Genomic DNA, 72,089 nt, shown 5'->3' on the forward strand with positions numbered 1-72,089 from the left:
TTGATAACTGATTCAATTTCTTCACTAGTTATCGGTCTGTTCAGATTTTCTATCTCTTCCCATGTGAATTTTGGTAGTGAGTGTGTGTTGAGGAATTTGTCCATTTCTTCTAACTTGTGCAGTTTGTTGGCATATAATTTTTCATAGTATTCCGTGATAATTGCTTGTATTTCTGAGGGGTTGGTTTTAATAACTCCATGTTCATTCATGATTTTGTCTATTTGGTGCTCTCTTTTCTTTTCAAGAAGCCTGGCTAGAGGTTTGTCAAGAAACTGATACCATTCAAAATTGCACAAAAACCATAAAATACCTAGGAATAAACCTAACCAAAGATATAGGAGATCTGTATGATGAAAACTATAGAAAACTAATGAATGATATTGAAGAAGACACAAAGAAATGGATAAACATACCATGCTCATGGGTCGGAAAAATATATATTGTAAAAATGTCATTACACTCAAAACAATCTACACATTAAATGCAATCCCATTCAAAATTGCACCAGCATTCTTCTCAAAAGTAGGACAAACTATCCTAAAATATGTATGGAACCACAAAAGACCCTGAATAGCCAAAGCAATATTGAAAAAGAAAACCAAAACAGGAGGCATCACCATCCTAGACTTTAGTCTCTACTACAGAGGTATAATCATCAAGACAGTATGATAATGGCACAAAAAAAGATACATAGACCAAAGGAATAGAATTGAAAACTCAGAATTGGACCCACAAATGTATGGCCAACTAATCTTTGACAAAGCAGGAAAGAGTGTCCAATGGAAAAAAGAAAGCCTCTTTAACAGATGTTGCTGGGAGAACTGGACAGCAACATGCAGAAGAATGAAACTAGATCATTTTCTCACACCATACACTAAAATAAACTCAAAATGGATAAAGGACCTGAACGTGAGACAGGAAACCATCAGAACCTTAGAGGAGAAAACAGGAAACAACCTCCTTAACCTCCACCTCAGCAATTTCTTACTTGACACATCCCCAAAGGCAAGGGAATCAAGAGAAAAAAATGAACTACTGGGACATCGTCAAGATAAAAAACTTCTGCATGGCAAAGGAAACAATCAATAAAACTAATAAGCAACTGACGGAATGGGAAAAGATAATTGCAAAAGACTTTTCAGATAAAGGGCTAGTATCCAAAATCTATAAGGAACTCACCAAACTCCACACCTTAAAATCAAATAACCAGTGAAGAAATGGGCAGAAGATATGAATGGACACTTCTCCAAAGAGGACATCCAGATGGCAACAGACACATGAAATGATGCTCAGCATCCCTCCTCATCAGGGAAATACAAATCAAAATCTCACTGAGATACCACCTCACTCCGGTCAGACTGGCTAAAATGAACAAATCGGGAAACTACAGATGCTGGCGACGATGTGGAGAAACGGGCACCCTCCTACGCTGCTGGTGGGAATGTAAACTGGTGCAGCCCCTCTGGAAAACAGTATGGAGTTTCCTCAAAAAATAAACAATAGAACTCCCCTATGACCCAGCAGTAGCACTGCTAGGAATTTACCCAAGTGTTACAGGAGTGCTGATGCATAGGGGTACATGTACCCCAATGTTCATAGCAGCACTCTCCACAATAGCCAAAACATGGAAACAGCCTAAGTGTCCATCAACTGATGAATGGATCAAGAAGAAGTGGTTTATATATAAAATGGAATACTACATGGCAATGAGGAAGAATGTAATCTGGTCATGTGTAGCAACATGGATGGAACTTGAGGGTGTTATGCTGAGTGAAATAAGTCAAGCAGAGAAGGACAGATACCATATGTTTGCATGTATAGGAGGATTAGAAGGAATTTAATGGAGGACCATGAGGGAAAAGAAGGGGAAAAAATAGTGGGGGTGAGGGAGAGAGGGAAACCATGAGAGACTCTTGAATGCTGAGAACAAACTGAGGGCTGCTGGGGGTGGGAAAGAGGGAAGCGGGGTGATGGGCATGAAGGAGGGCACTTGTTGGGATGTGCACTGGGTATTATAGGAAACCAACTTAACAATAAACTTTTTAAGAATAAAAGAAGAATTTCCAAGGTATATCTCAGAGTTCTTATGAGAGAGAATCCATGAGATTAGGATGTTTTTAGTAGTTCTTCATATCACAACTAAATAATGTTATGTCTTTGTAGGTGCCTGAAAAGCACTAGGACTGGTATCCACTAGGCTGCATTGCCTTGACGAAATACAATAATATGTATCTCTTTCTTCATGCTGAGTGCATTCCAGCACTTATACTTCTTAGTATGATGGTCCTCATCAATTGTTGGAATTTTATATCAGGCTTTCTTTTTGTGCACAAAATGAAATCCAGTGCATATGGTGTCATCCTCAAAAGTCTTCATATTTTTTGAGTTGATCAAAGAATCACATTAACAGATAGTCCCCACTGTTCCAAGTTCTACTACTTGATAATTGACCACAGTGGGAGTTACTTATAATGGCTATCAATTCAATAGCAATTAATGGGCAGTAAAGCTTACAGAGAAAGCAACATGGGCTGGAAGAAAGTGCTTTTAGATCAATAGAGCTTTTTAAATCTTCTAAATTTTAAGGGAGAAAAAGAACCCCTGATGAACAGAGAATTTTCAACTACTTATAAACATTTCAATCACAATAATATGAACATTCCAGGGAGTTGACACTGGAAGATTTTGCAGTTTAATTGTACAAAGATTATCTTTCTAATTATGTGTAACCATTTAGATAGTATTTACTTTATAATACCAGAGCACGTAGTGTTTGAATAATGTACATCCCTATATAACTGAAGTTAGTTTCTCAGTCAAAGCTCTCATCATTTGGCCCTACTCAGGAAAGTCTCAAATTACAGGAAGAGTCAATGACAGAACTTGTGTTTTGTCTTAAAACATGAATTTCTTCTGTAGCTTACATTGGAAATAAAAATGGCAAAAAGGAAGCTGAAGTTTAGAATTGTAGATTGGACTCAATCAAGTTTTAAATAACATATTTTAAAACTTTAAATACAATATGTTTACCCAGAAAGGACTGCAAAAGTTTCTGTATATTAATTTGAATACAGTTATTATGTACATAAATAGGTAAGATCCAAGGCATAAATATTTCAAAATAAAAGATTATTTCACTGTGGAAATACTTCCATGCACATTAATGTTTTGTTTATTAATGCTAACTTTCAGTAAATCAGGATTTTAAAATGAAATCCAGTACTATGAAATGAATCATCTTGACTATTTTTTCCACCTTCTAAGAGATTGAAACAATCTTAAATTTAGGAAAACATTATTTAATAACATTAGACACTTTTGTATTATAAAATCTAAAACACAAGTAGGGCACAAGTACTCCTTGACCGTTATGGATAAATGTTAGAATATGCTAAAAGTCCAAATGATTGGAAAATCTTTTAAGATTGCTCATTCTTCACATCATGAAAGTTTTCAAGTATATCCACATTTATAGAGGGTCTCTTCTCCAAAGCATCAATTCTAAATTAGGTCAAGCATCTGAAGAATACTTCCATAGATTATGTTAAAATTACCTTAATAAGACAACGGTCATGAAAATCTTTTAGTCATGATGAAAAGATAATAAAACTTTCATAACCACAGTCTTGCTTAATATTCAGAATATTAGTGCTTTTTGAGTACTATCTTGCTGGTTACAATTAAGTGTGAATTTACAAATTAAGATAAACAAAATATTATTTGCTTTCCCTTAAACTATTTTGAAACCTTAGTCACAGAGTGTGGTGGGCAGGATTATAAAGTGGTCCCAGATATTCCCACTCCTTGTATCCTTTGTTTAACCTCCTCTTTTTGAGTGTGGTCTAAGTCTGAGGCTTGCTTCTAACCAACAAAATATGGCAAAGGTGAAGGGATTTTGAAGATATAATTACAGTCTCTAATCAGTTAATTTCATGTTAATCAAAAGGATAATTATCCCAGATGGACCTGACCTAATCAGATGAGCCCATTAAAAGGAAATTTAGATATGTGAGAGACAGACATTCATGCTGGTCTTGAAGAAGCAAGCAGCCATGAATTCTAGAGCTAGAAGGAACTGAATTCTTTCAAAAACAGTGAGCTCTGAAGAGGACCTTGACTCTCAGATGAGAATGCATCCCTCGTTTATCTCTTGATTGCAGTCTTGTGAGACAGTGAACAGAAGAATCAAATAAAAAGTGCCTAGATTCCTAACTATAGAAATTGTGTGACAAATTTACCTTGTTTTACAATACACTAAATTAACTGCAATATTCCACTCAGGAAAAAAAAACATGAAGATACAGAGAAACAAAAAGAGGAAAAACATGGATGTTGAAAAAATGATTATAAATAATGTTCATAAGGGATAAAAATTATTTTTCCTAGCACTTATCACAATTGACATATTTTGGATTTATGTGTTTATTTATTATGTAAATTATCCACTAGAATACATGTTTTTGGAATATAGGGACCTTGTATTGTTCACTGCTAGATCTTAAAAATCCAAATAGTGCCTTACTTATGACTATGTATTACATGTGTGTGTGTTGAGACTACAGTTATGTCCAGAAGTCAAACATGAAATTGGTAAAAAGTCCTTAATATCAGTTGACTGAAGAAAGGATATTAATCTGCTAATGATCTTCTGATTTCACTCTCTTTCCTTTTAATTAACTTCAACCCTCTTTTCTCAAAGAGTAATGCACTTCCATCATGTTCTTTCATGCAAACAACCATGGCTCCTTACTCCACATATCATTATAAGTGAACCCTTCTGTCTGGTCATAAACACCTTCCTTAATTCAGCTCCACCCAATCCTTTCAACCTGCTATTAATTGAACCCAACTTTCCTGTGTATGTTCTGGTCAAGCTGCTCTCCCTGATCTGTCAAACCAAAGAACTGTATTTGCTCACTTTCTTCTTTAGTTCTGAAATGCATCTTTCCTTCCTTTATTTATTTTACTTTCTCCAGCCTTCAAAGTTAAATTTGAACACATAAAATCTGGCCTAGATACACTGTGTTGAGCTACAATTTCATCTCTCCAGTTACCTGTCAAAAGCCCTTGGTAGTGGGATAATGTAGCAGAAAGTATAAAACAGAAAGATGATGGATGCCAGACTGTGTTAGTTAGCAATTATGTGACTTTGAATATACAAAGTAATCTGTCTAAACAATGCTCTCTACATGTGAAGTATGATAGGATAATCTCACATACTTTACAGCTTGCTTCAACATACTTACCATTTTAGCACAGTTCCTAAAATGTTACGAGTTATTGCATATGAATCCGTTTCCTCTTATATGTTTTTCTTCCCAAAAACAAATGTTTTCAAACATTTGAAAAATCAGGGTATATCAGCTCTCAACAAATGTTTTCTGTTTATCCAATCATTTTCATTTTCCTCGATAATATTAAAACTATAACTATAACTGAAACACCAAACCCTACAGTATTAAAAAACTAATATAATGTAAATAAATGCAAATAAATCTTGCATGTGCATGCACACATACACATCCCTCTAATGTGGCATGAAGCTTCTATATGATCAGAAATCTACTCACTTTTGGTGCTTTTCAGGTAAAGGTATTTAGGAATTGTGAAGGAAAATCAGCTGAGTACCCAAAGCTATGCTGAGAAAAAAATACCAGCTTAGCACAAAAACACATCAGGTAACTAAAGAGTATTTTATTTAATTTAAAAAATCCACTTCTATGTAACCTATATTTATTTCAACCTATATTTATACATAACAAATAATGTAGGATAGGTTGTTTTAGTTGTATATATATATTTATGATATATATTGAGTTTTGTTATCTTAATATGTGGAAATATCAACATAAAGTGAAATTCCAAAACATTTTTGTCACAGCTTTTTAAGATTGTGTTTTCATGAGGCTATTATATATTAATTACTGACATTTGTTAAGTTTTAATGCAACAAAACAAACACTTCTGAGGACCTCCTGGGTGTTAAGTTAAATTCTTGCTGTTTTTAATTCTGTGAGAACAGCACTGAAGGGTCAACAAATAGAGACCTTCTATGCACAGGCACTGTCTACCTCTGACCACACTTAGAACTACTTCAAACAACTTTAACAAAAGAGTATTTAACATTTTAATGACAAAATTTTAATTGGCATTGTTTTATTCTGGGTCAAAAATAATTTATAGAAATGGGAGTTTTCATTAAGATGGCAGAGTAGTAGAGGAGCCCTGGGCTGGCCACATCCTTTGAACACATCCAGATCAACATCAAATCATTATGAACGCCTGGGAAATGGATGCGAGGATAAGAGAGCAGTCTGAACAGTCAGAGGAAAAGAGTTTTGGCAGGTATGAAGTGTGGAGATATAAATTGGGTGAGGTGAGAGAAACTGCTGTGCTGCAGAGAAGAGGGATTCCTTTCTTCAAGAAGAGAGAGAAGGAAAGAGAGAGAGTAGTACATCAGGTTTGCATAAGAAAATTACTACTCCAAAACCACTGAATGGAGAATTGAGAGGAACTGACTACCACAAGTTTTTACAAACAGCGGTCCTCAAATTCTGAGTTTTAGAAGTCCATGTCATTTGTTGGAGTCAAGCTGGTTAGGCAACAGTGCTACTGGGTAGGAGGGAACAGGCTCTGGAATGGACAGTGTAGTATAGGAATCACTTGGGCTTCACTGCGAGAGAATGTTTCCCTTTCTAGAATATGTTTTCAAGAGGGGATATTGCCCCTCCAATGACAAAAGACCCAGTGGGCACCATGAAGTGGTCATTTATCAGCAAGAGACAAAAATGGGCAGATAACCTGGTTTCTCCTTTTTGCTGTGCTTCACAGTAAACCCCAAGTACTTGCCCCATACAACTGCTTTTCTGGAACAAAACAGCATCAGACATAGCACAGTAAGGCTCTGCTCCAGAGACAGGGAGCGGGTCTGTACCATGCTGGATCCTTTAACATTTGGCGTTTTGGATCTCAGTTGTGCATCAGAGATAAAAGCAGACAACTGTAGTGCTGAGTGTGCCAATGGCTCAGGAAGAGATGGGTCAAAGGAAGGGATCTGACAGAGCTTGGGACACAAAACGGATGATCTTATTTTTCACTTTTCTGTGAGGGCTTCCTGAACAGTGGCAGGTGTAAGCTCCCCTCCCCAGCGACAAGAGAGCAGAGTGATGCCAACTTCCCTCCTCTACCCACCAGCATAGTCAAACTTCAATGAGTAACAAAGCACCCAGGGGAGTCCAGAGCTGCTTACATCAATCCCCACCACCATATGCACTACAGGTTATCTTTACCGGGACATTCTATGAGACGGTGCAGTGGGCATCTCCCCTCCAGAGGACCAGCATAGTTTCCAACCCCATGTACCAAGTCTATGTAATTGTAGAATGCTCCAAAGCATTAGCTTCATTTCGGGTGAAAATAGGACTGGGTTATATTTGGTTTAACACAGGTTCATCCAGAAACCACACTCTGATTTGGCCTGAGAAGGACTACCAACAGAAACTCAAATGGCTACTTCAAGAAACAAGCCAAAGTAGACATGGTGGAGAATCCTAAATACTGCTACAAGTAGGGAAACAAAATGACCAAACTCTCAACAAAAGAAACCAAGAAACACCATTCAAAGAACACTTCCTGAATGGGCAGATTCTGGACAGTCAAAGAGCCCTCTTTAATACAGCAGAACTCGCAGCGGCAGAGTGTACAACAAGCTTTTAAAATTAACAACAGATAGAAAACTAATGAAAATGATGAAACAGAAGAACTCTCCTCCAAAGAAATTCCAGGAATAAATGACAGCTAAAGAACTGCTCAAAACAGATATAAGCAACATAACTGAACAGGAATTTAGAGTAATAGTCATAAAATTAATCGCTGGGCTTGAAAAAAGCATGGAAGACATCAGAGAAACTATTGATACAAATACTGTGGAGCTCAAAAATAGTTATGATGAATTTTAAAATGCTATAAATGAGATACATAATAAAACGGAGGCATCCAATGCACAGATTGAAGAGGCAGAAAGGAGAATAAGTGATTTAGAAGACACAATTTTAGAAAAAGAGGAAACTGAGAAAAAGAGAGATAAACTGATCCAGGAACATGAAAGAAGAGTTCGAGAGCTCAGCGATACAATCTAACGGAACAATATCCATATCATAGGAATTCCAGAAGAGGAAGAGAGAGGGAAAGGTGCTGAAGGAGTCCTGGAACAAATTATAGCAGAGAACTTCCCCAACCTGGGGAGGGAAGTAGATGTTGAGATTCAAGAGGCACAGATAACTTCTCTCAGATGTAACTTGAATCAATCTTCTGCAGGACATATCATAGTGAAACTGGCAAAATATAAGGACAAAGAGAGAATTTTGAAAGCAGCTAGGGAGAAAATGGCCCTAACATGCAAAGGGAAACCTATCAGAGTGGTTACAGATCTATCTACTGAAACTTGGCAGACTAGAAAGGTATGGCAGGAAATCTTCAATGTGATGAACAGAAAAAAATATGCAGCCAAGAAACCTCTATCCAGCAAGACTGTCATTCAGAATAGAAGGAGAGGTAAAAGTCTTTCCAAATAAAAATGGAAAGGATTTGTCACCACTAAGCCAGCCCTAAAACAAATCCTGAGGGGGAATCACTGAGGGAAATGTTACAAAACCTGCAAGATACTGGAGACACTACCACAAGGATGAATACCACAAACGACACAATGACTCTAAACCCATATATTTCAATAATAACAATGAACATAAATGGGCTGAATGCTCCAATAAAAAGACATAGGTTAGCATAATGGATTAAAAAAACAAAATCCAAGGGCACCTGGGTGGCTCAGTCGGTTAAGCATCCGACTTCGGCTCAGGTCATGATCTCGGGATTCGTGGGTTGGAGCCCTGCGTCGGGCTCTGTGCTGACAGCTAGCTCAGAGCCTGGAGGCTGTTTCAGAATCTGTATCTCATTCTCTCTCTGACCCTCCACCTCTGAGAGAGGTGTCTCTCTCTCTCAGAAATAATTAAATCGCTAAAAACAAAAATCCATCTATTTATAGTCTACAAGAAATTAATTTTAGAGCTGAGGACACCTTCAGATTAAAACTAAGGGGATGGAGAAATATATATCATGCTACTGGAAGTCAAAAGAAAGCTGGAGTAGCTATACTTATATCAGACAAACTGGACTTTAAAGACAGTGACAAGGGATGAAGAAGGGCATTATATAATAATTAAAGGGTCTATCCATCAGGAAGAGCTAAAAATTATAAATGTCTACGCACCGAATAAGGAGCATCTAAATATATAAAACAGTTAATCACAAACAGAAACAATCTTATGGATAAGAATGTGCTAATAGCAGGGGACTTTAATACTCCGCTTACAGCAATGGATAAGATCAACCAGACAGCAAATCACTAAAGAAACAAGGAACTTGAATGACACATTGGACCAGATGGATCTGACAGATATATTTAGAACTCTACATCCTGAGGCCATGGAATTCTCTTTCTTCCCAAGTGTGCATGGCATATTCTCCAAGATAGATCACATACTGGGACATAAATCAACCCTCAATAAATATAAAACAATTGAGATCATACCATGCACACTCTCAGATCATAATGCTTTGAAACTTGATATCAATCACAGGAAGAAGTCTGGAAAACCTCCAAAAATATAGAGGTTAAAGAACACCCTACTAAAGAACGAATGGGCCAATCAGGCAATTAGAGAAGAAATTTAAAAATATATGGAAACAAATGAAAATGAGAATACAACATCCAAACTCTATGGGATGCAGCAAAGGCAGTCCTAAGAGGAAAGTACATTGCACTCCAGGCCTATTTTAAGAAATTAGAGAAAGCACAAGTGTAGAATCTAACAGCTCACCTAAAGGAACTAGAGGCAGAGCAACAAGAGCAGCCCAAACCCAGTAGCAGAAGAGAAATAATAAAAATCAGAACAGAAATAAACAATATAGAAACCAAAGAAACAGTTGAACCAAGAGTTGGTTCTTTGAAAAAATAAACAAAATTGACAAATCTTTGCCAGGCTTCTCAAAAGAAAACAGAGAGCTCTCAAATAGACAAAATCATGAGTGAAAATGGACTTATGACAACCACCCCCTCAGAAATACAAGCAATTATCAGGAAATACTATGAAAAACTATATGCCAACAAATTGGACAACTCAGAAAAAATGGATAAATTCCTAAACACACATTCACTACCAAAATTCAATGGGAACAGATAGAAATTCTGAACTGACCCATAACTAGTGAAGAAATTGAATCAGTGATCAAAAATCTCCCAACAAATAAGAGCCCTGGACCAGATGGCTTCCCTGGGGAATTCTATCAGACATTTAAAATAGAATTAATATCCATTATTCTCAAGCTATTCCAAAAAATAGAAATCAAAGGAAAACTTTCGGACTGATTTTATGAAGCCAGCATCACTCTGATTCCCAAGCCAGACACAGATCCATAAAACGAGAATTACAGGCCAATATCCCTGATAAATACAAATGCAAAAATCATCAACAAGATACTTGCAAATTGAATCCGACATCACATAAAAAGAATTATCCACCAAGATCAAGTGGGATTCATTCCTGGGTTACAGGGCTGGTACAATATTCGCAAATCAATCAATGTGATACATCACNCCTGGACCAGATGGCTTCCCTGGGGAATTCTATCAGACATTTAAAATAGAATTAATATCCATTATTCTCAAGCTATTCCAAAAAATAGAAATCAAAGGAAAACTTTCGGACTGATTTTATGAAGCCAGCATCACTCTGATTCCCAAGCCAGACACAGATCCATAAAACGAGAATTACAGGCCAATATCCCTGATAAATACAAATGCAAAAATCATCAACAAGATACTTGCAAATTGAATCCGACATCACATAAAAAGAATTATCCACCAAGATCAAGTGGGATTCATTCCTGGGTTACAGGGCTGGTACAATATTCGCAAATCAATCAATGTGATACATCACATCAACAAAAGAAAAGATAAAAAAGCCATGTGATCCTGTCGATAGATGCAGAAAAAGCATTTGGCAAAATACAGCATCCCTTCTTAACAAATACTCCCGAAAAGTCGGGATAGAAGGAACTTACTTAAGCAATATAAAAGCCATCTATGAGAACCCTCAGCTAACATCATCCTCAATGGGGAAAAACTGAGAGCTTTCCCCCTGAGATCAGGAACACAACAGGGATGTCCACTCTCACCACTGTTGTTTAACATAGTATTGGAGGTCCTCGCATCAGCCTTCAAACAACAAAAGGAAATAAAAGGCATCAGAATTGGCAAAGAAGACGACAAACTTATACTTTTTGCAGACGACATGATACTCTACATAGAAAACCTGACATACTCCACCAGAAGCCTACGAGAACTGATCTATGAATCCAGCCAAGTTGTAGGGTACAAAAGCAACGTACGGAAATCGGTTGCATTTTTATACACCAACAATGAAGCAACACAAAGAGAAATCAAGAAACTGATCCCATTCACCATTGCACAAAAACCATAAAATACCTAGGAATAAACCTAACCTAGGATATAAGAGATCTGTATGATGAAAACTATACAAAACTTATGAAGGAAATTGAAGAAGATATAAAGAAATGGAAAAACATTCCATGCTCATGGATTGGAAGAATAAATATTGTTAAAATGTCATTACTACCCAAAGCAATAGGCACGTTCAATGCAATCCCAATCAAAATTGCACCAGCATACTTCTCAAAACTAGGACAAACTATCCTAAAATTTTATGGAAACACCAAAGACCCCAAATAGCCGAAGTAATATTGAAGAAGAAAACCAATACAGGAGGCATCACCATCCTAGATTTTAGCCTCTACTACCGAGGTGTAGTCATCAAGACAGTATGATATTGGCACAAAAAAAGACACACAGACCAATGGAATAGAATAGGGAACTCAGAATTGGACCCACAAATGTATGGCCAACTAGTCTTTGACAAAGCAGGAAAGAGTGTCCAATGGAAAAAAGACAGCCTCTTTAACAGATGTTGCTGGGAGAACTGGACAGCAACATGCAGAAGAATGAAACTAGATCATTTTCTCACACCATACACTAAAATAAACTCAAAATGGATAAAGGACCTGAACGTGAGACAGGAAACCATCAAAACCTAGAGGAGAAAGCAGGAAACAACTTCCTTAACCTCCACCTCAGCAATTTCTTACTTGACACGTCCCCAAAGGCAAGGGAATCAAGAGAAAAAAAGAACTATTGGGGCCTCATCAAGATAAAAAGCTTTTGCATGGCAAAGGAAACAATCAATAAAACTAATAGGCAACTGATGGAATGGGAAAAGATAGTTGCAAAAGACTTTTCAGATAAAGGGCTAGTATCCAAAATCTATATGGAACTCACCAAACTCCACACCTGAAAAACAAATAACCAGTGAAGAAATGGGCAGAAGGTATGAACGGACACTTCTCCAAAGAGGACATCCAGATGGCCAACAGACACATGAAACGATGCTCAGCATCCCTCCTCATCAGGGAAATACAAATCAAAATCTCACTGAGATACCACCTCACGCCAGTCAGACTGGCTAAATTGAGCAAATCAGAGAACTCTAGATGCTGGTGAGGATGTGGAGAAACGGGCACCCTCCTACACTTTGATGGGAATGCAAACTGGTACAGCCCCTCAGGAAAACAATGTGGAGGTTCCTCAAAAAATTAACAATAGAACTCCCCTATGACCCAGAAGTAGCGCTGTTAGGAATTTACCCAAGGGTTACAGGAGTGCTGATGCAGAGGGGCAAATGTACCCCAATGTTCATAGCAACTCTCTTAACAATAGCAAAACAGGGAAACAGCCTAAGTGTCCATCAACTGATGAATGGATCAAGTAGAAGTGCTTTATCTATACGATGGAATACCACATGGCAATGAGAAAGAATGAAATCTGGCCATGTGTAGCAACATGGATGGACCTTGAGGGTGTTATGCTGAATGAAATAAGTCAGGCAGAGAAGGACACATACCACATGTTTGCACGTAATTGTGGATTAGGAGGAATTTAACGGAGCAACATGAGAGAAAAGAGGGGGGGAAACAGAGGGGGAGAGGGAGGGAGGCAAACCATGAGAGACTCTTGAATGCTGAGAACAAACTGAGGACTGATAGGGGCGGGGAGGGAAAGTGGGGCGTTGGGCATGGAAAAAGGCACTTGTCGGGATGTACACTGGGTGTTATATGGAAACAAACTTGACAATAAACTTTTTAAATTAATTAATTAACTAATTAATTAATAAAAAGAAAATAGGACTGGGCTTTAAAAATCTTCTTTGAAATCAGGCTTATAGTTTTTTGTTTGTTTGTTTCCTTTGCTTCTTTTTTTAATAAAAAGTAATTAGGCTTATAGTTTTTTGTTTGTACATTTGTTTTTTGTTGTTGTTGTTGTTCCTCTATGTTTTCTTTTTTTGGATCAGGCTTTTTGTTTTCATTTTTTTTCAATCATGCTCATTTTAACAAACATATCAAAGCACACGTCCATAAAGTTTCAAGTACTCCTCACTGTAAACAAGGAGGAACTCTGCAGAGCACTGACCTGTGGAAAGGAGCAGCTGAAATACAGCAGTGGAGTACACACAGCATACACCAGAAATATTTCCTAAAACACCAGGTCCTCGACGATATATGACCACCTCTTAATATAGCGTTACTCTGAGGAGCAGTAAACATAGCAAATTTTCATAATAGGCAAAAGACAGAAACTTAGACAAAATGACGAGATAGAGGAATTTTCCCCAAAAGATCAAGAATAAATCACAGATGCATACTTACTCAGAACAATTATAAGCAATATATCTGAACAAGAATTTAGAACAATAGTCATAAGAATACTCACTGGGCTTGAAAGAAGACGCCAGAGACACTTTTGCTACAGAGATCAAAAGACCTAAAAATCTAGTCAGACCACAGTAAAAAATGTTAAAACTGAGATGCAAAACTAACTGGATGCACTCAAAATGAAGATGGAAGTAACAGAGGAATCAATACGTGATATAGAATATAAAATTATGGAATAGAATGCAGCTGAAAAGGAGAGGGAAAGAAAACTATTAGATCACAAATTCAGACCTAGAGAATTCAGCAACTCCATAAAGAGCAATAATATTGCTATCTAAGGAGTCACAGAAGAAGAATGGGGAGAATTGTAAGAAAGTTTATTTGAACAAATTATAGCTGAGAACTTCCTAATCTGGGGAAGGGAACAAGCATTCAAGTCCAAGAGGCACAGACAACTTCTCTCAGAATCAACAAAAACAAGTCAACACCAAGGCATATCATAGTGAAAATTGCAAAATAGTAAGACAGAGAGAGAATTCAAATAGCAGGTAGCAACAAAAGGGCCTTAACCTATAAGGGCAGACACATAAGATTAGCAGCATACCTTTTCACAGAAATGTGAGAGGCCAGAAGAGAGTGGAATGATATATTCAATGTGCTAAGTGGGAAAAATATGCAGCCAAGAATACTTTATCCAGCAAAGCTGTCATTTCAAATATAAGGAGAGACAGTTTTCAAGACAAGCAAAAACTATAGACCTCATGAACACTACACCAGCTCTGCAGTATTAAACAGAATACTGTGAGCTGGAAAAAGAGACCGAAAGCAACAAAGACCAGAAAGGAAGAGAGAAAACATACAGGAAAAGCAATTTTACAAGTAATGCAATGGCACTAAATTCATATCTATCAATAATTACTCTGAATGTAAATGGACTAAATGCTCCAATCAAAAGACATAAGAAATCAGAATGGATAAAAAAAAAAAAAAAAGACCCCTTGATATGCTGCTTACAAGAGACTCGTTTTAGACCAAAGACACCTCCGGATTGAAACTGAGGGGATGGAGAACTATTTATGATGGTAATGGATATCAAAGGAAGCCCAAGTAGCCATACTTACAGCAGACAAACTGGATTTTAAACCAAAGACTGTAGCAAGAGAAGAGGAAGGACACTATATCATAATTCAGGGGTCTATCCAACAAGATCTAACAATTATAAATATTTATGCCCCCAAGTTGAAACATCAAATATACGAATCAATTAATAACAAACATAAAGAAGCTTATTGATAAAAATACAACAATACTAGGGGACTTTAACACCACATTTACAGGAATGGATAGCATCATTTAAGCAGAGAAACAACAAGGAAACAATGGTTTTGAATGACACACTGGACCAGGTGGACTTAACTGGTATATTTAGAACATTTCACCTTTTTTGTAATTTATTTATTAAGTTAATGTGAGAGAGAGAGAGAGAGAGAATATGCATGGGGAGGGGCAAAGAGAAGAGGAGACAGAGGGGGAGAGAAAGGGAGGGAGAAAGGGTGGGAGAGGAAGAGGGAGAGAGAGAGAGAGAGAAGAGAGAGAGAATCCCAAGCAGGATCCATACTGTCGGCACAGAGCCCAATGTGAGGCTCTAACTCACAAACCATGAGATCATGACCTGAGATGAAATTAAGAGTTGGATGGTTAGCTGACTGAGCCACCCATGTGCCCCAGAACATTTCATCTTAATGCAGTAGAATATACAGGCTTTTAAGTGTACATGGAACCTACATGAGAATATATCACATACTGGGTCACACAAATCAGCCCTAAACAAGCACAAAAGGATTGATACCATACCATGCATATTTCCAGACCACATTGCTATGAAACTTGAAGTCAGCCACAAGAAAAAATTTGGAAAGGGCATAAATATATAGAGGTTAAAGAACATCCTACTAAAGACTAAATGTGTAAACCTAGAAATTAAAGAAGAAATGTAAAAAATACTTAGAAGTAGATGAAAATCAAAACATTATGGCTCAAAACCTTTGGTATGTAGCAAAAGTGGTCAAAGGAGGGAAGTAGATACCAATACAGTTCTACCTCAAAAAGCAAGAAAAGTCTCAAACGCACAACCCAAATTTACACCAAAAGGAGCTAAAAAATGAACAGCAAATAAACTCAAATGCCCACAGAGGGAAATAATAAAGACCAGTGCAGAAATAAACGATATAGAAACAAACAAGAACAGATCAATGAAACTTGGCCTGGTTCCTTGAAAGAATTAACAAAATTGAAAAACCCGTAGTATGATGGATCAAAAAAAAATAGAGAAAGAACCCAAATAAATAAAACCACAAATGAAAGAAATCAAAACCAATACCATAGAAATACAATTATAAGAGACTACAGTAAAACCTTGGATTGCAAGTAACTTGTTCTGCGAATGTTCTGCAAGATGAGCAAACATTTCTAATAAAATTTAACTGGATAAACAAGCAATGTCTTGCTTGTCATGATGCTGAACATCACATGATCACAACTGAGCCAGTGGTTCTTCTTCCTCTCTCTCTCTCTCGCTATAGGATTGTGGGTGATCATCTCCCATGCTCAGATGCTCGGTCTCAGACCACTGTGTTTGGCAGAAATCAGTGATTTTTCAGGACATTGGAAGGTACCCACAAATGAATGGCACTAGTGTATTATTGTCATTTCAAAGCACCTGCAGACAGTCCTTTGCTTTTCCATGCAAGAGTAAGCTTAGGAATGCTTTGCTTCATTCGAGGTCAGGCTGCTTGCAGATACAGATGCATTCTTCTGCTGCCTTATTGCCAGTGACATTAAATGCAGTATATGACAAGAGTTTATTAATACTGTAGTATAGTCAACATCTGTGCCAATGTATACAATACCCACATGCAGAAAAAAGTTGAAAAGAAAGGCAGTAAGAAGAAGGAGATGATACCAGTGGAAGTTAATAAAGAAATCATCAAGAAGTATGAAGGATGTATGTGAGTGGCTGAATCTGCAAGATTTTAAAAGTCTCCACCAAAAAATTGCTAGAACTGTTACATGAATTCAGGAAAGTTGCAGGTATAAAATCAGTTTACATAAATCTGTTGGATTTCTGTACACCAATAATGAGTAGCAGAAAGAGAAAGCAAAGGAATCGGTCCCATTTACAATTGTACAAAAAACCATAAGATACCTAGGAATAAACCTAACCAAAGAAGTTAAATATCTGTACTCTGATAAGTATAGAACACTTATGAAAGAAATTATAGAAGACCCAAATAAATGGAAGAAAACATCCCATGCTCAGGGATTTGAAGAACAAATATTGTGAAACTGTTTATCGTACCCAAGGCAATCTACACATTCAATGCAATCCTTATCAGAATAGTACCAGAATTTTTCAAAGAGCTAGAACAAACAGTTCTAATATTTGTATGGAACCAGAAAGGAACCCAAATTGCCAAAGTCATGTTGAAAATGAAAGCAAAGAAGGAGGCATCACAATTCTGGACTTCAAACTGTATTACCATTTTCTTACACCACTTTCTGATGCAAAACAAACAAACAAACTCCAAATGGATTAAAGACCTAAATGTGAGACATGAAACCATTAAATTTCTAAAAAAAAGCATAGGCAGTAATTTCTTTATCATCAGCTAAAGAAACATTTTGTTAGATATGATTTCTCAGCTGAAGAAAACAAAAGTAAGTATAAATTATTTGGACTATATCAAAATAAAAAGATTATGTATGGCAAAGGAAATCATCAGGAAAACAAAAGGTAACCTACTGAATGAGGAAAGATACTTGAAAGTGATATATGCATTAAGATGCTAATATCCTATATATATATATAAAGAACATACATAACACCAACAAAACAATCTGATTTAAAATTAAGCATAGAAAATGAATAGACATTTTTCCAAAGAAGACACACAGATAGCCAAGAGACATGAAAAGATGCTCAATGTTACTACTCATCGGAGAAATCCAAACCAAAACACAATGAGATTATTACATTATATCTGTAAGAATGGCTAGAATCAAGACAAGACAAAATAAATGTTGGCAAGAATGTGAAGAAAAAAAAAAACCTGTGCACTGTTTGTGAAAATATAAATTAGTACAGTCACTGTGGAAAACATTAGAGATTCCTCAAAAAATTAAAAATAGAAATACCATAAGGGGGTGCCTGGTGACTCAGTCAGTTAAGCAGCCGACTTCAGCTCAGGTCATGACCTCTCAGTTCATAAGTTCGAGTCCCATGTCAGGCCCTGTGCTGACAGCTCAGAGCCTGGAGTCTGCTTCAGATTCTCTCTCCCTTTCTCTCTGCCCCTCCTCAGCTCGCACTATCTCTTTCAAAAATAAGTAAAAGTTTAAAAAGTTAATAAAGGAAAAAGAAATATGATTTGATTCAGTAATTCCACTGCTAGTATTTCTCAAAGAAAACAAAAACACCAATTTGAAAAGATATGTGTACCCTCATGTTTATTGAAGTATTATTTACAAGAGCCAAAATGTGGAGGCAAAGAATTGTCCATCAGTAGATGAATGGATAAAAAGATATGTGTATATATACAATGGTATATTACTCCACCATAGGAAAGAATGAGATCTTGCAATTGGGAACAACATGGATAGACTTCAAGGATGCAAAATAAATCGGTAAGAGAAAGACAAATAAACTTGATTTCACATAGATGTGGAATTTAAGAAACAATAAAGAAAAAAGAGATTTAAAAAAAAACACTCTTAAATATAGAGAACAAACCAGTGGCTGTCAGAGGGTAAATAGGTGGACATAGGGATGAAATACATAAAAAGGACCCAGAGTACACTTATTTTGATGAGCACTGAGTAATGTATAAAATTGATGAACAATTATACTTTATACCTGAAACTAATATAACACTGTATGTTAATTATAATTTGATTTAAAAGTTTAAAAAATTACATTGTGCAAACACAGATATGACAGTTTACATTTGCTCAGTAACATCTTATTACATTAAAAATAAATAATTCTCTGTTTTACTAAAAGACAACACAAGAAGGTTGAAACGACACAGGGAGCTTATTCAGTCTCCCTTATGGTTAGGCTTGGCTTCACCCTACTCACCATGGGCCTCTGTAGCAGGATTCACAGCAGCTCTGTTGCCCACACTAACTCTTCCAGTTGACTAGATGCAGTTGTTCTTCCCACTGAGCTAAAAGGTATGACATCTGGCTTCCCTAATGGCTGCTTGGAAAGTTGAGAAATATAGAGGATACAAAAAAACCCTTTGATTTTGAGTGCTAGTTCTACCAAAAGGAATACTTTCCAAGAAGTTACATAAATTATAAGCTATTTCGATCAGTTTTGAAAGTATTTTCCAAACACCTTTTAATCAGATCACAAGATAGATTAAGAATCCATTAAGTGGAAACCCCCATTTTCGTAGGAACTCTTCTAAATAATAGTAAAATATTCTCGGCAAATAAGACTTAGTCCCTACCTTCTTTTAGCCTATGATTCACGGTTAGGAAGGAAGACAGGCAGTAAGAAAAGTAGTAATAATGTGTATAGAACAGTAATTCTTGTTATAAGGAAAGCACAGCAATGATGCGACCTGGCCACTTAGGGTTAGGTTAAACTTGCTGGAAAAAGTGATAACTGTACTAAATACTCAAGGTAAATTAAGACTTAGACAACATGGACAAGTGTTCAACTCATTAATTTATTCAACAAGAATGTAAAAATACCTACCTGTTCTTTTCAAGGCAGTAGAGACATCACTGAACACAATAGGGAACAAAAAAAGAATCTCTCTTTTAGAGAGTTTACATTCTATTGGGTGCACACAAAAATATAAAAATAAATAAGTGAAATATATTATACGTTAGGTGATAAATGCTATGGAGAAAAATAAACCAGGAAAGTGTGTAGTCAGTGCCCAGGTGCAAGTGATGGGCAATTTTAAACAGATTGGATGGAAAGCTTTTCATTGAGAAGGTCATATTTAAACAAGTATTTAGAGGAGGTGAGGTAGAGAACCATAAAAATATCTGAGACAAAGACATTTGGGGTAGAAAAAATAGCAAATACAAAGTCCCAAAGGTATTTATAAAAACCCTCAACACAAACAAGGAGTCTAGTAAAGAGAAACAGAGGCCACAAAGAAAAATACTAGAGATGAGCCAAGGGAAGAAAGAAGGAACCAGATCATTTGGGGGCAAATACAGATGATAATTTAAATCTGTGAGATTGAGATCACCAAGAGACTAACTAGGTATATAAAGAAAACACCACCAAGGACTAAGCCTGGAGCATTCCTGTGTAAATACACTCAAAGAAATGAGAGACGTCCCACAAAGAAGACTGAAGAATAGAATGATGAGATGGAAAGAAAACAAGGGAAGTACATATGTTAAAAAGCCAATAAAGAATATATTTTGAAGAGAAGAAATGATGATTTTGACAAATTCAACTAAAAGGTCAATGTGATTTAATATGAGGATTTGTCATTGAATGTAGCAACATGGAAATCATTAGTATCTTTGAAAATACTGAGATGGGAATTAAATAAGATGTGAAAGGAAGAACCTAGGAAGCTTTTGGGGGGAAGATTCGATGAAAAGGGAAAGAGATGATTGGGAAGTAGTAGAGAATGTGGTCAAGTTGGATGGCTTTGAGAAACACTCAATGTGAAGGAAATAACAGTGATTCATTAGGCAGTGGGGAGAGCTGATAGAATAATGTACTTGAATAAAAGAAAAGGGATAGGATCTAGTAAACAAGTAAAAGTTTTCACTTGGTGGAGGGGAAATTAGGAACGCCTTGCAGTTGTGCCTCTCACGGTGCCTAATATAAACAGGAGTTAAGTACACCTTAAGTACACCACCTTTAGTGGTGGTTAAAGAGCAGTTCTGATGGCTGAGTGCAGATAGTGAGAGCAGTGGTGATGGTTAGTGACAGATAGTGCCAACAAGGAGGTAAATTGTGAGAGGATAAGCGTGTGGATCTGTACCCTTCTACAGTCCGGCAAGTAAAGATGCGGAAACTAAGTGGATAGAAGCCAAGTGTTGGTCTGCCTCAAAGCAGGTATAGATTTCTTTTAAGAAATTCTGTTGGAAGTTCAGAGGTTTAGGATCAGAAAGTCTTACTTTCAGCATGGAGGAATCTCTATATACTCCTTCTGGTGAAGGAAAAATGCCAGGGAAAGATACCAAGCAGCACAGGAAAATTTTCTGGCAAAAAAAAAAAAAAAAGCAAGCAAGCTTGAGACTTAAAAGAAACAACAACATGGGAATAAATATGGCTGATGCTAAATTCAGAGAGGAAAGTGACATGAAATTGAAATACAGTTAAATTGACTACCAATGAACATAACCTGGAGCACGTTTTAAATATGGTGGATTTTTCCTAATGGAATTTGAAGAATAGCTATTAAAGAGATTCAAGCAAAAGATTCCCATAGATAGATTGTACTGTTTGAAAACATATCTCACTTACAATATGAACAATGGATTGGAGACATAAGTGGGCTTTATAGAGCTTTATTTAACCCATCTAAATTTTTTAATATGAAAAATATGTTTTTTAAATCATTCTAATAAAGATCTATAAGAAAATAAAACATGATTAGTTCTTTCTAAGAGTAAAGTTGGGAATGTTATATATAAGGTCCTTCCCCTTTGAAAACTTCTGTATGCTCATTTTCTCCTATTTCCTTTACCTATATTTTTAAGTCTGAGCTCTGGAATTATTTCCCCATTTGGACTTCTTCCCTGATTGCCAAAGTTAATTTGTCTTCTACCCTAGCAACGTCACATATTATTGACTAGATAATTCAAACATTTTCCTGCTCTCTGGAAACTTAACTCTTCAAAATCAGAGACTGTGTTTATTCTTGAATATCAGTGTCTCAAACAACTATACATAGAACTTACTGAAAAAGAGATGAACTTAATTTTATTAAATTTACAGTGTATGCATGCTTTATGGCTTATCTTATATATGCAAATCTCTGTCTCTCCATTAGTGAGAAGGAGAAAGGAAAATCCATATGTCCTCTTTAAAGATGTTAAAAGTCAGTCCTATTATGTATTTAATGTGTGTATATCCCCATGCATTGTTATTTGCTGATGAAAGACAAAAGCAGCATGGAAGCACATTAGTGATTTCTTTTAAACATGTATCTCAACTGACATTAGCACTTTGTCAGCTAAAAGGCTTTGATCCAAAATGTGTTTCCAAATAAATATTTGATTGTATATATGTGTATGTATAATATAAAATTTCTTTTGAGGCCTTTATCACGAAAGAGTATATCTTGCTGAGTTATTTAGAAAGTTTCTTTTAAGATGAAGTTGAAATCAACAAACAATGACAAGCCAAAAAAGATTGTAATGTCTTAACCCTCTGGAGTCCAAAATCGGGCTAAGTGCTATTAACAGCATTTTTAAAATGTCAAGTCTTTCTTTGTTGGCATAGCCCACTTTTAATTGTTTAGATATAGATTTTAATATATCCCCTACTTTCAAATAATTTGTCAGCTAGCAAGTCACTAGATTAGATTCCTCATCCCATAATGTGTGTCAACTAAACCAAGAGTCAATTTTTTAATAAGTCCATAACAAAAAATGTCATTTGCTTCTAATAAAAACTAAAGTATCACTTCTTCCCTCAAGGTAAGATGCTGCAAAAGGGACATGATTTCCTTTCTTATCTAAAACATTAAAAAGAGTAGAACAAATATACAAAATAATAATTTTCTGTAGTGAGTCTCATTTGAGTTCTCAGCAGAGTACTGATCAACATATGCAGGCAGTAAACTACCAAAGACCAAGTAAAATACCACCTGAAAGAAGCAGAGGAAATAGTAGTTAATGTTCCCACAGGGCAATGCAAACTGATAAAGATCAAAGTTTATAGGGCATTGAATAAAACTTCTTGACCCATTATTAGGGCAAAGTCAGCTTTAGTCTACATGTTACTCAACTCCTGTCTAACATATTTTTAAATCAATAACTGAAAGAATCAAATTATTTCCAAGGAATTTAACTGCATCTCTCAGAGCAAAGATCAAGTGTATTTACAGAAATACAAAAGTATCCAATCAAAAGGTAAAATTCAAAATGTATGACATTGAGTCCAAATTACTAGTCATCAAAGAGGAAGGAAAATATGAACCATAATGAAGAGAAAGAATGAACTAATAAAAACAATCCAAAATGGATACATCTATTCAAATTAGTAGCTAAGGACATTAAAAGGGATATTAAAATATAGTCCATATGTTCACAACCTAGCAGAAATATTGAACAAATTAAGTATAGATATGGAAGTTAGAAAAAGGACTCAAATAGAACCTATAGAAATGAAAATTACAATGCCTGAGATGAAAAATATACCTTATGGAGTTAACAACAGATATCACAGAGGAAAATGCAATAAATATGAAGGCATAGCAATAGAATTAATACACACTGAAATAAATATATACAAAAGAAGAAAAATTATCAAATGATCATTGAGCTGTTGGACAAATTCAATATATAAACTATATACAAAAAGAGAATACAAAAAGGGAGAATAGAAAAAAAAAACAAGAAATACTGGATGAAATCAAGTAATGTTAGTATTATTCTTTTAAAAATTGTGTTGGCTATTCTAGGTCTTTTGCATTTTGTTATGAATTTTAAAATTAGCTTCTCAGCTTCTATAAGAACATTTCCTGGGGCGTCTGGGTGGCTCAGTCGGTTAAGCGTCCGACTTCAGCTCAGGTTATGACAGTTCATGGGTTTGAGCCCTGTGTCTGGCTCTGTGCTGACAGCTAGCTCAGAGCCTGGAGCCTGTCTTTGGATTCTGTATCTCCCTCTCTCTCTCTGACCCTTCCCTGCTCATGCTGTCTGTCTGTCTGTCTGTCTCTCTCTCTCTCTCTCTCTCAGAGATAAATAAAACATTAACAAAAAGAACATTTCCTGAGATTTTGATTGAAATTTCACTGAATCTTTGTATCAAATTTAGAGATTAGCATCTTCTATTTGGTTTTCTTTTTTTAAGTTTATTTATTTTGATAGAGAGAGAGAGAGCACACACAAGAAAGTGGCAGAAGGAGAGAGAGAAAATCCCAAACAGGCTCTGTGCTATCAGTGCATAGTCTGATAGGGGGCTCAATCCTGATTTGGATGCTTAACAAACTGAGCCACCTAAGTGCCCCTTTCTATTTGGCTTTCTAATAAATGAATAAAGTATAACTTTCTTTTTATTTAGGTCTTCTTCAACAATGGTTTGTGGTTGCTCAGTGGTCAGAAACATATTGTCAGATTCAATTCTAAATAGTTTAGATTTTTTAAAGCTATCATAAATCCTGATTGTTTAATTTTGATTTCCAAGTGTTTGTTGTTATATGTTTAAATATAATTGATTTTTGTATATTGATCTTATACCCTCCAATCTTGCTAAACACACTTGTTATTTCCTACAGCACTTTTTTAACTGAATTAACACTGAATTTTTAACATAGATGATTATGTTATCTTATAATAAAGACAGTTTTACCCCTTTTTCTCTTTAGACACCTATTTAAAACACAAAGGCAGACAAGCACAGAGGGAAGATCATATAAAGACACAGGGAAAACACCATTTATGAGCCAAGGAATGCTTGAAGGCACCAGAAGCTAGGAGAGAAGCATGTAACAATTTCTTCCTTCATAGCCCTCAGAAGAAACCAACCCTGCTGACATCTTGATTTCATACTTCTAGCTTCCAGAGCAGTGAAACAATAAAATTCTGTTGTTTAAGGCACCCAGCTTGTGGTACTTTGTTCTAGCAGCCCCAGGAAACTAATACTGTTTTACGCAGTTGAGGAAGTTCTTTTATATCCCCACTTGGCTGTAAGATTTATCAAGAATTGATGTTGAATTTGGCAAATGCCTGTTTCCCGTTTATTAAGTTAAGCATATAGTTTTCTTTATATTTTGTTAATCTGTTTAATTAACTGATTTTAAAATGTCATTCCAACATTGTATTCTGAGGATAAATATCACTTGGTGTTTACATATTTTCATTTTTATATATTATTGAATTAAATCTAAAATTGTGTTTCCTAGATGTATGGTATGTTCTATAGTTCTTAAGTATCTCAGCAATTTTATAAGAACTACAGGAGAAAAAAATGCTAAATCAATAATGTTTTTGTATAGCTGAAATGTTATTAATGTATATACATGTGTGAGAAATTATGTGCTTATAGAAAGGATTGGAAGATGTATAGATCTGGTAATGTTAGCATTGTGCATAACACATTCTGACCCCCAGGAGAATCAGTGAAGAAATACTGATGAAATTGTTTTGTAGTTTACCCCAGCAAAGGATTTTAGTCCTCTTTTTTTATTATTTGTTACTTATTAATCACATCTTTTTAGTCTCATCTACAGATGATCTTAGCTCACCTAAGTGCTCATAGGTGATCTTGTGACTTTGCCAAAAAAGGAAATCTCAGAAAATTATAGAAAAAGTAAACTGGGCACTCTCAACTATTGATATTTGAAAGAATAGACCAAACTTCAAAGATGAAAGCTTAGATAGCTTAGTATGATTCTCACTGACCCTTCAGAATTCAGAAACAAATTACCTACGCATTTTTGCAAAGATGTTTCCCCCAAAATCCTTCTGTGCAAACACCATTTTTTTATTTCCTTAATTCATACCATAATATAAAATCAACGATTATAAGAGGTATAATTTAATGTCACTTGGTACTCTCACACTGTTTCTACAACCACTATCCATATATAGTTCCAAAATATTTTTTATCTCCCAAAGGAAATTCTGTACCCTTTAAGTCATCATTCCTCATTTCTCTTCCTCCTAGCCACTGGTCAATATACTTTTTGTCTACAGGTATTTACCTATTTTATATTAATTTTATATAAATTACCTATTTTATATAAATGGACTCATAATTTGTGATCTTGTGTGTATGTTTTCTTTTATGTAGCATACTAATTTTGAGTTTCCTTCATATTGTGTTATGTGTCAAAACTTCATTAATTTTGAGATTGAGTAATACTACATACATTGTATGGATATGCCACATTTATTTATCTACTTATCCACTGGTAGACATCTGGGTGTTTCTACCTTTTGGCTATTGTCAACAGTACTATTAGACATTGAATTTTATATAAATATTATTCTTGTTTGCAGGACAAAAATTGCTGTAATATAAAAGAGAAGATAATATATGTACATGTCCTTTAATAGAAGTTATTTTCTTTTCTTTTATGCACCATTCTGGATAATCTGTTTGAAACTGTGGCATTTCAGGTAGAAAATATCATCCATAAAGCTTAACAGTTGTATAAATAATGCAAGGGGGGAATATTATTAGTGGTTGTGCTTAAGGGACACTTTATCTGTTGAGATGAATCCCTAGGGTCTATTTTAAACTGCTTAGACTAAAGGTAAAAAATGTAGGTTACTGAGAAAATTTATAGGGCAGAGAGGAGAGTATGCAGTCTGTTAATGAAGCTCTGATATGACTTAACACAAGAGTGAATAAAGGAATGAATGGAGAAGATATAATCATTTAGGGTTAGGTGATCTCAGAGTTTAGTTTTACATGCAAAGGACATATCTGCTAACTTATGTCTGGTAACATAATGTAAAACTCTGCAAAAGGAATACAAATATTTCAACAAAATGTTTATCAAATTGGGAAAAAAAGAGACCACCTCACATCTATTAGCATTTGGCTTAGATTAATGAGTATTTCCAAATAGCTACATTTCTGAAGTCATACATTTCTGAAGCACTGTTTAGTGCCTGATACATACTAGGTGCTAAAAGCATTTTTGGCATCAATTGCTAATGTATTAAGTCTTACACTTCTATCACTACTACAGTTAGTATCCTGTGGTATCTTTAAAATGTTAAAATATATGCTTTTGTTAATGAAGACTGTTTGAAAGATTTAGCTATAACAGCACCAATTTGTGATTGTTCACTTTAGTGAATGAGCTGAATGGCTAATGATAGCACATCAGTAATTTAGAGTAAGTTACATAGTACAAGGAAGTTGTATTTAGTCATTAGCAGTCATCTTATGGTGAAATATTTATTGCTACGCACCATGTACAAGTGAAAATGGAATTTTAAAATGATAAACAGAGCTGAAAGACAGACATAAAGAACACCAAAATGAAATTGTACTACGTGTGCAACATACACCAAGTAAAACAGCTAGAAAACATACACAAAATTATTAGTGGTGTAATCTTAGGTGATTGAATTTGGTATGTTTTCCATTTTTCTTCTTTGTTTACATGATAATACTTTCCCAAAGCATTCATAAGTAATACCTGTTTCTTATATAAATATTTTTATTCTGAATTACATTTTCAAGTTGCCTTAGCAAAGGACCAATCAGATTGATCATGTATATAGAGATATATGATTCACCTGTTTTTCATGGGCTCCCTATTCTTTGCAGGAAGTGTCCAATTATTTTTAATATTGCTCAATCTGTCTTCCAACAACTACCATGAAGGAGGGTTTCACTTTAAGTGAAATGTACTTGATTTATCTTGGAAAAAATTCAAATAGCTATTACATCTTAACAGGTTTCTTTTCCTTCTTTGCTGAGTATTCAGTTGAGAGTTTAACCATATTCCTATATTTTGTCAGACAGGGAACAAAAGGATTTATTCTTCTAAATGTTCTTTGCCTTTACTAGGTATTCTTTTGAGAGCAGATTACCGAACTGAGATTTTTCTCCAATCAAGTTCTGCAGTAGGGAAAAAAAAGTAAGAAAGAACAAAAGATTAAGAATAAAAAAATAGAAAAGCTATTATCTTGAAAAACAGGCTTCTGGTTCAAACACTATTGTTTTAATGTTCTTCACAGATAAATAATTTAGTTGAAGACTCAAAGTCAACTTTATTCTTAGTTTTAGAAATTCTCAAATATTCTTCAGTGGAAGAAAATAATGAAGCCTCACTTCACAAATACCTAGACAAGAACACACTGTCAGCTCTACCAAAGATCACTGGGTTCAAATCTCAGCTCTAGTACTATCATGTGGGCAAGCTAACTAACCTTATGCCCCAGACTTCATATGTAAACTGTAGATAGATAGTAAAAGCACCCACCTTAGAGGGTTGTGGTGAGGATTAGGTCAGGTAATTCACGTAAGTAATTCAGAATGGTGCCTTACTCATTACAAATACTCAATAGATATTAGCTATTATTACATTATTATTATGTTATCAGTAGTATAGAAAACACTAATCTCAATGTTATCATTGTTATTATAGGCACATTAATTCATTGATTATTTTTAACTTACCTACTAGAAACTTATGTTGTACAAAGTTAAAATATCCAACGTCATTCTATTAGCAGAAGACAGTACCTAATATTATTGACATGGATAAATGAGTTGCTTTCTCTCCAATGACCACAGACTGCACCCTTTTTATCCATGATCATAGTCAATTCATGATAATATTTACCAGGAAAGGTAGACCAGAAACTAGGGATTCATAAGGACAAATGAATCATTATCTGATAATGCACCTCCAAATATTTTATTCTGCATCTACAGAAAGAATGTACACTTAGGCATCAGGTGTTAAAAAAGAAGACACTTGTTTGTGAGCATTTGATTACAGGTAACAATTCAAGTACCTATACATATTGTTTCTGGAGACAAGACCCATAATTCTAGAACATTTCATTATTATTATTTTGAGATCTATATACACATATGTGAAATACACACATACATAGCTGCATGTATATCTATATATACACATACATTCACAGATTTTATTTCTCATTTAGGTTGTTCCTTTAGGGTTAACACTAAGATTAAAATTATTGAGTCAAAATAGAAAAAAAATATGAGTTTATACATGTTTCTAAGTTTGCTATCTACTTTTCACAAGGCTGTATTAATTCAGTCCTAAAATAATGTAGGAGTAAACATCTTCGTGAAAACTTCAATATTCTTATTAGGAAGAAATATGATATTTAATACATATCAATATGCTATTTAATAAACAAATATGCTATTGAATAAAAATGTGCTATTGTAATTCACACTGCAGTCTAAACATACAATTTGAAGTAAGGTTGATCATTTTCATAATGGGTAATCAAGTACATTTTATCTCTTATTTATCTTGTTTTTATGATCTAGTGTCTTGAATTTTCTTAGGGACAGCTCTCTAAATGAGAAATAAAACCCCTGTGTGTGTGTGCATGTGTGTGTGTGTGTGTGTGTGTGCAGTCGCGCATGTGTGCATGTTGATATATATGACTCAACCACTAAGTTACACAGAAATTGAAACCAAAGTGAGATGCCAGATGACCAGGATGACTTGAAAGTTTCCCTCAGTTTGACTAGACTTCAGATTTCTTCCTGATCATAGGTCCCTGATCTCCCTTTTGCAATATATTTTCCCCTGTCCCTTTGAGATGCAAATCTTCTCCCAGCCTCTTGGCAGTTTTACAACCCAGAAATGTTCTTCGCAAATATCTGGGAGCCATGTCTTAGAAATATAATCATCAAAAAAATAGTTCCCCTGTCTCTTAATATCTGCTAGAAGATAGGAGACAAACTTGCATAACCACCAACTAGCAAATACAGATAGCCTAGTAACTTGACTAATCTGTGCCTTAATGTCTCCTGTACTTTTCCACTAGTTCACCCCAGCACCTGAGGCACTTTTGTTCCTGCAGAGTTCAGTTAATCTCTCACCTTTATTGCAATAGTCTTGACCTCTATGGTACTCGTCAAAAACATATTGCCCTTTTTTTTTAAATGTTGATTTATTTTGAGAGAGAGGGCACAGTGCAAGGGAGGAACAGGCATAAAGGGAGAGAGAGGATCCCAAACAAAGAGGATCCCTAGCAGGCTGTCAGCACACAACCCTATGTGACCTGATCCCAGGAACTGTGAGACCATGACATGAGTCAAAATCAAGAGTTGGACATTTAACCAAATGAGCCACCCAACCACCCCTAACAGAATTCTTTCTTAAAATATATTCCTTGGCTGTTTAACTTCATCTGGTGCAATTTTTCTTTGGCACAGATTAAGATGCATATTTTCTGAAGGAAATCACTCAAAAATCCCTCACTCAGAGGTATAAAAAGATGGTATGTATTTCAAGAAAATAAATTACAGAAATTTTCTTTGACAATAGTTGCATTCTAAGTTACACAGATAATAGCATTAAGCTTCATCTGGAGTGTGTGAAACCCGATCAGACCAGAGGGGGTGGCAGGAGGCATATGGCAGAGCAGAAGGGAGGGACTTCCAAGTGCATATGAACATTTTAGGGAGAGAGAATCATTATCTTGATCGTGGTGATGATTTCACAAATGTAGGCACATGTCTGTACTTATCAAATGGTAAACTTCAATAAAAGCAGTTTACTATATGTCAGGAAAATAAAAGGAAAAAAGAAAAGAAAGAAAAAGGGAGAAAATAAAGAACACAGATCAAAGACACCTACGCTGTTAGTAAACCCAACATTAAAGTACGATGGTACATAACTGATTACATTGGTTTATAGAATAATTTTGTTCTCGATGTCGTCATTGGTTTTAGAACTATGTATCTGGCGGAAGTGAGGCAAATAGCAGAGGGTGGAGACTGAGTAGGAAAAGGCCAAGCAAAGATGATGACATTCTAGATGTAGGCAGAGGAGATGGAGGAAGTATGTATATACTGAGAAGACATGTTGATGAAAATTGGTTGGATTTGAAAGCCAAATGAACCTGGATGGTGAGAAAGAGATCTGAGCTGTTTCAAGAAAACGGTGTTGAAGCAGGCTAAGAAAATACAGTAAAATTTTGTATTGCGAATAACTTGTTCTGCAAGTTTTCCACAAGACTAGCAAACCTTTCTAATAAATTTTAACTTGGTAAATGAGCAATGCTTGAAATATGAGTAAGATGTGATGCTGAACATCATATGATCACAACTGAGCCAATAATCTCTCTCTCAGTGTGGGATTATGGGTAATCATCTGCCATGCTTGGTTGCTCAGTCTCAGGCCACTGTGTTTGGCAGAAATCAGTGATTTTTCAGGATATTGGAAGGTGCCCACAACTGGCACTAGTGTATTTTTTTGTCACTTCAAAACACCTACAGACAGTCCTTTGCTTCTCCATGGAAAAGTAAGCTTTGGAATGTTTTGCTTCATTGGATGTCAGGCTCCCTGCAGATATAGACCCTTTCCTCTGCTGCCCTATTGCCAGTGAAATTAAATACAGTTTATGACAAGAGTTTATTAATACTTTAATTTATAGAATGTTCCCATGCAAGGAAAGATTGAAAAGAAAGGGAGTAAGAAGAAGATGATTACTGTGGAAGCTAAGAAGGAAATCATTGAGAAGTATGAATGAAGCATACAAATGGACAAAATTGCAAGATTTTATGAGAAGTCTATGTCTGCATCTTGTCTGCAGAGGAGGAGAATAAGGTGGAGAAACCTCTTACTTCACATGAGATTAGGGAGATGTGTAAAATCTGGGAAACAGTGAAAAAATTTTGTAGAAAAACACCACCAGAATATGGCTATAGCAATGAGATCAACCAGTCTGTTTAATGATAATGCAATGTCACATTTCTGCAAAATCCTCAAAAGGAAGCAAAAGCAAGTATCATTAGATAGGTTTCTTGTTAAAGTTGTAAAGATGTAAAATGATAGATACAAATTTATGCCACATACTGCCAAGAGTAATAGACTGATTATACTTTGTACATAGTCGGTTGCAAATTAGTCCAGAGACTTCATTTTTGGGTGCTTATGGATTTCTACACCAGAAAGTTCTAAATGTTAAGAAACTCGTCTTTGTAACAAGACAGCCTTGAATGTGCATCTGGGCTCATTTACTAATTGTGTAATCTTAAACCAGTTTTTCTTTCTAATCTGCAATTTCCTGCATTGCAGTTTGAGAACTAATATTCCAACTTCTCAGGGCTGGTATAAGGATAAAATTACATTAATGTATATAAATTGTGTACAGTGACCTATACAGTGTAAGTGCTTAAAACTAGGTATAGTTTTATTATAATATGTATTCCTCAACACCTCTTAAAATCAATCAAAGCATTTCCACTGTTGTTTTTATTTATGACTTTGTAACTGGTGGTTTTATGTTCATAAAACTGCTTTAAAATGATATGAATAATCATAAAACTGTGACTATGAATATATAAGAAGAATAACTGAATCATGAAAACAATTGAAGTTTAAAGCTCATAAACCTTCTTTGTGTATTTTAGAATACATTTTGGATTAAAAATGTCTCTCATTTTTATAACAATGTAGAAAAAAACCCTATTTTCAGGCACTAGCATCTTGTAAGGCAATTTTACTTTTCCCAGAAATGTATAATGTTTTCATTAAGGTCTTCGGAACAAAAAACAATTTTGAAGTGGTAAAATTAAAAATATATCTCTAAGCATATTTGGCATCTCAGACAATTGTTTCAGTGTTGTCAACAAAGTCATCTGCTACTTTGAAAGGAAAGTTACTTCTTTCTATTGCATTTTTCCTTTTCAGTCATTGGATCACAGTTTTGCTTTAACATAAGCCACTTTCATATTGACTCCTATAGAGAAAGATTCTTACTGTGCACAAATTTTATATTCATATTATATTTTTCACTAGGTTATCTTCTAAGTAATAAAAATTTGAACTCACTCATTTAAAAATAAAATAATATTTATCAAGTCTGGAATTAATCTGTTTTCCTATGTAATAATTTATAAATTCAAATGTAGAGCATCATATCTCAGATAATATTTATAATACAAAGAGTAATCATCTCCCTTGCAACTAAAAAGGAATAGATGTCTAATTGTAGTGTAATCTCAATCTCTAACACAATTATCTCACCAGACTACTAATATCTTCATCTGACTATAAAGTATACTCAAACAAATAATGTCCTCAATGTTAAATTCATTCCATGTTTAATAAGGAGCACTTTTTAAAATCACAATGAATAATGTGAGCCAATAGTTGCTCACCATAGATATCCTTTATTGCAACTAATTTTTTTCTAGAAATCAAATACCATTTCTGTATGAACATCTTTTGCCAGAAGGAAATATCTATCATGTAACACTGTTTAGGATTCCATTAATTTTTTTAACCTAGATGTCATACTCTAAGCCTCATGTTAACCAGTAGGCAGACCTGACCTTTCAATAACAAATGCATTTATTTGAAGAATATTTTAATTTTGTAGTTTTACTTGAGCTATATATGAACACACATAGTTGATATTTATTCTTCTTTAAAGTCCCTATTTTTCCATGCTAATTTATTTTTCCCAAGCAGTAACCAGCCTCTTACTCCTCTATTTTGCAAAGTAATCTTGATGCAAAAAATTTTATTCCCAATTCCTAGATTTTTCAAGATATGAGACCCAAGGCTTTGTGGTATGTTTCCAGGAGAAATCTGAATGAGAGCCATTTTATCCATGCCATTTCATTTTAATTGTGTGCTCTCATCTTTCAGACATTCATCATTCAAAAATCTAATTTTCTTCTGTGGTAGACTTTAAGAATGTTGAATACAAAAAGTATATAATAAAAAATGTGATTTGTATACTGTCAGTTGGATCATGTGTAATTACTTCTAGAACACTTAGGAAAAATCTAAGGATATTTATGCCAAATTTATTTAAGCTGTATAACTTCAGTAGGTAAAACTGGCATAATATCTCATAGAGATTCTGAAAACTATTTTTATAAGCCTAATTTCACACTCTTTCAGTTTCACAGAAGATGATCATCCTAGGGGCGCCTGGGTGGCTCAGTCATTAAGTGTCCAACTTCGGCTCAGGTCATGATCTCATGGTTTGTGGGTTTGAGCCCCACGTCGGGCTCTGTGCTGACTGCCAGCTCAGAGCCTACAGACTGTTTCAGATTCTGTGTCTCCCTCCCTCTCTGACCCTCCCCTGCCCACGCTCTCTCTCAGAAATAAATAAAAACATTAAAAAAATCAATCATCTTGGAACTGTGGTAAACAGAAAGTCTTTCCTTCTGGATTCACCAAACTTTTTGGATGTAATCACATGCACTTCTACAAAATACTAAATACACCTTAATATTTGTGTATCATTATATATTTTATATGAACTCTACATAATTATAATCATTTTCTTCCTTGTATTAAAAGAAGTTGCATGTGGAACACCACCTTTTAAATGCAAGATCTGTCTTCCATATTCTATCCATGTCTCCTTTTTGGCTTCAGCCAAAGTACCAGAAGTCCTACATCAGCAAAACGATAGTCTAAATCTAATGTTTAAGAGACCTTGTGGGCCTTTAAATTGTTTTCCTGTGCCACTGTCTTTATTGTGAGAGGAATATACCTAAGCAATCATAGTCCCTGGCGGAGAATGGAACACTAGTGGAATGGAGACCCCCCCGCCAAGTCCAGTCTGACTAGTTAACTCCAACTAACTGAGGAAGTACGAGTTAGTCAGGCTTAGATCAAAAATTCCTCAAAGGACCCCCAAATCTAAAGGAATAAATCATTACTGTTTTAAGCCAATGCATTTCTGTTTTTGTTTTCTACTTCACAGTATTTTTGCAGCAATGGCTAATGAACTGATACATGCGTCACAAAGTAAACTTCCCTGAATCTCAAATATTCATCCTAATAGTTAAAAACACTCAGTAGTTGGCCTGCATTTAAGTTTGAATTCTGGTTCTACTATTCAGTGTAAGCTTGCAATAAGTTATGCAGAAGTTATGGGTCAGTCTCATCAGTAAAAATAGATGCTAATAATAGAAAAACAGTCATTTTATACTGTTGGGATGATTACATTAAAATAGCTGCCACCTATATTAACTCTCATTATTGTCACTCAATCTTTATTACCCATCACTATATTTTTGCTTATTTATATCTAATTTATACCATTTTAATTATATAAAACAAAAACATAGCAAAACAAATAGGAAAACAAAGTGAGAGGCAACATACATTTAAGATGGCAAATATAAGCAAAAGACATAAAGAATGAGGTAAGTATACGAAACGTATATCATTAAGATTTATGAATGTATGTACTAAGAGATCACAAATTCATTTTTAAGTGTTCGGAAGTCATGTGAATAGAGAAAAGATTATAAAAGACACAGCACTTACTAGATAAAAGAAAATAGCTACTTAGAAAGAAAATTCTTCAAACAAAATTAAAAAAATTCCTCTCAAAAATAGGTATAGGAAAGTATGGTTTCTAAGTGTGTGACATATGGTCCTTTATCTAAAGGATGTTACAAGGTACCAATGGAGATTCCATAAATTCAAAATTTTTTGGGGGGCATTATTTGTTGGGCATGGCACATGAATCTGGCTCAAACAAATGCATTGTGGAAAACAGGTATTTTCAATACAATTTGCAAAATTTTTAAACCCACTGCCTTATTAAATAAGCTAAACAAACAAAAAAAAATGATTCACCAAATCCAAGTATCTATTTTGCATAAATTAAAAAAATTTATAGTTTTTAAAATTTATTTTTGAAACAGAGAGAGACAGAGCATGAGCAGGGTAAGGGCAAAGAGAGGAAACACAGAATCTGAAATAGGCTCCAGGCTCTGAGCTGCCTGCACAGAGCCCGACACGGGACTTGAACCCAGGAACTGCAAGATCATGACCTGAGCCAAAGTTGGACGCTTAACTGACTGAGCCACCCAGGCGCTCCTTGCATAAAAATTTTTAATAGATTGTTAAAAAGTCTTTTAGCTTTGGGGCGCCTGGGTGGCTCAGTCAGTTAAGAATCCCACTCTTGATTTCTGCTCAGGACATGGTCTGACAGTTTGTCGGTTCAAGCCCTGAATCCGGCACCCCACTGACAGAGTAAAGCCTATTTGGGATTCTCTTTCTCTACCCCCCTTAAACCTATGCATCCTCCCTCCCTCCTTCTCTCTCTCTCTCTCTCCTCTCTCTCTCTCAAAAATAACTAAAATGAAACTAAAAAGAAATGTTTAGCTTTAAAACATGTGGAACCATATTAAAATAATATAACCAACCCATACTCTTGTTAAAAAATTCTATAACAGAAAATCTTAGAAACTACAATTTATATGTGGCCTCAAATCAATTCTAAAGGCCCATGTGAAAAAGCTTCCACTTTAAAGACTTCTCAAAAAGTAATGAAATCTAAGTAAAATGAAGCAATTTTCATTTTAAGAAAAATTTCATAGATACACATGATTCATATGCAGATATGCCAGTGTGTTTATTGATGGTAAGTTTATAAACAATTTATATTTTCAACAAATATAATTTACTTATATAAGACCAAAATTGTAATACAGTAAATTTCTAATTTTCTTCTATCTATTAACTTGAAATAAAGTCTCAGCTATATAATTATTAACCTTATTTTCATTAAGAAATAACTGAAATAAGGAAAAAAAACAGTAAAGTAGTATTTTCCCACATATTAAAGAAAAAACATATTGATATATAAATTTAATTTCTTCTGCCTCTCCATGCAGCAATTAATGTGTGGAAGAAAATTGTTCCTCATTAATGGTATCACGTTTGAGGTAGATAGTATCATGGCCAGAAAGTGACCACCTAAGTTCTTTAAATAAATTTAATATCTTCCATATATTCAATTGGTTATAATAAAAGACATAAAACAACCAAAGTTGATCAATTGTATATAAACAACATAATAATTTGGTTAATCTTTTATTCTTCAACAATATTTATTTTTGGTTATTTCTTAATTTTATTTTTGAGAGTAAAAGAGTGAGCATGAGTGGGGGAGGGGCAGAGAGAAAGAGAAAGAGTCTCAAGCAAGCTCTAAGCTGTCAGTTCAGACCCCGATGCAGGGTTCACACTCACAAACTGCAAGATCTTGAGCAAAGCAGAAGAGTCAGACTCTTAGCCAGCCAAGGCACCCAGGCACCTCATTATTATTTATTTTTAAATGAATGGCTTTATTTTCTTACTTCCCTTGTAAGCCTTGGCTATTAAACCAGTTTTCTGCAATTAACATTTTATTTATATTCAACCTTGCATATGTGCTATCAAACTCAATTAGGTCTTTGATTTTTTTCATTCAACTAAATGAAAATTATCTAGAAAATTAGCACTCATTCTATTGAGCTACTCTTAATAATAAGATAATAGTTGTAAAGCTTCTTTGTAAAATACAAAGCACTATACAAATAAAAAGGATTATAACAGAAATTTCTGCAAGGTAATTAATGATAAAGTATTATTATGAGCCTTGCTCACATTATTAAGAATGTCTCCATTACACCTATAATAAGTACTCCTGTTTTAATGAAGTGGATTATATAATACATGATTTGAATATAAAATAAATATTAGTGTTCATTTGGTTACTTTTTAAATATTTTATAAGAATTTATAAGTATTTTTTAAGAATTTTCTTAAATGATTTAAGCTTATATGTAAGTTAAACATAATTAAATAGTGTTATTAATAATAAAAACAGAGAATCTATTGGCCCCTGCAAAACACTCTTTTGTTCATTTCCCAATTTCTGCCTTTACCTTGGCAAATAGTCAACTTTTAAAACTATCTCCAATTAATGAGTTTGAAAGTGTATCCTGCTCCCACTAGGACCTCAATGGGTTGAAAGACCATCTTCAATATCAAAGGGAATAGATAACTGAATTAATTACCTACACCTTAAAAATATAAATGCCTTACAATCAATTAATTGCTGAAAGGGGGAAATGTGATGTTGTAATTTGCTTCTATTTTTTAAAAAGAAAACCAGAAATAATCTTTAAAGTTTTTTTCTGAGATTACACTAAAACATACATATATCTTACAGACATAAGTTGAAAGGATATTGGGTACCACGGTGGACAATTTTTAAACCACATGTTTACACAAGATGTAAAAATTCTGTATAATGGATTTTTTCTTTTTTACAAGAGATAGTATTAATTCATATTGCAGTGACTTTTTAAAATATTTTTTTCAATTGTAGTGCTTCATTTTTTTTCTTAAATAGTTTATTGTCAAGTTGGTTTCCACATAACACCCAGTGCTCATCCCCACAAGTGCTCTCCTCCATGCCCATCACCCCCCTTGCCCTCTCCCCCACTCTCATCAGCCTTGTTTGTTCTCAGCGTTCAAGAGTCTCTCATGGTTTATCTCCCTCCCTCTCCCTAACTATTTTTCCCCTTCTTCTCCCCCATGTTCCTCCGTTAAGAAGGACAGATACCATATGTTTGCACGTATAGGTGGAGTAGGTGGAATTTAATTGCAGCGACTTTTTAAATGCAAGATCAGAATTGAATAGTCACATAGCCCTTGAAGACTGAGGAATTGCTCTTGGTTTACGTCAAAATTAGTTCACTGTTTTGCCAACTGCTCTCTATGCTAGTTCTAATTCACACATTTCCTAGCACATTTAGAGAATAAAGCACAGATATATAGATAACACATGTCCCCCATATTATAGGATGTCTTGATTTTTTTGTTTTTGTTTTTGTTTTTCTTGGAGAGTGAGAGAGAAGAAGAAAGAGAGAAAAAGAGAAAATGTGAGGTGAAGAGAGGGCAAAGAAAGAGATAAGAGAAAATCTCAAGACACAAGGGTTGATCCCAAGACCCTGGGATCATGACCTGAGCTGAAATCAAGAGTCAGATGCTCAAGCGACTGAGCTGCCCAGACACTCCATGTGACGCCTTAAATAAAGAAGCTTTAGGAACTGCTCTTTCAAAAATATAAGTCAAATTAAAAGCAGCAACTGAAAAGAATGAGGAGGGGCGCCTGGGTGGCTTAGTCGGTTAAGCGTCTGACTTTCACTTAGGTCATGATCTCACGGCTCGTGGGTTCGAGCTCCGCGTCGGGCTCTGTGCTGACTGCCAGCTCAGAGCCTGGAGCCTGTTTCAGTCTGTGACTCCCTTTCTCTCTGACCCTCCCCTGCGCACGCTGTCTCTCTGTCTCTCCTAGAAATTAAAAAAAAAAAAAAAAAAAGAATGAGAAAAAACACATACATGATCATGTTTTTATTGTTGTTGATCTCAAAAGCACCAGAAATTCTGTTACCCCTTTCTGATCACCTCATAATGTTTTGTTCTGACAATTCTGTTCTTCAGGCTTCACTAAGAAATTCTCCAAGATGAAAAAGAAAATCATTATGATTTAATCATTTTCAGATGCAGGAATGCTTCTGTAGCACAACTAATAAATTCTGTCAGTATACAAATATGGAAAGCTTACTAATGTATTGCATAAAACAAATATGATATAGCAAAAGTAGCTGTATCAATACCATATCTGTATAAACATATACACCATTCTTTCTATTTCACAAATAAAAGTTTGCTGTATTGTATAGGCTGCATTATATTATAAAAAAACACTGGTTATAAGAAAGATGTTTGCCAAATTAAAGCATAATCTATATTTTATTGGTCTTTTGGGGATGCCAAAACAAAATAGCACAGGCTTATACAATAGACTTATTTTTTCACAGTTCTTAAGGCTGCAAGTACATAATCCAAGTGCCAGCAAATTTGGTTTCTGGTGAGACCTCTCTTCTTGGCTTACGGAAAACCACATGACAGAGCTCTAGTAATAAGGATAATAGTTCTAATGGATTAAGGACCCATCTCATTTAACTCTATCTCCCTAAAAGCCGTCTGTCCAAATACAGTCACACTACTGGTTAGGGATTCAACATATGTATGGGGAGGGGGGCACAACTCAGTCTAAAACATCTGTTTTCTGTAATTTCTAAACATGGCTTCTTGAATCACATGGAATAAATTACATCTGTCTTGTAGAACAACAATCCTTTGACAATATACAAGCTTTTGGCTATTCCACTCATCGAATTCTCACTGGGATATCTTCAATTACTTCAACTATGATTTTTATTACAATTCCTGACTAAAATATTTAGGCATGTTTATTGAAAAAATATTCAGATTAAGATAACCTTTGTCTAATTAACAACTGAAATGCATGTGTATAAGAAGAAAAATATCTGTTAGTAAAGTAATCTTATTTAATGCTGTATGTTGGAAGTGACATCTAAAAATTGAATGTGGGCTCATATCCCCAAACTTTTATATATAAATTTTACTTACATAAATAAATTTTTCTTACGTAAATAAGAAAATTTTCTAAACTAGGGAGATATCTGAGTGGCTCAGTTGGTTGAGAATCCACCTCGATTCTGTCTTAGGTTCATGATCTTATGGTTCTTGAAATCCAGCCTCACTTCAGGCTGTGTGTGACAGCATAGAGCCTGTTTGAGTTTCTCTCTCTCCTTCTCTGTCCCTCCTCCACTTGCACTCTGTGTCTCTGTCTCTCTCAAAATAAACTTTAAAAAAGTAAACTAGTTGGAAAAAACATCTTTCATATTCAAAGTCACAATAAAAGTGTTAAGTGTATATGATAGATTGTATTATTTTTCACATTCACAACAAGCCCTCCCCCAAGAGAAGTTTACTGTCTCTTATGACATATATCTGGCTTGGATAAATGATCTGACTTGGACAATGGAGTTTGAGGAGATGTGACACATCCTAGATTTGACCTGAGGTGGGTCCTTAGAGTAAGCCACTTGAAATCACAGGAATGGTCACTGGTATTCTCTATGTTCTGGAGGAATTGTTTTTATCTCATTCCTCCATTTTAAAACTCAAGCGAGAACTGACTGCCTTAACAGCCAGCTTCCTTCTTAGAAAGGGGAAAAAAGAAAGGTTTTAATCAGTACTTACTTCTTTTCAAAATCACAGTGAAAAGAAATGTACTTAGTGGCCACTGTTTAATCAAATTAATTTTTTTCTATGTCCTTCAAGATAATTAAGATTAAGAGGACTTTTTGTGGCCACCTGCTATTTTTGTGTATTGCATTTAGGGGCAATTTTGTTTTTTCAAATAGAAATAGTCTTCTTTACAGTGCATATACCTGGAGCTCATCATAATGAATCTCACACCCACCATTCATAAAACTGTGTTAAATAAAGATCTCTTCTTCTTGAGAGAGCAAGAAGTTAAGTACACCTTCCTTTTGTATATGGCACACATACGGCAATGAAGATTCTTCCTCTTTCCAGTAGATTTATCCAACTGGAAAGCCGAACCTCTGCAAGTGTTCACACAAGGTAATCATTTTTCTTCCACATGATTCACCATTGATATTGTGGGCAAAGTTGTCAGGTGATAAAACAATTGTGTATGTATGGTGTTTGTGTATGTATGTGTTGAAAGCCTCTGTCTTAACTGTGTGTGGTATATATAAATGTTACTGTCTTCTCATTCTGTTCAGTTTGATTTCCTTGAGGTAACTATGGTTTTAGTAATATATACCTTATAATTGTCATTGACAATGTAACTTTATGTTTTCATTTTCTACTATTAGTAACCTGATCTTTGCCAGATTACTTTACATCTTATATTATCTTTTACAAAATATTTTAAAGCTTTTATAATTTCTATAAATTTTTGTCATTTTTAAGAATGTTCCTTTTTTGGGGGCACCTGGGTGGCTCAGTCAGTTACGCATGAGACTTCGGCTCAGGTCATGATCTCATGGTTCGTGGGTTCCAGCCCTGCATGGGGCTCTGTGCTGACAGCTCAGCACCTATTTCAGATTCTGTGTCTCCCTCTTTCTACCCCTCTCCTGCTCATGCTCTGTCTCTGTCTCAAAAATAAACATTAAAACAAAGTTTGAAAAAACAGAATGTTCCCTTTTTTGGTGTATCACAAAGAAACACTGCCTTACAGAGGTTCTTTGCAGGCTATTATTCATGTTTTTGGATGGGGCTATATATTTGTTGAAAAATAGTATAAAAAGTGACAGTAAAGTTAACCTGAAACAGCTTTCTAGCCTATTGAGTTTACAGTCGGTTACTGTCTAATAAAACTGGTCATTTTTATAGACCTTGGAGCATATCCCCTAATTGAAACCTTCTTGCCTAGAGAGCATGCTTAGATGGCACCTCAGCATGGTTTCCCCTTCCCAGCATCCCTTTCCCTATTTATCTGTGTTATTGACCTAGATCTCCCTAGAGTTTCTGTCCTTTAATCCAATGACCCACCCACAACTTTTGAAATGTGTCACTAATCAAAGTATCTTCAGAACCATGAGTCTAACTTTTGCGTACATGTGATTTTTGCTTCATATAATAGAAGGTATAATGATAGGCCACATTTTGTTGTAGCCTCAGGCATATATTTCTTCTGGATTACTTTTCCTTTTTCATTAAATATGCAACTCTTATACCCTCTCGATTTCTAATTCTTTGTAAATTATTAGAGATTCTTGGAGGAAAGTGGATTAAAATATCTTACTTCACCTTCTTTAAATTGCAGACTTTTACATCCTATCGGATGTGATGGGATAGGGGAATTAATTATGCCCTCAAAATTTTTTATTTTTAATTATTTTAATGTTTTATTTATTTCTGAGAGAGAGAGGAGAGAGAGAGAGAGGAGAGAGAGAGAGAGAGAGAGGGAGAGAGAACGTGAGCAACGTCAACGTGAGCAGGGGAGGGTCAGAGAGAGAGAGACACACACACACACACACACACAGAATCTGAAACAAGTTCCAGGCTCTTAGCTGGCTGTGTGCACAGAGTCCGAGGTGGGGCTCGAACCCACTAACCGTGAGATAATGACCTGAGCCGAGTCGGATGCCCAACCGACTGAGTCACCCAGGCACCCCTCAAAACATTTTATGTAATCCACTATTTTTAAGTGAAATCTCTATTTTTTATTCATTTTGCCATTTTATGACAAATTATGGTATGTCAGGTACTAGACAGTAGAAATAAACACAAATGAGTAAGACAAAATGCTCACAAACTAGTAGGGAAGTTAGAATGTAGAACAATAAATGTGATTTCTAATGACATATATAGAGATACTGTGGAATCTTGATGGAGGGATTGACTAATTTTATCTGAGTTATTAAGGGAAGGTTGATTAATAAGGTGACATTTGAGCTGACTTCTTGAAGGATAAAAAATATTGATATGTGGAGAATGGTGAAGGAGAATTAAAGATAGTGTAAACAGTTTCTAAGTATGGTGCAGTAAAAAACACAGTCATTCTGTAGCACTGTCAATGTTCAGTGTGGCTGGAGCGTAAAGTCTCGGTTAATGAGTAGTGAGTCTGGATCTCTTCCTCTCCCTTACACTCAAGGACATGGCTGAAGTAAATGACACCTCTTTATAAGGCTCCATTTTCCTTCTCTACTAGAACACTTCCATTAATTTACAATGAAGCAAAACAACCCATCCAAAAATGCTGACCTAAATAAAATCCCCAATATAAACAAGCCAGTGAAATCCTCTTTAGGGCCAAATCATTCCTTCCACCAACCACCTATATCTTTTCGCTTTTACAATAAAACTATTTGAAAGAGCTGGATATACTTATTTCCACTTATCACCCTAATTCTCATCCTTTAAAATTATGTTGAATACAAATTGCTTAAGAACAAAAGAATATGTCTAAATAATTTATGTGTGAAATATATATAAGAAAAATGTTAAAAAGCCTGCATGGGTCCAAGTTCAAGATAATGATGTAGGAATATCCTGAACTCACATCCTCCCACCAGCACACCAAATTTATAAGTAAATGTGGAACAATTTTGCTAAAAACTAGTTAAGTGACTGCTTACACATCCAGTGAACAAGAAAACTCCACATCAAAGTGGGTAGGAGAAACTGATACACAATTTCACCATATATCTAACCCCTGGCACTATGACCCACAAATGGTAGAAATGCAAAAGCCCAAGTATCTCCCTAAAAAGCAGAGAGTTTGAACCCCACATTGGGCAACCCAACTTTTAAGACCTGCACCCGAGAGACAAGCTCCCAAAACACCTGGTTTCGAAAACCAAAAGGGCTTATGTCTTCGAGACCCACAAGGCTACAGAAAATGTAGAAATAGTTCTTAAAAGGCTTTTACGTGTGCACTCACCTACCCCAGCATCTAGAATGGAAGTAGTGAGTGCAAAGCACTTAGACTTTCTGTTTAACGAGGTTGATTTGCGTATCTTAAAGTACTGACCAGAGTGGCAGGAACTTAACATACTTCTAGAAACCTACTGAAATATTCTCTAGGAGAGAGACCAGTGGGCAGCATATTTATGCTTTCCCTCTGCCTCACTTCCAGAAACAAGTTTGTACCCTTCTCTGGTACCCTGATTTTTAGAGCTGACACCCAGGGGATAGGTCTTAGTTGCCTGCCTCTTTTGGCCAGCAGGGCTCACACTCACAGGTCCCATTGGATTGTAACCAATGCAGTAAGCATTCTTAACCAGTTACCATCCCTAGGGCAGAGCAGAAAGGTAACAAACTGAGGCAAGTGGTATTTCTGTGAAAGAGACCCATCAATTCATCTTTACAGTTATAGCCTGAGGGGTAGGCCTCTAATTATACAAACATCCAAGGGCCAACTACAATCCTCTCCAAAGACCTTGGAAGAGAGTTGTTAAACTCACTCCAACCACAATGGTAGGAAATAGAAAACAAACACAAGAAAAAATTTCACAATTATGTGGAGATTAAATATACTGTTGAACAACCACTGTGTCAAAGAAGAAATCAAAAGAAAAACCAAAATGAAAATGAAGATGTAACAAAAACACTTCTAAGAAGAAAGTTCATAGATATAAGTGCCTAATACAAGAAACAAGAAAGACATTATACCTCAAGGAAATAGAAAAAGAACCAACAAAGCCAAAGTTAGTAAAAGGAAGGAAATTATGAAGATGAGAGTGGAAATAAATGCCATGAAGAATATAATGAAAAAGATTAACAAAACTAAACATTTTTTGAAAGATAAAATTGACAAAATTTTAGCTAAACACATCAGGAAAAAAGAATTCTCAAAACAATGAGAAATTAAAGAAGAAACATTACAACTGATACCACACAACTATAAAGGATCATAAGTGACTACCATGAACAATTATGTATCAACAAACAACCTAGAAAATGGGTATAATTTTACAAACATGCAACCTACAAATAGTGAATCATAAAGAAATAGAAAATCTGAAGAGACTGATTCAATCTCTTTACTCATCAAAATCTTCCCAAAAAACAAAACTCTAAGATGAGACAGTTTCACCAGTGAATTCTACCTAACATTTAAAAAATAACTTATATGAATCCTTCTCAAACTCTTCCAAAAATAGAGGTAAACACTTCTAAACTCATTTTATGAGGCCAACATTAACTTGATATTAAAACCATACAAGGACACCACAAGAAAGTTTTAGGCCACACAGGCCAATATCCCTGATGAACATAGATACACAACTCCTCAACAAAATATTTTTCTCTTATAATACTTTGTATCTCTGCAGTGTCAGTCAGTACTTCTCTTTCATTAGGAAAACAAATTTAACAGTACGTTTAAAGAATCATACACTATGATTAGTTGGGATTTATTTCCAGAATGCAAAGATGGTTCAACATCCACAAATCAATGTACTATACCGCATTAACAAAATAAACGGTAATAATATTATGACCATTTCAATAAGGCATGCTTCATTTTATTGCACTTTGTTTTATTATACTTTGCATATATTACATATTTACAAATTGAAAGTTTGTGGCAACCCTGTGTTGAGTAAGCCTATCAGTTCCATTTTTCCAACATCATTTACCCACTTTGTTTCTCTGTCACATTTTGAGAAATCTCTCAGTATTTCAAACTTTATGATTATTTGTTATTGTGATCTGTGATTAGTATTCTTTGATGTTATTATTGTAACTGTTTTTGGGTTCCATTAAGTAACCATGCCCTTACATGAATGTGCAAGCTTAATTGATAAACGTTGTCTGTGTTCTGACTGCTCCATTGAATGGCCATTCTCCCCCATCTCTTTCCCTCTCCTAAGACCTCCCTATTCTGAGACACAATACTGAAACCAGGACAATTAGCAACCCTATAGTGACCTTTAAGTAGTTAAGTGAAAAGAAGAGTCCCACGTTTCTAACTTTAAATCCAAAGCTAGAAATGATTCCCCTTGGTGTAATTCCAATAGTTTATTTTTGCCTTTGTTTCCCAAAGCCTAAGCCAAGCAAGACCCTAACTCTTCCATTCTATGAAAGCAGAGAGGTGAGGAAGCTGCACACATCATACACATATAAAATACATACCATGAAATATAATTCAACCATAGTAAAGGAGGGAACCTGGTCATTTGCAACCACATGAATGGATCTTGATGATATTCTGCTAATGTCTATTTTTTCACCTGGAAGTACCTATCACATTACATTATGTGATCTATTTGTTGTTTATACATTTCTTTGATACAGATTATAAGCTCAACCAGGGCAAGGATTTTGTTTTCATTTTAGCATTTTGTCAATATTGACTAGAAAAGAAAAACCTGGAATATAACATGTGCTAAAGTATTATTTACTACTGAATAAATAAACATACTGGACCAATCATGTGTCTCTATAACACCCCACTTTCTTTACCAAAGAGAAAAGAAGAAATCTTAAAAAATATGGTAGGGCTTCAAATAACAGTGTAATGATGAAAAAAACTTGTTCGTGATTTATAGTCATAGAACCTGAATCTGGTCCTCTATTACACAGGTTAGTTGTCCACTTGAAAGTTAAAAAAAAATTGTATAAAAATTGAGCTCATAATAGTTTTAAAAGTTTTTCTGTGAACCTTATATAAGATCATATTTACAGCTGAAGATCTATAAACTTGCAAATTCTTTTCTAATGTTGAGTTTCATTAAACACAGCTTTTATCAAAAATCTTCTGTTAGATATTTGTTGAAATTACATTAGAAGAATAATTATAATCTGTCTCTTTAGTCTGTTTAAAGTATTAAGTAGAATCTAACACTGAGATGAATAAAGGATGAGACTTTGATATTTCTGAATTTGTCTTGCAAATTATTGGCCATGACATCAAAAAAAAGAAAATTTAATCATGATTAGACATCCAAGACTATGAAAGACCAAATAAAATAAGATAAAATTGTGTTTAATAGCTACATAAATTTGGAGAGTTATCTTACTGGAGGAATATAAAACCATTAAATACATTATTTTAATTATCAAGGATTTTTTTTTATAAATAAGAATTATTTCACCCAAGTCAATTGTTAGAACTCCCTAATGAAGTATTAACCCAGCTTCTAATTAATGCAAATGGAAATACCTCAAATTTTTGTTAGGCCAATTGTTTCTGTGAGGCAGCCTGTGTTATTAGTCATTCTGCCATCCAAAAGTGGCCTACAGAAGGAAAACTTTAAAGTCAATTCATAGATTTTCAATATACTTATAAAGATTATAAAAATAAATGTTCCTTTTAAGTTCAGCCAAATTATAAAAGTACATCACATTTTCCTGCTATTGCAATTATGTACCAATTGTCATAATTCAATTGCTTACTTGGAAAATTACCAAAAGCATATTTCCTTTCCGGTTTTCTTTCCAATAAACCCAGTTAATCAACTCAAATAATTATCTTACCTTTGTTTTTATTAAAAACTGTAAATTAATAAATGTAATACTGTTTCTGTTCAAACAGAAGAGTGGTCATTTCTAGGAGGTTTCTTTTAAGTGCTTTTTTTCATCTTAAGGTAATTTCCAAAAGGATTTAAAGTTGTTTAATAAGCTTCATAAATCTCATGTTTTGTTTTGTTTTGTTTTTTGTGTTTATTGCTAGGCAAGTGGTTTTAAAACTTTGGAAATTTGTTTTCTAGATCTTACACCAGACATGTAAGCAACCCAGTGCTTGTTTATGGTCATTAACTCCTATGCTCAGTGCCATTTACCATCTCATCTCAGGTTGTCTTGAGAGCTTGAAATCACCTATCTTAATAAATCACACCAACAAATAAACTAAAATCATGAAGGACTGCTTACAGCAATTCAGCGATGCCAAACCCCACACTGTCTTTTTTGTTTGTTTTGCAGCTTATCAAAATGAAAATAGTCAAAACCTTATTTATCATTTAGCCCCTGTGCTACAATAAATTCTCTTTCTGACTTTGCTATTTCTGCCAGTGGCATTACCATATTTATAGACATTCATGCCAGTAAAGCTGTGCATATAGTTTAACACCTCCTCAGAGAGCACATATCATTAAATGCCATCTTTTTTGTAGTGAATCTCAGCAAGGTTACTTCACTTTTATTACCTCCACAGACTTACTCAAGCCCTTTCTTACCTCTGTTTGTCTTTTACAAGAAAATCTAAAACACAAATCCAGCTTCCATTGTCTGGCCCATCATCCATCTCTCCTGTCAGATAATACCCACTAGGGTCACCCTTTCTGCAAGTATCGTCATCCTGCCCACATGCTCTAACAGCTTCTCTTTACCTTCTAAAAAAGTCCACATCACCAACACATGGTCCTAGTAAGGAGACAGGGTAAGGTTATTGTGAATACTGCTATAATTCTAAGATCTAAGATGGACCCAAGGTGAGAAAGGGTTGTTTGTCAGCTATCCAACAGGTCTGCAAGGGAAACTAGGGAAGACACACTATCAACTTTTCTGTAGACATTTGTCTTTTGTGGACTTTCTGTTATGAAAACTTCTTCCTATTTTACTCTATTTTAATTTTTAATTGTTTTTTTTTTTTTTTGAGAGAAAGACAGAGAGATGGAGACAGGGTGGGGGTGGGAAGGGCAGAGAGAAAGGAAGAGAGAGAATCACGAGCAGGCTCTGCACTTTCAGATGCTCTGCACTCCCTGAGGAGGAGGGATGCTGAGCATCGTTTCATGTGTCTGTTGGCCATCTGGATGTCCTCTTTGGAGAAGTNACAACCAGGAAAGAATTTCTTAAGCAAGATAGAGTATGCATAGATCACATGGGAAACATGTTTTTACAATCACATAAAGCATAGTGATTATGTGTAATAAAAGATCAGCATAAAGGATAAATGTCAAACTGAGAAAATATTTACAACATATAAAAAATAAAATCTAGGGATGCCTGTGTGGCTCAGTCAGTTAAAAGGCCAACTTCAACTCATGTCATGATCTCGCAATTTGAGAGTTGGAGTCCCGCATCAGGCCCTGTGCTGACAGCTCAGAGCCTGGAATGTGCTTCGGATTCTGTGCCTTCCTCTCTCTCTTTCTGCCCCTCCCCAGCTCACACTCTCTCTCTCAAAAATAAATAAATAAATGTTAAAAATTGAAAAAATAATTTCTAACACATACAAAGATACAAAAAATTGCAAAGGAATAAAAATTAGCCTGTTATAAAGATGAGGAAAATATATTGATAGCCAATTAATCTCACTATTACTCAGGAAAATGTAAATTAAGAATGAGATACTATCCACTTATATCCATCAGATTGGAAATATGAAATGAGTTATTGATATCTAGTAGAGGCAAGTTTTGAGTAAATGAGTATTATCATAGGAATATAAATAGCTTTAGTTCTGGGGGAAATAATCTAGAAAAAAATATGAAAACTGTAAATGCACACATCCTTTAACCTAGCAACCCCACCCATTTATTTTCTGTGTCTTTACGATACATTTGTCTGACATCTGGAACTCCCAATTTCATTTATTTTTTTTCTGGGTCTGTTCTTCCAATTTTGCAGACAATAGAGAATCAAGTTGATGAAGGAAATGTATTCAATACTGAATTGTATTTAGGGCCCAGAGGATGTAGATAGTTTGGATTTCATGGAGTATGCCTCACCATGTCCAGTTGGATGGCTTCCTACCTCAGGATTTAGTTGCTTAGATATAGGTAGAGAGGTCAAAGAGTTTGCTTGAATATTTGTGTTTGGTTTGATTTTCCCAAACAGAATGACAGAGGGAGAAGTAGGCAAATATTAACAGGAATGACACAAATGTAATTAAAAGACAAGTTATAGCACACTAACTAGACACAGAGGGCACTGAGGGGGAAAAAACACAGTGCATACACAGGAAGAGAATAATTGGTCTGTGGGCTTTAAGTCTTCTTGAGGTCGAAGGATAGTACAGTCAGAATTTTTGGCCAGGTAAAAATGCAAAAAGAAGAGATCATCATCACCAGAAGGAATTCTGTGTTAATTATTCCATAATTCCAAGTTTTCTATGATGAAAACATCTGGGACTGACAAGGAAAAGCTTTAACCTGTAATGTGCCAGGAGGACCTTTCTGTCTCACCAAAAAGGAGTTAGGAGCACAAAGTCTTGTTTCTTTCCCATGTACAGTTTACAATACAACTCATGTAAGTTGGAGGGAAAATGAAGAAAAAACAACACTGGGGTGTGATGTGGGAGTGAGTGCTTAAAGTAGGGTGGGCAAGATGGTCATAATGGGAGAGAAGGTCAAGGAACCAAAACACCAGATTATTGTAAGGATTTGCACAAAGACATCATAGTCCCTCACAATGATTACAGAAATTGAGTGAGCTAGAAGTTTTTAAAACAAAGGCCAAAATAATCAAGGCAAACAGGTGATTGTCTAAAAGGTCAGAGGTATCAGCAATTAGTAGATGTAAGCCAAATATTTTAAGTCCTAAAACACAGTTTTTTTTTTTTTTTTGAATGAGATGGAAGAATCTATCATACATGTGACGACACCTTAGTATATCAGAGAGGTCATAAAGTTTTAGTCCGAGAAATGAAAATGAATGAGCATTGAGATTCAAATGTAATTAAGTGCATAGTAGATTTAAATGGTGACCTGGTCAATGTTTTTTGAGACTCAAGTGACTTTCACCCTGTCCAGATAATCTCCGTAAAAACAAAAACAAACACACACACACACACACACACACACACACACACACACACACACAAAACCTCTTAAGAAAGTTAAAAACCAAGGGGAATCTGAAGATCTTTTTGCTCTCTTTCAAGAGGATACAGTATTTCTCAGTTCAATTAAGATTTTAATTTTGGTATGACCAATGGAAAGTTTCCAGAGAAGTTTCTGCATAGTGCTACCTTGTGGTTGCAAGGCTCCTTTTAACAAATGATTATGCTCTTTGTTATAAATACCATAGTGGTAACAGACAAATCCACAGCTATATAATAATGTTGTCTCAGTGTACAATAATTAACCTTATTATGTTTAACAAACAAAATTTTAAGAGCAACTTCAGCGCCCATTTAGTTTAACACAATACAGGTATTTCTCTGAACATACCTGTAATTTTCATGAGACCAGCAACAGCTTTTTCTTGTTCACCACTATATTCTGGTGCCTATCAACGTGTAAGGAGCATTGCAAGTACTGAATAATTTACTGAATGAAGAGATTTCTAGTCATGTTGCCTACTTTACTCAAGTTGGATGCACACGTGGATACTCTATTCTCTACTACTTTGAAAATGTATTTTAAACATACTGCTCTCACTTTACACCCTGACACTTTCCATGGGCACAATTGAGAGTACATGCAATTATCCCTGAGGAGAATTCTCAGGTAGGCAGATCTTGCTTTTCAACCTAGTCAGCTCACTCCCATTGATAGAGAAGAGTAGGTAATTATGCAAATGAAGAGCTCATTCCGCGTTGAACCAGGCTCTTTCATTATCAATTTTATGAAGACTATCTCTACTACTCTTCTCCAGCTTCAAAATATTGCCAATATTTTCTGTTGTAATGCATAAAGTTCCATAAACATTTTAATGACCAAATGAATGATTACTATAAAGGTCAACTCCTCAACTTTTCCCCATATCCTTAATCCCTTAGGGATCTTTTGTTCTCGACTATAATTTGGTAAAGTAACACTATGCAATTCAATATAATTCCTCTTCTCTAAAAGTTTTTTCAAGTGGCTATATTAACTTTTCTTTGATAGATTTTGTCCTAAATAAGTCACCAAAAACTACACAGGTGTTTACTACCAGTTGACCTCCTCCCGAGAAAAAGGAAAGTACCAAGACTCCATTCTCTATTTTTATTGCTACAGTATGAGGAAGATTCATGTTTAATATTCAATGACTGTGATTAAATTAAAAATACTTAGGTTTTTAAAAATTCCAGGGGTGGGGGGCGCCTCGGTGGCTTAGTCGGTTAAGCGTCCGACTTTCGCTTAGGTCATGATCTCACGGTTTGTGGGTTCGAGCCCCGCGTCGGGCTCTGTGTTGACTGCCAGCTCAGAGCCTGGAGCCTGTTTCAGAGTCTGTGACTCCCTCTCTCTCTGACCCTCCCCTGCTCACGCTATCTCTCTCTCTCTCTCTCTCTCTCCTAGGAAAAAAAAAATTCCAGGGGTGGGGCGCCTGGGTGACTCAGTCAGTTAAGAGTCTGACCAGCTCAGGTCATGATCTCACTGTTGGTGGGTTCAAGCCCCGGGACGGGTTCTGTGCTGACAGCTAGCTCAGAGCCTAGAGCCCGTTTCAGATTCTGCGTCTCTCTCTCTCTCTCTGCCTCATGCTCTGTCTCTCTCTGTCTCAAAATGAAATAAAACGAAAACAATTTTTAATAAAAAAATTAAAGAATAAAAATTCCAGGGGTTGATGTATTGGTTTGATTTCTTTTGAGGCTTTGTGTTTGTTCTCACCTTATCTTCCTTCTTGGGTAAAAGTCATTAAAAATCTTCAAAAATGTTTTTCATCAAGAGTTTACTTCATTTACTGAAATATTAGAAACTCCAACAAATATCAATAAATAGCTATGCAAAACTGGAGCAAGAATTAACGTTTTTTTCTGTATGTTTACAATTTTAATAACGTATTGGGGGAAGATAGGATGGGAAGTTGGAAGAGTTAGAATTTAGTGATTCAAGTCCAAGATTACTGGCAATTAATGACAATAAATAAAGGAATACATAATGAATTAAATGAATGAATGGATAATTCAACATAAGACCTTTAATAGTATTACCCTTCTTGGCCAGTAATTTCTTTATAATCCTTACAAACTCCTCAACTCATAGGACTTCTTTGTATTCCTCATAATAGCATGATTCTCCATTCAATGAAATACAATAGAAAGAAAATATGAATATCTATTTGTGTTATAGTTTGTTTCATTATGTCTATTTTATTTCATTGGCATAAACATCAATCTATGCTCCCCATTGAATATCAATAACCCCTTTAACCTATCAATCTGAACATTCTTTTTCTACTTTCTCCTGTGATGCTTCATAATCAAAGACGGGAGAAACATAACCCCAAATGCCAACAACCAGAAAGCAGGATGGCCCATTTTAAAAAGGCAAAAATAAAAACACAGTAAATGAAAAGTTTAATGTCCTGCTTTTACCTCCTCCATGACTAACACCGAGCTAATAGAATGCAGGAATAAAAGAACTCTCTTGGTGTCTTCATTAATTGAGTACTGACTAGCAGTTCTTTTCATAAGGGCTATGAAAAATGTTCCCTCTGGTAACTTTAAATCCATTTTTATAATTAGCATTTAGTTGTATTCTTAAAATGAAACCAGCTTCTTTTTGACTGCCAACACCAATTTTCAGCTCAGCAGCTAAAAAGTAAGTCCTGTGCATTAAAAGCAGCAGGTTTGATGACAAGTTGTAATAACTTATGGAAATTCTATCATTTTACCCATGGAAAATTAATGTAATTTCTTCTAAATATGATATTTATTATGTATTCAAAATTCTATTTGTATTCACTTTTGACAAAAATATAGATCCTATGCTTATAGACTAAAGATTATTAATTGGAAGCAATTATTTGAAATACAAAGGTAATCCTTCTGAATCACTTTTCTAGTATACTGAATATTTATCTACAAATTTCCTTAAAAATAATATATACATATATGTATATATATTTGCTATGTTCCTTGAAAAGATCTCCAACTTCAAAGGTTCAAATGCATTTATTTCATCTTATTTTATTGCCAGAATACTGTATTAATTGTGATTATCACAATAAGATAAAAACATAATTTAGGCATTCATGCTGTAGGTACTGAATCAAATTTTTAAAACTTGCCAAATTTAGAATACTTATGTTTAAATTTTGAGATGTTTATCAAGTCACCCACCTTAAAATTTTCTACTCAGGAGTGAAAAAGGAATTGTAAAACTTTCCAGATAAACTTTCCATTTTTTAGAGAATTGTTGATGCCTGGCCAATCAAATCCTAAGTGTTCTGTTTTTGTACTCACCCTTCTGTTCGGTCATAGTGCTGTACAAAACTAACATGTGATGAAACTGCCCTCAGAGTTTAAAATTTATTTATTCATTTATTTATTTATTTATTTTTTAAATATTTTAATTTTTTTCTAGGAGAGAGAGAGAGAGAGATAGCGTGAGCAGGGGAGGGTCAGAGAGAGAGGGAGACACAGACTCTGAAATAGGCTCCAGGCTCTGAGCTGGCAGTCAGCACAGAGCCCGACGCGGGGCTCGAACCCACAAACCGCAACATCATGACCTAAGCGAAAGTCAGACGCTTAACTGACTAAGCCACCCAGGCGCCCCAGAGTTTAAAATTTAGTGAAAAAGTGACAAAAATATATTAAGGATTATATAAATTAGAGCCAAAATTTAGTTTTAAGAATGCTATTACATGGCTACAGACTTGTCACGTTTCATTGATTGTTGGGCTAGAATCTGTCTTAGTAAGCTTGGGCCACTGTAACAAAATATCATAGACTGGGTGGCTTCCCCAACAGAAGACAAAGTACTGACCAAATTCATCTCATTCTGAGGCCTTTTCTCTTGGCTTGTAGGCAGCTCCATAGTACTGTGTGCTCACATGATCTCTTTGTGCAAATGTGGAGAGATAGCACACTCCCTCCTGGGTGTCTGATTCTCTTCTTATGAGAGCACCAGTTCTCTAAGATTAGGCCCCCACCTTTATGACTTCATTTAGCCCTTATCACCTTTTTAAAGGCCCTGACCATAAATACAGTGAGATGGGGATTAGGACTTCAATGAATTTGGGGGAAACACAATTCAGTCCATAACAGTATCTAAATCTTGATTAATGGGTAAAATCTAAGTAAGAGAAAGAAAAGAAACATCACTATTAAGGATTTAAAAAACCACAAAAAAGGGTCATATAAGTTAATGAACAAACATATGCTTTCCAGAATCTAACGTAGAGGGTTAGGGATAATAGCAGAAAAAATTGCTTACTAAGAAGATCACATATTAATGAGTTCTAAAACTTCAAAGCATATTTCAGAATCTCTCTCTCCCCCTCTTCCTCTCATACACACTATTTTTCTTAAGCTATGTTGTTATTATTCATGAAAAGTTGAGGTTTTATATAATAACCTTTTGAGGATATTTATGTCCCATATTAAAATAAGTTACATAATGTATTTAGCTAAAGAATGTGATGAACTAGAGATACAAATACAATACTAAGTATTTAGTGCTTGTTAAATGTAGTTGAAAATGAGACAAGCATGTCATCTCATAATTTGCTACCATATTACAAGAGTTCACATAGAATATAATTGTACCTATGAACCTCAAGTCACACATAAAAGAGGACCTTGAGAAATGGGGCTGTTTAGACATTATCAGATATTAAAATTACCACCTAACTAATTTAACTGTATTTATTCTATCTTCCCTTTGGGGACAAACACCAAAGTTTTGGTATTTTTTTCACTCCTTAAAGATTGAAAACACAACAAAGTAATAAAAAAGTGTATGTTAACTGGAATTAAAACATTTAGAAAAGTATTGGAAACAATATTTCTTGCCAATTTTTCAATCATGTTCTTTTTAACATAATCTATCAGTTGGCTGGGGCTATCATCAAAAAAGAAAAAAAAAAAAAAACACTGGGTGACTTACAAGAATTTTTTCCACCATAGTTCTGGAGATTGGGAAGTATAAATTTAAAAAGTGCTGTTTTTGGTGAGACCTATCTCCCTGACTTGAAGACAGCCACCTTCTCAGTGTGTTCTCAGATGGTCTTTCTAGGAGCAGGTAAAGGAGGCCTAGCTTTTGTTTCTCTCCTTCTAAGGAAGACCAGTTCTTTTAGATTAGGGCCTTACCATTATGAGCACATTTAGTCTCAACTACCTAAGGGTCTTATCTCGAACTACAGTTACACTGGGGGTTAGGGCTTCAACATATGAATTCTGGGGACATAATTCAGTCTATTACAATCTACACTGAATCTCAAAGAGAAAGTACTTGATTTACTTGTGCTTATAACTACTCCTCAAAACAAGGCAGAGAAGCCAACATAGAAATACAGAACCTATCTCTAATGAAACTAGAAAATCCTCTAACTTCGACACAGAAAAATAGGGATAAACTGCCCAATGTGACGATTAGTGCAACACTAGTATCCTATCAAGAATGGACATGTTTGGTGCCCTGTCTCAGACAAAGCCTGGAGAGTATACATTTACTCCCAAAATACAAAATATGCAGATTGGTGGACAGGATGTCCTGGCTAGTGAACATGATGTGAGCCAAATGGCTTAAAAAAATAAATAAAACAAACAAACAAAACAAACAAAAAACTGCCTCTAAGAAGCTGACACATTTAATATTATATACATGGTTTCAAAACATGGAGGAAGATAAAGAAACTTTCACTAATAATGCTAACATATACTACCCAAGAAATAATCACAGGGGGGAAAACAGAAAAGTATTTAAAAACTGCTTAAATACTAACTTATAGTATCAGGACAACCAAGTAATAAATGCAAATGTTTCAGGATGGCTCACTATTTGAAATATTTTAACCTATTTAATACATTTCAGTATGTTCCTAAGACAAATAATGTATTTTAACACATATATTTAATGAAAACCTGTATTATAAAATTATAATAGTTAAAAAATGGTAGAGCTGTAAATGTCTATCAGAATGCAGAACTTCTATAAGAAATGCATTATACTTCTCCAATGGAGCTATTGCAGTTAAATTATGGCACATTCATACGATGTAATACTGATTCGCTAATACAACAAAAACTCATTCCGATTTGTACTGATGCAAGGCATATTATTTAGTGAAAAAGAAAGAACAGAATAGTATATGTGTGTATATATATATATACACACACATACATACATTTATATATATATCCATTTATATAAAAATAAAATTAAGTAAGTACATATATGCTTGTAATATATAAAATATTTGAAAATACATAGAAAATTCATAATCATTGAAAAACAGAAATTGAGAAAAATACACTTTTCATGTTATATTCTTTCCTTACCTTTTAATTTTTATAGCGATTGCATGCACTACCTTTCCAAAATTAAATCAATTGATTTTATAAAAATATACAAGCTTTCTTAAAGAGGCAAGAAATTAAAGGTAAGGCAAGATGATTAATAGACAAAATGAGTGGTAAAAAGAAAAAAAATGAATAAAGGGACCAGTAATCATGAATGACTATATTGAGACTGCTCACTCTTTAAGACATGTCCCAAAAAGGACTGCTTACAAGCACTCTAAGTTGGGTGCTCCAAATTGAAATAATTCATCCTTCTCCTATAAAGCAAAGCACGTTCTTTATTTGTCCTGTATTTTATAACCTCTATTATAGTAATTAATTTGCACACTTTAGTCTCTCATACTTTAGTACCTTTCCCATGCTATTAACTTTTGTTAACCTTTTTTGAATAGAGAACATCCATCCTTCAAAAAGTTTTGGCTCAGACATTATTTCCTTTTGAAAGCCTTATTAATCTAAGTTTCTAGTTTTCTAAGAACTCCCTCTTGATTCTTCCATGAATTCTTTGATCCTACTACATGTTATACCCAAAATTACTTTTTGTAAAGTCTTTTTCCTTTCTAGGCCACTAAGTTAGTTTTGAGGAGTATCTTACATGTTTCAGGTCATTCAACCTGACCACAACCCTATGAAACAGGGAGTTTACCCATATTCTGCTGATGAGAAACCTGAAGTCCTAGCTGATAAAGTAACTTGTCCAAGTCAAAGGTAATCAAGACAGGATTTGACTCAAAGCCTTCTGACTGTATGATTGTACACTTAACCTCTATACTATGCTACTGTGCACAACTTGATATTAACTCCTAGAGTCTTAAGGCTAAAAGGAACTACACATTACTTCTCCTATCAAGTAGGAAATCCTTGGACTCATTCTTGGAAGGAATAAAGATGCTATTTCTTATCTAATTCTAATCTATCACATCAGCTCACCTTGAGAAAGATGATTAGTATTTCTAGTCTCAATCTAATTTATGAGCACACGAAAAGATGCTTTGAACTAGTATAATTAGCCTCATAGAGCAACCAGAAACAAAAGTAATAAAAGGAAATAGCATTTCCTAAATTTTCTGCTATAATTTCATTATAGGATAAGACTAAAGCATGATAACTCAGTGTCTTCATAATTATGTCAACTGAAACAGTCTAATTTCTTAGTCTTACCTGTTTTAATATTAACATTAAGTTTATATTGAAGTTAACCCAAAACACATCACATAATCCTCATTTTTTTTATGTCACTCATTACTTTTGGTTCAATAAAATTAGCCATTTAAAATTATTCCAAAGTTATTCTTGCTCCTTTTATCCATAGTATTAAAAAAACCATTATTGAGAACAATCATTCTGCTTACCTAAGAGAATGAAAATCTGTAATTTGGTTCTGTTTACCTGAAAAAAATTACGAGTTTTTAAAAAATCAATTAATTAAAAATAAACTAATTAAAAAATAAATTACAGTTTGTGGGGCACCGACATGGCTCAGTCGGTGAAGCGTCCAACTCCGGCTCAGGCCATGATCTCGAGGTCTGTGAGTTCAAGCCCCATGTCATGCTCTGTGCCGACAGCTTAAAGCCTGAAGTCTGCATCAGATTCTGTGTCTCCCTCTCTGTCTGCCCCTCCCTCACTTGTGCTCTGGCTCTCACAATCTCTCAAAAATAAATAAACTTTAAGAAACTTTTTAAAAAAATAATAAAGAAATAAATCACAGCTTGTAAAGTGATTCCTCTTTGAAGTAAAAAAAAAAAAAAAAAAACAGACTTAGAAACTATAATCCAAGAATCTAATTTAGATACTTGTCATTATTTTGTAAAAAGAATGGTATCAACTACAATTGAGATAAGTCACTTCTAAAGGAAAGATTTTTATTCTTTTTTATCAGTCAGGATACATTTAGTTTATTAAACAAAGTCCCAAAGGGTTTTATTGCTAGATGTAATCTCAGCAAGTGATGCAACAGAAAGTTTCTGAATAATGACAACCATTTGCCTACGTTGGCTCAGTTAAATCTCGAGTCAAAAGGTAAATGGCTTATGAAGATTCATGAATTTTGAACCATTCTTACCACTAAAAAAGAAGCCACCAAATTTCAGTGGTGTGACTTATTTAAATCTGTAACTTATATTAAGGATCTATTCTGGCTATAAAATAATTTTTAATGTGCCAAACACCAATAGGAATTCACCATTTACTGGAGTGCCACCAGGCCAACACTCCAGAAGGGAACTTTCAATCTGTTCTCACAACATTTAACATGTGCAAGTAACTAATCTCAAGGCAAGAATGTTGTATGAATGTATGTTTCTAAAAGAGCAGCTGGTGTGCAGTCTTAAAATACAGCTCAGAATCAAAGCAATAAGATTGTAGTGAGCCCCAATGGGGCTGCTAACTTCTGTTGATTACCAGCTGTCATGGGACCAAACTCCAGGACTGTATCCTGCTTCCTGTCTTTAAAAAGATTCACTAGTTTGGGAGAACATATGTTTTTGTTTTGTTTTATTTTTATTTTGGTACGAAAAGCTTACTCTAACTGGTTTCTCCATTTACTAGTAATATTTTGAAACCTCAGGAAAATAAAATTTTGAAATACAGTAAAGGGATTTTAAATTATGACCATTTTTGTGTACCCTTTCCCCAGGCAGCTTATTTGGGTGACCTATGTGCTATCCTATCTGAAATTTAATTCTGACCTGCATAATATTTTAAATTTCTTATAATCTTAGCTAGGAGTCTAAAGCCATACACTATGAAAATTGAAAATGAAGTGTTCCCTTTAAATAATTTATTTTCTCCCAAGCTACAACATCAATACATTTACTTTAATATTCAACTATTTAGAATATCATATTTTACATGGTTAGTGTAGAATGTGAATGTTTTAAGGAAAGTGTTAGCCAAAACTACTGTATTCTAGTATGGTATTCTATGTATAAATACTAAGCCTTCTTGATGCTTCTAATAGTTTAATTCTTATTACCCTCACAAATTACTACACACTAATATGTAAAACAAAATGTAACCTTTGGTTCTGCACTGTAGTTTGCTAAATGTGAAAAGTGCTTATCAATTATAACTTAGAAGTTATCATTTCAAAGTAAAATATCTCATACCCCACATGATAATTTTCCTCAGAAATTTTTAATGCCTAGTTATTATCTACATATATAGTAGAAACACTGTTGCCTCTTTTATAGAAAACATTTAATTTTATACATCTGAGACTGTTGTAATGCAACAGTATGCGTAAAATCATACAGAAAGACCTAATACCATAATATTTGATGGGAAAATCACTTATCACATTAGCCCCATAATAAGTCTAAAGGTACTCCCTTCCCCTCCCCTTCTGGGTTGTCTTTCATTTGGTTAACATCTATGCTCTATAAATATGCTCTCTTATTACAGCTACTGAATGACTGTCTTTCAGTTAGTAAATTCCACTTGGTTTGTCTTATAACACACAAGAAAGAGTCCTCAAATTCATATCCTTTTAGATTAATATTTTTGTTTTATATTTGCTGTTATTCACGCACTTCTATAAAAGCTCCTATAAAAATATTTGGGATTCCAAGTACGTGCTTTACCAAAGAAGCAAGATAGACTTTACTTCATGTTATATGTTTCTTCTAGTTCATCAACAAAAACACACTAGAGCTAGAGACAGCCACAAGTGAGAAGACTAGATTACAAAAAGTTAGGTCTTATTTTATGTAAGTATAGAAATGTATACGGGCACCTGGGTGGCTCAGTTGGCTAAGCGGTGGACCTCAGCTCAGGTAATGATTTTACAGTTCATGGGTTCAAGCCCCACATCAGGCTCTGTGCTGACAGCTCAGATCCTGAAGCCTCCTTTGGCCGCTGTGTCTCCCTGTCTCTCTCTGCCCCTCGCTCACTCACACTGTGTCTCTCTCTCTCAAAAATAAATAAGTATTTTTAAAAACTAAAAAAAATGCATAATAAATGTATGGAATATGTGATTGATGTGCTCTTCTCTGTTATTTCTTTTTGATATATTTTCTTCTTTCTTCCTTTCCTTTCCTTCCTTTCCTTTCCTTCCTTTCCTTTCCTTCCTTCCTTTCCTTCCTTCCTTCCTTTCCTTCCTTCNCTCTGTTATTTCTTTTTGATATATTTTCTTCTTTCTTTCTTTCCTTTCCTTCCTTTCCTTTCCTTTCCTTTCCTTCCTTTCCTTTCCTTCCTTTCCTTCCTTCCTTTCCTTCCTTCCTTCCTTTCGAGAGGAGAATGAGAGACCGAGCATGAGTTCAGGGAGAGACAGAGAAAGGGAGACAGAATCTGAAGCAGGCTTCAGACTCTGAGCAGTCAGCACAGAGCCCAATGCAGGGCTCAAACCCACAAACGTTGAAGTCATGACCTGAGACTAAGTCAGACATTTAAACGACTTAGCCACCCAGGCACCTCTCATTTGTGTTATTTCTATTGGAAACATTAGATCCATTTATAAATTCTCCTATTTGTCTATAAAAAAACCTTAATGTCTAAAAGCAGATTTTCATTGGTATTCATATTTCTAAAAACAGAAGCATGAAAATAAATCAAAATGCATCAGAATATACCTTTGATGCGTTAGCTTTAAAAATATTTTAATAATAAGATACGCCACAAATGAGAAGACTAGAAAATATGTCTTGATCCTTGATCTTACAATTCTTATAGATAGGTTATAATATAATTCTTAAATAGTAAGCTTACAACCATTACAAATTTCAGTAAAGTACATAACAGAAATAAACCAACTCTATGAATTTACTATACCTTTTCTTCTATCCCTTATGTAGCGTATCTCTAACATTAATAAAAAGCTTAAAAAATTATGTTCTAATTCTAAACTTAATATTTACTATTATAATTGAAAGAGATAACATATGTGAGCATTAATTAATGTTATACATTTATAAGGCACTTTAGATTTTTCCTGAATACAGGACAGTTATTTTTATTCATTAATCTTGAAGAAGCTTTGATTTTTCCTCCATAAAACCATTCACATAAGAATGCCACTACATTTCACACTTATATAGACCATTATAATTAAACTATACCTAGCCCTGCAATTGCCATTTTGCAAATAAATTGCATCTACCAAACCAGAACAAGAAATTTTATATAGGCCAGAGAATAAAATGTTCTTCCCACATTACTATAGCCAGTTTAAATCTTAGGGTCCTATAAAGGATTTTATTAGACTTTATTTTAATGGATTATCTCTTATTTTTCTCTTGCCATGTATTTCAAACCTCATTCATATTAATTAATAACCACATTTTTAAATGCCTTAAAATGGGTCTCTAGGTCCTGTTCAAAAGAGGAGGTAAATAATGTTTTTTTACCTTCTAGATTAAATGGCACTAATAAATACAACTGCTTTTTAAAAAAAATACTGTTTGCAACTAACTATTGCCTCAGTTCAAATCCTGTTTTTTATTCAATTTCTTTTCCAATAATCCTGCCCAGTTGATTATGGCTAGGAAGTCAGCCTAAAATTCAAAAATACAAATACCTATATAGATATATATACTACAAATACATATATATATATATACCACTATATAGATATATATAGGTATATACCTATGTATATATATTTCTAGTACACAGTTTAACAAATAGAGTCAGCTGACTTTTTAGAGTGATGAATCAATAATCCTAGCAACACTTAGAAAACATCAAAGTAAACAGCCTCTTTGCAACTAACTTTGTCATAGATGTCAAGTTTTGTAACTGGATTTCCACTATGTATATTATCATCAGTATTGTATGTAGTAATATCAGGAATATTTAATAACCCCTTATTCATGGTTAATATTATACTAAGCACTGAAAATAAGGTCCAAAGTAATTAATTTCAAGTCCATACAGTTTAATATTTTAAACCTTTTTACCAGTTAAATAAAAATTAAATCATTAAACTCCTGATAGATCATGAAAAATCTATCTAAAGAGTTGGGTGATTATAGTGTGAAATAATTAGATGTTTATTTTTAATTACATAAACCAAGTAGGTACTTAGGAAAGTATATAATACAACAGAATATAGACACACAAAATGCAAATTAACATAAAGTATATTTACAACTGTGACTAGTTAATTTATGCATAAATTTAGTTAGAAAGTAGGCTTACACTTTCCAGAGATAGGATAAACCCACAAGATCTTTAATATATCTTATAAATGTTAATTTTACCCACAGGGGAACTAATGCTTCTGATTAGCTAAAGTAAACAGCAAGTGATAAGCCATTAAAAGTGGGCTTCACTGACAGCACTTTCCCTTTTCAAACATAAAAACTTACAATAAACATACTGCTCTATACACTAAGGAGAAACAATGAAATAGGATTCCAGAATTCAGGTTGTGTTTTAACTTGGCCATTAATTAGCCTGGTGCTGTATAACTTAACTCTGATTCCTTAATTAGTTAAATGCCTTGTAATACCTACCTTAAGAATTTTAAAAGGTATTTTAGAATTTCCAAAAAGATGACTTTTGAAATAAAGTTGTGTATCCAACACCTATTAACATAAGGACTGTATATCTTGGAAATTCAACATATACAATAAGCCTCTATTTTTCAGTATTATAATGATATGTTTTAGTAATTCTAGTGAAGAGAGGAAGAAGAGACTACAGAGATGGAGACTTGTGGAGAAAAGGAGTGATAAACCACTTTGCATTTTCATTATGCCTGTATAGCCCACAGTTATTTTACAAAAGAAGAGATTATACACTAATTTTGCAAGCCTATTATCAAATTTCATGGTTATAACATCCTATAAGCAGCATAGTTTATTCACTGCTATCCTCATCTCCTAAATCAATAAACTAGATTTCATTTCTTGTATAAATGTCACATAAACAATAATGTCAACAAGTTTACCAGAACGGAAATTTCCTGGTTCCCAGTTTATACCTAATTTCTTTGCTCAGTGATATCTAGCACAGAGTTTCAATGAAAACCCTGCCACAGGGTAGTTCTATTTTTAACTTTTTGAGGAAAATCCACACTGTTTTCCACAATAGCTACACCAGTTTGCATCCCCACCAACAGTGAAAGAGGGTTTCCCTTGTTCCACATCTACAATCCAGCAACTGCCCTGCTAGGTATTTACCCAAAGGATACAAAAATACTGATTTAAAGGGGTACATGCACCCCAATGTTTATAGCTGCATTATCAACAATAACCAAATTATGGAAAGAGCCCAAATGTCCCTTAACTGATGAATGGAGAGAGAAAAGTGGAATACATATACAATGTAATTTTACTCAGTCATAAAAAGAATGAAGTCTTGCCATTTGCAATAACGTGGATGGAGCTAGAGAGCATTATGCTCAGCAAAATACATCAGAGAAATAAAATGCCATATGATTTCATTCATATGTGAAAGTTAAGAAACAAAACTGATAAACATAGCAGGCGAAACATGAGAGGCAAACCAGAAAACAGACTCTCAACCATAGAGAACAAGCTGAGGGTTGATGGAGGGTAGGAGGGTAGGGATATGGGTTGAATGGGTGATGAGTATTAAGGAGGGCATTTTTTGTGATGAGCACAGGGTGTTGTATATAAGTGTTGAATCACTAAATTCTATACCGTATGTTACCTAAATTGAATTTAAATAAAAACTTGAAAAAAAAAAAAAAGAAAAGAAAACCTTGCCATAAACATTTACTGCAGCAAAACAATACCTTCATCAGAGGATCAAAGTGATGAGTTTCAATTCACCTTGCTTTAGAGACAGAGACTTGCTTCATTTGAATTTCTTCCCCATCTTTTACCTTATCAAGTTCCATTTTCTTCCTGTAATGCCGATCATCAAATTCATAAATAGAAAGGGCTGCTCCATCTAAATGTGTGTACAATCTATTGAACATGATACTAAGCTTCCACTTACTAAAAGAACTTTGGATGGCTTTTTAATTTTATGTTTCTGATTTCACTCAATTTCAAACATGGGAGGGTTCAATGATTATAAGATCTGCCTCTCCGCAAATCAGCTGCTTCTCTTCTTTGGGGAATAGCTATCATAGTATTTCCCATAAAGATTATTTCTGCACATGTCCTCCTCCTATAGACTAAGTTTCTGGAGGCTTGAAATATCCATTTCAAAGTCACCACAACAACCTACAGAGTCACAAGTACTAGTTACCACTCAAGTAACAAATGCTTGTTGTTCATTTTATAATGGAATTAATCAAGTATTTATTTTAAATTAAAATTTTAAAAAAGAGAAACCATTTTTCCTGTTGATATTTTAAGATTAAAATTAGAGACACAGGTGAAAAATATGCTTGTTTTCATTAATTTTAGATTATTTTGTTGAAACTTTGCTGGACAAAGGATGAATCCATGGGCATAACCTATTCTGAAAAAAATAATAAAGCTAAACTACCCAGATAAATAAAAATGTGGCATTAATGATGTTTGTAGATAACTGATACATTCAACGAAGAACCTGTTCAAAATGTGTTTTGGAGTTGGAGATGAACAATTTTGTCATTAGTCATGACCACCCTTCTAACATCATACAGCAGAGTTTCTCATATCAGAAGAGGAAGAAAAATCAATTCAAGAAGAAATGACTATGGGCATAGCATATTACCACAGTAAGTATTTGATGAAGTTATAAAGGGAGAAAGTGGGGATACTGGAAAGCAGGGGGGTGGGGCAGAAGGAACCTTATCAAAAATCATATTTGGTGAGACCAAGGGAAAGACTTTGTTTTGGTTTCCTTGTCTCTCACCTTCATACACAGAAAATAGAGCAAGACCATTTTCTATGAGGAAAACAAAGACCTCATTATCCAAATTGGCAGTATGTCACTGTTAACTAGATTTTAAGTCAGGTTACACAGTAAATATGTTTTAACTAATCCAGAGTAAAAAGGAAAGAAAGAAGAAGAGATAATTATGACTATGTATCTCAAGCTTTCATCTTAAAAGCCATAAAATATTGGGGCACCTGGGTGGTTCAGGCGGTTAAGCGTCCGACTTTGTCTCAGGTCATGATCTCATGGTTTGTGGATTCAAGTCCCACATCAGGCTCTGTCAATGCAGAGCTTTGGATCCTCTGTCCCTACCTCTCTCTGTCTTTGTCTCTCTCTCTCTCTCTCTCTCTGTCCCTCTCACACTTGCTCACTTGCTCTCTCTCAAAAATATTTTTAAAAACATAAAATATTTCCAAATTTGCTAGCTACTTATTGTGGACCTTAAATTTTATTTTCTGCTTAAGTAGCCTACATTCCCAATTGTAGATCTAAATGTTGACAATATTTACATTTTCTATTACTTTCTAGCACTAATTCTCTAACAGATTTAACTCTATTTGGATTTTTCTAAGGTAGTTCACAGAAATGACAGCTTTTTTTTCATTTGAGAAAAGTATCACAAGAGGTGCTATTTAATGTTTATTTTTAAAATACATATATTTATTATCTAAGAATATTAATTTGTCAATATTAATTGTCAGTTTGTGATCAAATCCCTACATGAAAGATGATACGAGAGTCCTATAAAATGTTCTTTTAGGGTGTGTTAAATTCAGCTTTTGACATCAGCATAAAAATGAGGTGATTCATCAACATTATTTAAGATTCTAACGAGAAAAAAAATGGTCTGGCATGAGCATGCCTAGCTACATAAAAACTAAGACAACTGAAAACTTCTGCTTGATTTACATCAAGAAAGCTATATGACAGATAATAGTAGCAGTTTGTATTTAATGAGCATTTACTTAAGTTCTTTAAGCATCTTAAAACCCCTGCCTTAACATCTTTAAGAAAGTTAAAGTTGGATGATGGTTGTTGTCATTTTTTTTTAAATTTTTTTTTTTTAAATTTCTAGAGAGAGACAGAGACAGCATGAGCAGGGGAGGGTCAGAGAGAGAGGGAGTCACAGACTCTGAAATAGGCTCCAGGCTCTGACCTGGCAGTCAGCACAGAGCCCGACGCGGGGCTCGAACCCACGAATCACGAGATCATGACCTAAGCAAAAGTCGGACACTTAACGGAGTAAGCCACCCAGGCGCCCGTATATGACAGATAATAGTAGCAGTTTGTATTTAATGAGCATTTACTTAAGTTCCTTAAGGATCTTAAAACCCCTGCCTTAACGTCTTTAAGAAAGTTAAAGTTGGATGATGGTTGCTGTCATTTTAAAACTTTGATCATATGCTCATATTTATTTGGTCTTTTTTGGCAGTGACCTCTTCCCTTATTCGTTTGCAAATTGACACTGATCAATCTCCACTTATTGCTTAGGCTAATTTCCCTTGGGCATTCCATACTATTTTATGGAATAACCTATACACTTTTATGTCTTTAGATTATGTATTTGCATTTTTTCAACACTATTCTTTGAATCTCCATTTTCAACTGTATCTTAGATGAGGAGCTCTTTCTTTAGAATAATGAAGTGTAGGGGTGCTTGGGTGGCTTAGTCGGTTAAGCGTCCGACTTTCGCTTAGGTCATGATCTCACGGTTCGTGGGTTCGAGCCCCGCGTCGGGCTCTGTGCTGATTGCCAGCTCAGAGCCTGGAGCCTGTTTCAGTCTGTGACTCCCTCTCTCTCTGACCCTCCCCTGCTCATGCTGTCTCTCTCTCTCCTAGAAATAAATAAGACATAAAAAAAAAAATTTAGAATAATGAAGTGTAAGAGAAAAAAAAGAAGGAAAACAACTAAATTGAACCCGAATTTAAAAAGCTGCCAAATGGACACATCTATTACTGAACATACTGAACAAATTATACAGATTAATCTTTTGATTGGATTTGAGTTATTCATACAGTGGAGTGAAAGTTCTAGTCCATGCACTCACAGTTCTGAGAAGCCGGCAAGGCAAGAGTGACCAAAATGATCAAGGTGTTATTTTATTTATATCCATCTATAAAACAAATACTAAATTTGATTGTTTTATCTGTTTTTCTGTATCATTTTTTGAATAATGGCTCATGATACCACTACCATGTCCTGATACAGAGCTTATTCCTATGTAGTATGATCCTACATATAGATCTAGATGCCTTGTGTATAGAAAAGTACAGGAGGTAGATGGGACGATGGGTGAAATAGGTGATGGGGATTAAAAGCACACTTATCATGATAAGCACTGAATAATATATAGAATTCTTGAATCACTATGTTGTACATCTGAAGTGCATATAGCACTGTCTGTTCATTATTCTGGAATTAAATGATAGGAATGATTATTTAATATACACACATCCACATATTATTTGGATTGCAGTCTGGAGAATTTATCACACAAAAAACCAGCTAATACAAAGTACTGTGTTTAAACAGGAGATATCAAAAATCACATTTACCTTATTAAGAGGTAGATTTAAAACGCACATATCCTTGTGCTAAAATTAAAGTAGCACAGCCTTCACCTACGTGTCTTAGACGTGGCATTAACCTTGTACCAGAGGCTGTAAGGGTTTTACATGCTGTTCTCTTGCTAATGGAATGAAGACAGACCTACCAACTGGATATCATTTTTTCTATTTTCACTTAACATCTATTTTGCTTCCTTCTCTTTATCTTTTTCAATTTACATTCTTTCTCTTTATCTCCCAACACTTTTCCTCCAAAAATGCCTCACATATTCCAAGGTTTTATATACTTTACTTTTTCTATAAGTTATTTGGGATCACCATACTTGTCCAAGAAAAACTCAAGAGTAGGATTTGGATAGACTCTTACATAATATTGTAAGACATATGATATGAAGAGCAAAATAGGAAACCTACTCAGAGATCTGGATAAACTGCTTAAAGATGTGGTGAAATGCAGCATAAAGTTGAAAAGTAACGGTTATCAACAAAAGTTGTACAGAGAGTAGTATACTGGTTTTCGGATAGTGTGGTATTGATTCAGCAGAAATAATGCTGAATATGAAATATTCAGGCCACAGGGCAAAAAACTATGCTGAAAATAGCTAAAAATAACAATGGAATGCCAGAAACAAAGTAAACCAAAGCCAAGAAATCCAAACCTTGCAAAATCATTGAGAAGACTATACAATGTGTCTGTCCTTAAGTACAATGAATAAATACATGTTTATTGATAAAAAGTTGAAAGATAAAAGTTATTAAGAAGTTGCTCCCAAAACACCTAATACATGTATCACTGTGAATACTTTGGACTAATTTACATTTTAAATTTACTTTTTAAAAGAAATTCCCATTGCATTTAGAACTTAAGTCTTCTATTAAAATATAATTTTCTTTTATATGCATTTCTTTTGTGAAATTTAAATGGTTTTATTTGACTGTATTGTTATATTGTTGAAAATATTATTAAATAAGCATTACCTTTAAATATTAGTTTTTTATGACTACATAAAAGTCACTACCATTTCACGATAATTAGAGAAATTTATTAAAGTCTTGAACATCACCAGGGGCACTTGGTAGCCCAGTGAGTCATGATTCAGCTCAGTTCATGATCTAACGGTTAGTGAGTTCAAGTCCCACAGACTCTGCTGTCAGCTAGAGACTGCTTTGAATCCTCTGGAGTCCCTCCGCTGCTCACACGCTTAAAAATGAGGAAGCCTTTATGGAAAAAACAGAAGTCCTGAACATTACCAGGATATGTTGGGTTATTGATCAGTAGTAAATTCTAGGGTATGCTAAAACACTCATTTCCTCAGTTTCTACAAGTATCACCTGGTGCCAATTCAAAGCTGAATCCCTCTCCTAGAACTGCCACCAGCCCAAAGGAGCTGCTTTATCCTAGCTTGAAAGCTTTCCTGGATACAAAGCCCCTGCTTTCCTGTTTCAATTCTCAATTCCCAGGACAACCCAGCTACAGCACTCCCCATGGCATAGCAATATGTGTACCAGACCCTGCTTACTTTGAAAACTCTTTCACCGGTTGTTTTATTCTATTTAGGCTGTTATAACAAAATACCATAGACTGTGTGGCTTATGAATAACAGGCTTATTCCTCACAGTTCTGAAGGCAGAGAAGTGTGAGATCAAGGCACTGGCAGATTTGGTGTCAGATGAGGGTCCTCTTCCTTATGTAACCTCACATGGCAGAAGGGGTGAGGGAGCTTTATGAGGCTCTTTTATAAGGGTATTAACAACAATCAGAAGGGGTGAAGGGGCTCTATGGGATCTCTTTATTAAGGGTACTAATCCCAATCATGAGGGCTACACCTTTCTGAAATAATCACTTCCAAAACTTCCATCTCCTAATACCATCACATTTGAATTTAGAATTTCAACAAATGAATTTGGGGGTCATAAATATTCAATCTGTACTATAGTACAGGTTTTGATACTGAAAGGACACCCCTCCTCCCACAATAAACTTTTTGTAAGCAAATCTCCACAGTCTATTTCCTAGAAAATTGGGTAAAAGACACTTGATTGCAATTTTTGCAAGTACCAGTCTATAGGGAATAGTATCTACATTGTTACTCAGTTGGAATCTGTAAGTAATTCATTAATTTATGCCCTATGATTCATTTAGTGATTACCTATTTTATATGACAATTTCCCTGGATTGAGATAAGCCTTTCTTATTACTTTGAATTTTTTAATGTTTATTTTTGAGAAAGAGCCAGCACAAGTGGGGGAGGGTCAGAAAGAGAGGGAGACACAGAATCTGAAGCAGGCTCCAGGCTCTGAGCTGTCAGCACAGAGCTCTATGTGGAGCTGGAACCCATGAACTACGAGATCATGACCTGAGCCGAAGTCGGACACTTAACTGACTGAGCCACCTGGGCATCCCAGCATTTTTTATTACTTTGAAACATTGGACAGTATATATTCCCTTTATGTGTATTCATGGTGGCGTTCATAACATGAATCTTGGCTTTTAGCTATTTAACATTTTTTGTTGTTCGATGATATGACACACACTACTGTTTCCTATTTCATAATCATGATAAAAAGCACTTTTTATCTCTACCTTTTCATAACTGTATGCTAATTTATATTTCAAATATTCAAAAGTGGACAAGAGATAAATCCTCTTTTAAAACAATCTTGTGGAAAAATATTAAGAAATTTCTTAAAGATATTATGATGCCAAATATCTGATCTATTCTTTCTCTTTGAGAAAATGTGTCTAAAGAAATTAGCAGAACAAGCAGGATGTGCCCAGGAACATCAGTAACCTAATCACAAGACAATCATAACCTGATATGTCCCAGGGGAGTGACACGGGAGACATGGTATCATGTATCTTCATTATAATTTTGACACATGAGGTGAAATGAAAGAATTAAAAAGAAACCCAGTTGTCTGAGAAGCATACTTTTGTTCTGACCATGAAGATAATATAATCCACAGAGGAAATTTATATTGAATTAACATCTTTAGTAAGTCAAATCTGATACCTTATACCATTAGGACAGAGTAGAAAGTGGTCCCTAGAAAAGTTTTAAGACACAGTATTTTGTATTTTCTGATGCTTCTAAGAAGCAATGATTATGTAAATTGTATTTGATATCAAATATTCAGAATTATCATTGTGGCATAATTAGGTGTCCCTAGACTTTAAATTCTATTATCCCAATGATCAACATATTTTTGTGTGACTTCTTGCTTAAAGGGGGTCAAAAAATGTCTGAGAGGCCACCCTTTAGGCCAATGTCTATAATAAATGTTTCTAACAGCACTCTTAAATCTTGCCAGTCACCTAAAAAAATGTATTATACTGCTCACAAGTAGGGCTGACCAAGTGAGTAAAAATAGCTCAAGCACTCCTTAGCAGTCAAAATGTAGCACTCAAAACCCACATCATACAGAATCCATGCCACAAATTATGTTCTTAGACAAAGCTCAGCCCAGTATATCAGACCTCAAAGGTAACCTAATTTTCACTATTCCAAACCAATAGCATTGGAAAGCAAAGAAAAAAAAAAAAAAAGCAGAGGTAAATGTTGCATTGGTCTCTAAATCAGAGTTTTCTTTACTGTCATTTAATGGATACACAAATAAAAAATATCCCTTAAGTGTTGACCATAAAATCGGTTTTTATCTGAATTCATTTTTCTCATGGCATAATGGTTATCAAAACCTTTGGAGATGTAATAAATATTTTTTAATATGAAATACTTCACA

The 72,089-nt window shown here is 34.8% G+C and overlaps 1 non-coding gene across 1 annotated transcript in view; it reads right to left on the reverse strand.

Annotated features, from left to right (window-relative positions):
- Positions 1–72,068: 72,068 nt before the first annotated feature.
- LOC144226889 (U6 spliceosomal RNA) overlaps positions 72,069–72,089 on the reverse strand; it is a 107-nt gene continuing 86 nt past the window's right edge. The window contains exon 1 of the small nuclear RNA XR_013333770.1: positions 72,069–72,089. This exon is cut by the window's right edge and continues 86 nt beyond it. This is a non-coding gene — a small nuclear RNA (U6 spliceosomal RNA).

Source organism: Crocuta crocuta, unplaced genomic scaffold (genome assembly GCF_008692635.1).
Source record: "Crocuta crocuta isolate KB4526 unplaced genomic scaffold, BGI_CrCroc_1.0 scaffold1240, whole genome shotgun sequence".
Lineage (NCBI taxonomy): Eukaryota > Metazoa > Chordata > Mammalia > Carnivora > Hyaenidae > Crocuta > Crocuta crocuta.